Consider the following 72,089-nt stretch of genomic DNA (forward strand, 5'->3'; position numbering starts at 1 on the left):
CTTAAACTCCACTATAAACACCACAACACAAAACCTTATAGAATGGCCACAAATAGGCTTCAAAACTGCTATCAAAACACTGAAATTCAGTTTCAGTTACTGTTTCCAATCTGAAAATTCAGAAACACAGCAGCACCACTTAGAACCACTCTTTTTCCTGGGTTCCAACTGTTTTTAGGGGCAAGTTTCTTAATAAAGTTTATACTCCTATAGTTCCTCTACAAGTTTGATATAGTGACCATTAACCAAAACCTCTTGAATTCCAAACTACAATAGCCCAAAGTTTGCTCCAATTGCTGAAATTCAGAATCTGAATTTCACTAAGTCTGAAATCCACAATTTTTGACAGCTTTACTTTGGACCAGTTTTACTCAAAGTTCCATATAGTTTTAGAGCTATATGACTTAACCAAACTTATACTCCTCATGTAGCTCTATAACTTTGTTACAATGATCATCTTCAAACTGTTTATAGATCAAATGTTATGAAGGCCCAAAAATAGCTAGTTGATATTATTTTCAGCAAACTTCAAATCTGATTCAAAACTGAATTAAACTTTTTACTCCAACTTTTCCCCTAAAACTTGGAATTCTCCATACATGAAAGTTGTTCAACTTTCCAAAATCTACAACTTTGATATATGGACCACTAGCAAATTCTCTCTAGATTTAAAACTCCACTTTAGGGCTAGTTGAGGGTTTCAAATGTGACTCCTCATCTAGTGATTTATCAACTCAATCCAACTCTAGTACATGAAACTCATGTCCAAAGTGTCCTTGGTTTAGGAGTTGCTTTGCTTATCCACAAATCACAAGGAAGGTTTTCAAATCTCACTTAGGGTTTTGAGGTCAATCCTTCGGCCCAAGTATTTCTTCCACTTGATCTAACTTTGAAAACAAGGTTGCTATAGACTCTAGGACTTGCCTTTAACATTTAAGACTCCAAGCCAATTTGTTACTTGCTCAAGAGATGATCTTCCCTCATTTTTCTTAAAACAGGTCCTTAACTAAGTCCACTACTCAACACACAACATCACACTTTTTGTAAAGTTTTAACCTAGTAAATGCATTCTAGGTGTAACAAGCACATTAATGCAGATGCTTATGATGACATGTCAGAGTTTTAGTTTACGTAACACCAGGGGTGTTACAAGCAGGGCACCTGAAGCTGAACTAGCTACCTTCGGGAAATTCAGAGGGCGCTCCGCTATAATTCACCGGACTGTCCGGTGTGCCAGCGGAGCAACGGCTACCTCGCGCGCAACGGTCGACTGCAACGCATTTAATGCGCGCCTGCGCGCGCAGAGGACAGAGCACGTGCAGTTGGCGCACCGGACAGTCTACAGGACCTGTCCGGTGCACCACCGGACAGCCCGGAGGCCCCATAAGTCAGAGCTCCAACGGTCGAACCCCAACGGTCTGCTGACGTGACTGGCGCACCGGACTGTCCGGTGCGCCATGCGACAGCACACTTCCAATGGCAATTTTGGTGGTTGGGGCTATAAATACCCCAACCACCCCACATTCAATGGCATCCAAGTTTCTACACTTCTACACCTTACAAGAGCTATAGCATTCAATACAAGACACACCAAAGAGATAAAATCCTCTCCCAACTCCACACAAAGCTTTAGTGATTAGAGAGAGAGATTTGTTGTGTTCATTTGAGCTCTTGCGCTTGGATTGCTTCTTTTGTTTCTCATTCTTTCGTGATCAACTCAATTGTAACCGAGGCAAGAGACACCAATTGTGTGGTGGTCCTTGCGGGAACTTTGTGTTCCGTTTGATTGAGAAGAGAAGCTCACTCGGTCTAAGTGACCGTTTGAGATAGGGAAAGGGTTGAAAGAGACCCGGTCTTTGTGACCACATCAACGGGGAGTAGGTTCGCCAGAACCGAACCTCGGTAAAACAAATCATCGTGTCTCGCTCTTTATTTGCTCACGATTTGTTTTGCGTCCTGTCTCTCGGACTCGTTTCTATTTCTAACGCTAACCCGGCTTGTAGTTGTGCTTAAGTTTATAAATTTCAGATTCGCCCTATTCACCCCCCCCTCTAGGCGACTTTCAGTGGACCAACTCTTAAAGTTGTTCGCCACCTTTATAGGTTTGTCTCGTTTAAGCAGATCTAGAACTATCTGATGTATAAATGTGTTTACTAGCCTCCTGGTACTAGTAATTATATCACATTTGAGTCCCAGATAATTGGGGCGCTTCAGGTGGTACCAGAGCTGTTAGGTTGGCCACAGGACGTAACCCTTAGCCTTGATCCAAAAGTTTTTGAGTCAAAACTATTTTCTTAAAAAAATTCTTGCTCTCATCCCTCCATTTCAAAAAAAATTCCCCTTTCCTTCTCTCAGAAGTCAGATGGAGGTTCATTGCTAATCTAGCTTTTGCCAGAATGAAGATGGTTTCCCTAAGTTGCTGAGAGCATGCACAATTCGCCTCGGAATCAGGAGCCAGCTAGAGTATGATGGTCGTGAATTCGTTGAGCATGGCACAGAGAAATGTGTCGTGAATGTATACATTGGATTCAGTCTGCACCATGTCGAATGGAGTGTCACTACTGCGAGGCACAGATTCAAAGACACCTGCCAAGTCGTCGCTCGCAAGGCATTGAGGGCCCTGTGTCAAATTTATGAATAAGAAGTGGCCGACACCCCGCTCAGATTCTTTTCGCCCTTTCAGAGAAACTGTCCTGTTTGGATGGCCAGGATGCGTGCATTGGAAGGACAGCAGCTGCTTAAGGACGACCCCACAGTCGTGTACCTCACTGCATACCAGCTCACTCTGGATGCACAGTATGATTTCTTGGCTCAGCACCACCGTCAGATGATTGCCTGAGCAGAAGATGCAGAGAAGCGCAACCGTAAGCTCCATGTGGATCTCACCACAGCTCAAGCCCGTGTAGCTGCCTTGGAAAGTCGTGAAGTCAATGTTGTTGAAGCCCTGAAGCAAGCCAAGGATGAGCACGTCCAAAAGTTGATGGAGGCCTACTTGGTCACCCATAACCAACATAGAGCCATACGGATCCAAGAGCCCGCTTCATCCAACCCAGTTCAACCCATGAGAGCCGAAGATCCCCAAATTCTTGAAGGTCACCCGGTCTCTATTAGAGGAGATAAGAAGGCTTGGGAACTCCCAGAAGGAGCCATAGTCTTGGAAGGAATTCCAGTCTACCCTCAGGATATGGATAAGCAAGAGCACCCCGAATCCTCCCAAGATCCCCCGCCAGAGTTGTTTGAGCCCTTCACCATGAAGAAGATTCCAGCACCATCCCCTGAGGTCAAAGAAGAAGCCGCAAGCACCCCGCCAGCACCGCCGCCCTCTGAGGAGCTACAAGAGCCAGTCCTGCTTGAAGAAGAGTTCGACCCCGTCCTGCCATCTCAGTTGCCGCCAGAAGAAGTCATCAACATCAGCTCCTTCTTGACCCATCCAGGAGATGTCTCAGATTGAAGTTGTGTCCCAGCCTCGCTAGAGGAGAAGCTGCCAGGTCTGAGCTAGTTATGCCCAGTCCTCTGCATGCATTGGGTAGTGAAGTTTTTCTTCACTTTGGCCAGAACCCTACATGTATGAGAGGTAATCGTGTAGACTCGTGTTTTGTAAAACTCTAATTGTGTGGCCCCCTAGGGCATTTCAAAATGAATTTCGCTTGATGTTTTCTTCCCTTTTGAGTGCATATGTGATGCTTTAACGTTAGTGCTTATAAGTAGCATTTTAGCATAGTTCTCAGTTCTGGAGCCGAGCAATAGTAGTTATGCTTAGCCCCCGAATTTGAGTCGTCCGTGGTTTGAAAAAGACTCTATTCTTCCCTTATTCAAAACATTTAATTTGTTTGTGCTTATCATTATTGAGCTTGTGTGTTTTCTTTCTTTTTAAGAAGGGTTTTCTCTAAAAATATAGATCACAAATTAGAGCTAATCCTTACCTTATGCTTCCATTCTCATCTTAACCCATCTCAAGAGAAAAGGACCTTACCCCAAGAAGATACCGGGAAGCTTACCCTTGAAGCCGCAATAAGCTACAGAAGAAACCTATCCGATCGTTCAGTCAAAAGGACCGACCGTGAGAATCAAAGAACTGCCCCTGAGTCAAAGTAAATAGAAAAGAGGACAGAAGAAGTTATTATCATACAGAGAGACAAAGATTCTTGGAACTAGAGACCACAAACATCAGGATCGTCGACCCCACCACTCACTCGTGCCCCCATACGCATGTCCCGCCTCCAACCACCGCCCCACGCCCCCCTTTGCAGCGCACTATCTCCGCTCATGCCCCCTTTGCAGCGCACCCACCGCCGCCATCATCGCCGGCAACACCAGGCCCCCCTTTTCATCCGTCGCACATGCTGCCTCGTGTCACCTGCTCCATCACCCCCACACCACACCCCCGAGCACCACCATTAGTGTCGCTCGCCTATAAAACTCCCCCACCAGCTCCCTCAGTTCCCATTCCAAGAAAAACAGTCCCGATAAAATCCCCTCTGCCAAATCGCAAGCAACTCCATTTTCCACTCCCTCGCCCCTAAGATCACAATGTTTGGTGATTCTTCGGTTGAAGACTGTTGTACATGGTTCATAGTCTTTGGTTTCCTCCTCTGTATAATGGTAATACTCTTTGATAGAATCCTCCAGTGGAAAGAGCAAAGAGAAAGAAAGAGGCAGTGAAAAGTGAAAGGAAAATAGCGAAGAGAAGATGAGAAGAAGGTTCTCCCAAAATCAACCTGTGTCAGTCATCTCTCTGCAGCCTGCTCAAGCAGCAACAGCAGAAGAAGGCCCTATAACACCCTTGTTATGAGGTACTTCAAGGAGTTCCAATCCCCGAGATTCAAGAGTTCTACCCTCATTCATTTTAAGTGAGGTAGTGTTCCAGTAAGGTTCCTGCCGTGGAGAAAAAGAAGAAGGCCTGTGAATGTAGCAAGCTTGTCGAGGACCAGATCATCAAAGCTTATAAGTTTCTGGATGAGAAGTGGTCACCAAAGTTTTGTTGATGAAGCACCAGCAGACCAATCAAGGAAGGAATCCATGTGGGAGTTCGCAAGAGGAAGGTTTGCATGTTAGCATCAATGCTTCTTCAATAAGCTAGCTGCCAAGCGAAAGCTAGAAGCCTGAAGATGATCTTTGAGTAGCCAGAATCAGCGTTTGCAATCGGCATCTGGATGCTCCTCAAAGGCCAGATTATGTTGAAGCTCCATCTCCTCGAAGAGTCTGCAAAGTGAAGATATGTAGCTGAAGTAAAGTTATACCCATAACCCTTCTAAGCCGAATCTCGAGGACGAGATTCATTTTAAGTGGGGTAGATTTGTAGCATCCCAAAAATTCAAATCTTGAAATTTTCCCAAACTTGCTCTAAATTCAAAATGAATTTCAAATTTCATTTCAAAATGTTTGTTTACAATTTGATATCAACAAATAAATTATAGTGGTCTATATTCTCTCCAAAATCCTCCTCAAAATAATCTACAAATATTTCCCCAGAGATCCCCTCTGATTCTTTCCAGAAATACTGTCCAGATATTTCCCCGGTGATCCCCCTCAAATTCTTTCCAGAAATACTGCCGAAATATTCCACCAATATTTCTCCAAATACTTTCCTCTTGAGAAATACCTTCTGAATCATTTTTAAAGTCCCCACAAATATTTTCTCCATAACTTTCCTCATGCTCATACGTATACGTACACCTCCGGTGTCATACAGTGAGCTCTACAAGCTAATTACACTTATACAAGACAAATCCATGCTTATCTCACACTAATCCTCGCATCCTCCCACTAATCCTCTCATCCTCCCCCACCTTGGCTATAAATAGAGGGGCAAGGGCCTCCTCTCAAGCCACCCCAAGCCATTTCATGGCAACTCTCTCCCTCCCCCCCACACGCCCACTCCACTTGCCACACAAGCACACACTAGCACAAGGATCGTTCGGTCGTTCTTCGATCGTTCGTCCACCTGTTCTTAGTTTGTTTGTTCGTTCGTCCGATCGTTCATGGTTTGTTCGTCCGTTCGTTCGATCGTTCGTCTGTTCGTTCGTCCAAATAATCGTTGTTCAGCCGTTATGCTGCCGAAATTCCGATCATTCGATCGTTCATCGTTCGTTCATATTTCCTATTCATCGTTCATCGTTCGTTCATAGTCCCTATTCATCATTCGTCCAAATAATCTTTGTCCAGTCGTTATGCTGCCAAAATTCTGATCGTTCGTTCGTTCGATCATTCGTCCTTTCGTTCATAGTTCCTATTCATCGTTCATCGTTCGTTCATAGTCACTATTTATCGTTCATCGTGCGGTCATACGACTATTCACCATCACTATTCACCATCGTTACTATTCACCGACACTATTCATTATCGCTACTGTTCATTGATGATATCTATAATTACTTTTTCGTCGTCACTATTCATCGTTACTATTCATCGATCATCCGATCACCCCAAATTTCAACTACCCATCCATCATGTTGTCCAGTCCACCTAAAACCTGCCAGACCAATATTCCAGTCATACGAACTCCGGTGACTGTGATTTTCCCTTCCAGTAAGAACTTCCCATCTGGTCACCCATCCCAGATTTCTCCAAGTTGAGCACGCTTAACTTTGGGATTCTTTCGAGCCAGGCTTCCAAACTCAGGTTCCAATAATTCTTATTTCTGAATTTTTAACAAATTATTCCCTATCCAACCATGTCATTCCTTAAGCATGGTTCATATTCCAGAAAACTCCCAAAATACTCTTGTCTCATATCCTACCTATAATTTCCCAGTTCAGACTAAGTCAGATGATTCACTCGTCACTATTCTCATCAACAGTGAACTCTATTGTACTACACCACATACACCCAGCTATAAATAGACTCTGTTACCCTCTCCCTCTCCACACACTCAACACCCTCAGTCAAGGCAAACACCCCACCCACTCAGTTACTCCGCTCTGTCGGCTACGTGCATAGTATCGCTTCGCCTCTAATCCACCCTCCTGGTAAGCACCTCCACTACACCACCAGTAATATCACAACACCACATGACACAGATTCTGCTCAAGACTCTACCCATTCATATATCGCCATTCTGACCACTATACTAAATATTTGTTGGTATACTTGTTTGTTTGTATGTTTGCTTATTCATGTTGCATAGTTATCGGAGCGTTCGTGCCGTCTCGTGGAGGCCAGATCTGCAAGTCTACGCCAGGCAGTGGAGCCGGAAGCTAGTTTCGCGAGCTCTCTCCCCCCCTTTCGCCGGATAAGCACGACAAGCTCACTGGATCCCTTTGATGCATAAATTACCTATGATTTTTCAACCACAACCCTCAGCCTGTTATTTTATGCATGATATGATTTTGAGACAAGTTATTATGGCCACCCAGCCGCTTGCCGCAATCAATCTTTATACTCCTTGACATATTTGTTACAAATGATTTGAGAAAAGGTGTGAGTTTTCAAAAGAAAATGTTTTCCAAAATGGGTATGATGAAGGGTTGTCACCCTTATCACCATTTAAGCGGGATGATCAGGGACTCCCTGGTTTAGGGGAGGGCCTCAGGTGTTGGCTCGGTCGGGTTAGGTGTGAGCAGAAGGATTGTCCCCTCATATAAGGACCGGTTTGTCATCCTTCACTACCTGTACTCATGACAAGTACAACCACTCGAGAATGTATGGGCAGTCACTCAATCTGAACTCGTACGATCCAAACCCCAGGGTTATGATGGCTAGGGAGCACCAGGAGGATAAGGAGGGGGAATGTTTTGGACATGGCGGTGGCCTGACTCATTCTGGTATAACTATTAAGGTAAGGACGTGCGAGGAAAGAAAGAGATTCGGATTCGGGTCTCATTGGCCATGAGACCGTGGAGCCGGACTAGTGGGTAAAGTGTACCCCTCTGCGCAGAGTTCAAACCTATTCGAATAGTCTGTGTCCACTGGAATGGACGAGTCTGGTGTGGTATGACAATTAGTGTTTTTGTTTTCCAAAAATGCTTTTGAAAAGTGGTTTTAAAAGGTCCGGCAATTGAGCCGTGAGCTATGGTGGACAGGAAGTCCAGTAGCTATTTTTGAAAATGAAAACCAGTGGGAAACTGCTGAGATACCTGGATGGTTTAGTCCAGGGGATTTTGTTCTATATTGAAAATTTTCCTGCTCCTTTGGGAAAGGATGCGCTTTGAAAAATACAAAATGTTTTACAAAACAACCCTGCATCAAATATTGCTATTTCTACAAAATATCCTGAGCTTCACATATTCCATGCATTATATCTGATTTCCCCATTCCGCGGGTGAAGGTGGGCTGCTGAGTACGTATGTACTCACCCTTGCTTATTTGTTGTTTTTCAGAGAAGGAGATCGTTGATCGGGTAAGAGTTACGCTTATTCCCAACCTTGCCTGTGGCTGTTGGACCGCTGATTTGCTTTGTTGCGTATATTGGGCTGCTTCAGCACCACTCTGATGATATGTCCCGAGTTGTGGACCAACTCTTAAAGTTGTTCGCCACCTTTATAGGTTTGTCTCGTTTAAGCAGATCTAGAACTATCTGATGTATAAATGTGTTTACTAGCCTCTTGGGACTAGTAATTGTATCACATTTGAGTCCCAGAGGATTGGGGCGCTTCAATATCCCATGCCCATAGCCGACACGTTGATCAATAATACGTCAGGAAATAGAATTATTAGCTTTCTTGACGGTAATGCCGAATATAATCAGATTTTCATGGCCGAAGAAGATGAGTCTAAAACGACCTTTATATGTCCAGGCTTCATTGGTTTACTAGGTAAGTGCCCGTACGTTGCAACGGAATCATATAATACCATGATAACTTATATATAAATATGTGTTATACTAAAAAAAGATTTCGTAATAATACAAGTACTTCGTTGTCCCTCGGCTGGGAATGCAAAAACAAAAGATCTTCTCAGAGGAACGAAGTTTTAGCAGTAGTAATTCCAAGGGCTAAACTGTTGTAAAACACTGGTGGTACACCATCCAAACACAGCAATATGAAAAAAGGGGCATCAGCATCCGGCATGAACAACATCTGCAACAGATACTTGCAAGCACAGCAACCTGCCCCCTTGTCTCTAATTATCTTGGTAACCTGCGACACAACAAAGTATTCAATGTTGTCAAATAGCATACACGCTTAATCTATACTGATAGAGCTATGGCCAGAGCTATGATCTTGCTAACTCAGAGACAGACTGATAGAGCTATGATCCTTGGTTGGTGTAGAATTTTACAGCATACCCAAAGCTATGATCTCCAGAAGATAGCCACCTCAAGCGACCAAGGATTACTGACACACTGATTTTTTCTGTGAATGGTGCGCCTGGTTGGTAATGTAAATGAAAGTTCCAAATATAGAGCACTAACACACTATGAGATTGGCTAGCAAGATCTATGACATTATATGAACTTAGGAACTAACAAAGCCATCTTCAAGTAAAACATAGAACCTTGTGCCATATAAAATTTTGAAGCATAACTACAAGATCACAATCATCGTTTAAGTAACATGATCATACCAAAAATAGGATTAAAACATGAAGCCGAACCTTCAGAAAATAGTTCTAATGATGTGAAGTGTACTCATGGTGCCGAACCTTCAGATTATCACCAAGAAGACAATGCAAACATACCAATGCCTCTGTCTATGTCTAGCTATAATCCATCAACATTGTTGAGTTTTAACACGGACTGCTATTTTAAAATTCAGGCACTTCAATAGCTCACTTGTATCCCCAACTCGCCAGAAAACAATACAGATCACGCTTAATCTAGATGATTCTTCATTAAGTGAACAGGTAGCTAAACCAGATCTAATGACTTGACTGCTACAAAACTTGGATCCAACCAACAAACAAATAAGTGCCACAAGCTGCTCTTGAATAATCCTAGTGTGGCTAGAAGTAGTGTTTCTCAGTTAAGTAGTACCTTATTTTGTTGTGCAAGTACAATGAAGCTGGAAATAATTCAAGACCAGCTGTCTATATAAACAGCCGTGGTCCGATAATGGACTTCTTTAAACTGGACCACCATTACGAAGACATATTAATCCACATGTGGTGGATAATGGACTTACAATTAACTCCCATTACTTTCTGTTTCTTTCATAGGAAAAGAATAAGCTGGCTCAAAGATAATGGCATCTCTTACTCCAGGAATACTATTAAAGGTTCTGAAAAATATTAACTCAGATGTGAAAGTATGTGGAGAATACCGGTCCATACTTCTCCAAGTTATTAGCATAGTCCCTGCAATCACTGGTTCAGAACTTTGGCCAGACCATGGTTTCTTCATCAAAGTTTCAGATTCTTCACACTCAACATATGTTTCCTTGTCCAAGGAGGACAACGAACTCATCTTGTCAAACAAACTACAACTCGGACAGTTCATATATGTTGAGAAGGTGCAGTCAAGTATCCCTGTCCCAGTTCTTGTAGGGGTCCGCCCAGTTCCAGGAAGGAACCCTTGCATTGGAAACCCAAAGGATTTGATGCAAATGTCAACTCACTGTGGGATTACGGAAGCACCAGATCATCAACGGAGGACTTCCAAGTCTGCTGATATGGCTGAAAGTGAAAAGGAAAATTTGTAGAGGAAGGTAGTTATCAAAGAGCAGAAGACAGTTGTTGCTTCCCGTTACATGCTTGGGGTATCAAGCAATAACGGGAAAATTACCAGTCTCAACTCCAGCATTGATAGTGACAAAAGTAATGGAGGAAGCACCATATCTGAACCAAATAAAAAATTTGTTGCCCCGAAAGTCAGACAAGAGGCAAAACCTCAGGTGTGTATGCTGAAGCTGATAGGTCTAATTGAGAAGTCCGGGTTTTCAAGTTCCTAACAAACATTGATATTTTAGTTGATAAAACCTGTATAAAATATGATTTGTTAGAAATAGCAGGGATATGATTTGTGAGCTCTTATGAATTTTATACAAACAACGCTTTGAACCAAAAAAACTATCCATATCTTCTGAAAAGGTTAAAAAAACAATGCTTGATGATTACTTTTAGGAACGGCCAAATAATACATCTACTGGTAATACTAAGTCAGTTTCCACAAAGCAAGAAATTAGCAAGGACACACTCAAGAATGGTGGCGCTTCACCTAGTCCAAATGGTTGTGTTGTAGTCAAGAAGCAAATGCCAAAGGAGAGCAAAAAGGAATCTGCTACAGAAAGAAGATCACCACCAAAGCTTTATAAGAGTTCACCAACACCAGCGATGACTTCACCAACAAAGCTCGATCCAGCAGCAAAGCAGAATGGACCATTTGCTAGTGCAGTAAACCAGCTGTCTATATAAACATCGCGATATGCATATGTAGCCGGTGCAGCCGGAAAAACTTGGTGACTGCAGCTTGTGGATCTGCTTCGTAAGATCCCCTTATCTCAGAAAAAATCCTGCAGAGGCACATACGAGATTACAGTTATTCATCCACTTCATAGCCCCCTAGAAAAAATAAGCTCGGCATAAAAGAAAGAAAGCAAGATCCTGGGATGCACTGCAGTGCAGTGGCAAGGTGCTTCCAGAAATAATTCAAGCATCTGTATTAAAATATAGCTTTTGCCTCCACATTTGTATTAAAATAGTCAAAACATTTTTTTCTCGAACACGCAGGAGAACTGCGCCTCATTATATATTAAGCAGAAGAAAATAGAAACTGTCATCTGCTCATTAAACTGTCATCTCCTCATTATTATGGCTTCTTCTAAACATTGTGTAAAACATGGACAATTATATGATATCAGCTTGATAATAGCAAGGCTACCAGACTTCTACAACCAACTGAGCCATAACTCCTATCAGTTTCTGCTAACAAAATGAAACAACTATCACACGATTTCACTTTAGGAAAAATAACTGAAGAAAGGCATAAGTTCATGAAAGGATACATAGATAGCGGTCCTCATGGAAGTTAGCTTAGTGGCCTGCTCTGGTTGGCTTCTAGAATTGATCGGAGTTGGCTCACAACTTCGATGGTCTTTTCTCAGGCTCATTTGACCAGCACCGTTCCATCAGCTCTCTCCATTGTGGGTCACATGATGCTGGCACCGGTGGCCTCAATGTGTTGCTCAAAATTCCTCCTGCAGATTTTTCTGTTAGCATTTGGGATCCCAGGTGATGTTAGAGCATAGGATTACGCTTCATGATAGCTTTGTAACGCACCTATAATCCCTCCATGTTGTATGCCAGCACAGGGCTCCTGGCCCGTGAGTTTTTCACACATTATGATTCCAAAAGAATACACGTCAACCTGTTACAGTATCAGATGTACCAGTATAAATATAGACAGTACAGATAGTTGAGTAGCTAAGTGAGAAGCATAAATTTATTCTTCATTTCAGCAACTTGACTACTTGGGTGTTCAGAAATCACTTGATTCATCAATGGTTGGCTTTCATCTTATTGAGTGCCATATGAGAAACACGCATAGGGCCCATTTCAGTCTGTACAGTGACTTTGGAGCCAGAGCCGAAGCACCAGAAGCCGCACCAAACGGGGCCATACCGTAACACATTTTGAGACCATGACTGTGACTGTGAGTCCTACCTTGGTTGATACCATACCGCTGCTCGTTTCAAGCATTTCAGGAGCCATCCATGGAAGAGTTCCCCTCATCCCACCTGAGACCATTGTAGTTTTTTCCAAATTGGACAGACCGAAATCAGCTACCTATAGTCATAATTCACCAGCCGCTCCATTTCAGTTCTTTGGAAAAAAAATAAGAGGCTATCTATACTGTTAGCAGACAGATATGATAAAATGATGGAAAGGTGGGCACACCTTGCATATCGGGCGAGATGGATCATTGAGATTCACCAGTAAGTTATCGCATTTCAAATCGAAGTGGATTATATCCTTGGAATGCAAGTACTCCATCCCACAATAGCCGCGTCCATGGCAAGAGTGACCCACATTTGCGCCGGTCAAGTAGTCTCTGTTTGCGCACAAGGACTTTCTTGAGAGACCCACTGGCCATGAATTCTGTTACGGTTGCCAATGTCCCCCAGGTCCATTGTTCACGATCCCATAGAACCCCAGCACGTTAGGGTGGTGGAGTTTCAAGAGGATTGCTGCTTCTCTCCAGAACTCCACAATCTGCATGACAAGATTGGTTACTGTTTTCTGACGAGTAAAACCTAGGTCACTAAGTCTATGATTGCGATAGTAAGTAACTTCAATTCACCATGTGGTTTCAAGGAACTGACCAGTTTATCTGTCTCAGGTCACGAATACATGAAGCAGCTGTTCTTTATCCTTTTGATGACAATATATGTTCCTCTCCATCTTCCATGGAAGAGAGTGTAACTGAAGCTCTAATATATTGGCGATGCAAAACTGTCTGCAACTTCTTCTGAAAAAGACCCAATCTGCATACGGTTGCCTTCACATCCCAGCGCACGCTATCTATGTATCCTTTCATGTCCATGAGGTGGCCCATGGAATGACGGGCAGCTCCTCGGCGGTGACGGTCGCCGCCACCTCGACCTACTCCTTTTCCATCTCCAGCTCCACGGTGGAGACCATCGAGACCGTGTCCACCCGCCCAGGACCCGTTGCGCAGGAAAGACCTAGCAAAGCGGCAGATCTAGTGAGACATGGTGTGGAGGCGTGCGCTGTCTCACCATGCCGCGCCAAGGACGGAGATGCCGATGGCAGAGAAGGTGCTGGAGGCGGCGGAGGGGGCACAAGCTACGGAGCGCCGCGTCGCCGTCACCATCCCACGCGAGCATCGTCAGGAGGCGGTTGCAGTGTGCAGGGAGGGCCGAGGACGGAGGCGCTGATGGAGACGATGATGCCGATGGCGGAGAAGGTGTAGGAGGAGGCGATGGGGGTGGACGCGGGCGAGGAGAGGCGCAGATCCGCCTAGGGTGCCAATGCCAAGGTGGACGGGGGCGGAGGCTGGGTGGTTCCATGCGCGAGTGCTGGGAGGGGGCGGATTCAGCGGAGGCGAGGCTGTGGACGCGAGGGAGGGGGCGTGCGCGGCAAGATTAGCGGCGGGCGGCGGGGGGAGGGCGGAGCCACGGTGAGGGAGGTGGACGCCCTCCTTACACTCTTAAGGAATAGTAGAGATTTGAGTGGGTTGTCATGACATTTGGTCTGAAAAATGCTGGTGCTACTTATTAGAGGGCTATGAATTTGATCTTTCACGAGCTATTGGGAAACACTGTGGAAGCCTACATTGATGATATTGTAGTCAAATCGGCTGAGTTTAGTTCTCATATAGCTGATTTGCGCAAAGCCTTTGATAAACTGCGTCGGCATGGTCTGAAAATGAACCCACGTAAATGCGCTTTTGGAGTGTCGGCTGGTAAGTTCTTAAGATTCATCATTCATGAACATGGTATAGAGATAGACCCTAACCGAATTAAATCCATTCGGAATGTGGGACCTCCGACCTGTAAGCTTGAAGTGCAGAAGTTCCTCGGCAAGATAAATTATTTACGGAGGTTTATTTCTAACTTAGCCGGGAAAATGATGCCTTCACTCCTATCCTTTGGCTTACAATGATGTTGAATTTACCTGGGGGCAGAACATCAGGAAGCATTTGATCTCATCAGAAAGTATTTGTCTTCGGCTCTCGTGTTAAAAGCGCCACAGGTAGGAGTATCGTTCAGATTATACATTGCAGCTGAAGATAAGGTTATTGGAGTTGTTCTGACGCAAGAGGCCGGAGGAAAGGAGCATGTGATAACCTACCTAAGTCGGAGGCTGGTGGATGCCGAAACGAGGTACACTTTTATCGAGAAGTTATGCTTATGCATGTTTTATGCATACACCAAGTGTAGATGTTATTTACTATCTAGTCATTGCACCATTGCCGGTCAAACCGATGTGATCAAATACATGTTGTAAAACCCGATTATGAGTAGTAGAATTGGTAAATGGGCTTATGCACTCATAGAATATGTCTTGGCCTATGAACCATTGAAATCTATGAAAGGCCAGGTCGTAACATATTTTATTGTAGAACATCGGATTGATGATACTCATAAACTAGACATATCATACCTCACTGTTACTCCCTGGACTTTATATTTTGATGGATCGGTTTGCAATGAAGGACAAGGAATTGGCATCGTGCTTGTTTCACCAAGTAATGTCTCCTTCAACTTCTCTAGCCGATTGAAAACTTATTGCACTAACAATCAAGACAAATATGAGGCCCTTTTGTTCGGCTTGGAACATTTAAAATGTATGGGAGTAAAACATGCTAAGGCATTTGGTGATTCTCTGCTGGTTGTCCAACAGGTATTAAAAGAGTATCAATGTTTTGATGGTACTCTAAAGAATTACCTTGAAAAATGTTGGGGCATAATTCATTCTTTTTACGAATTCAGCATTCTACACATCTGATAATCGGTATGCACAAGATGCATCAAGTTATCGGATAAAGAGGGGGAAATTTCACAACACCAAAAATCTGGTAACCGGTACATGGCCAATTCCCCAGGTCGCGGACTGTCCGGGTGAGGGCTCCGGACCGTCCGGGGTTGCCATGAGAGTTCTCTTGATTGATTCGACTAGTGATGAAGCCGATGCAAGCGATTGGAGGACACTCATAATTAATTATCTACGAAATCCTAGTGTTAGGATGGATAGGAACATTCGGCGTATAACTTTCAAGTATGTTTTAATGAGTGATGAACTCTACCGCCGAATAGTCAACGACGTCCTACTTAAATGCTTAGGCCTAGGTGATGCTATATTAGCCATGGCTGAAGTACATGAAGGGATTTGTGGTACCCATCAATCGGCTCCAAAGATGAAGTGGTTGTTGCGAAGGTCTGGCTTGTATTGGCATAACATGACAGCTGGTTGTTCCAAGTACTACAAAGGATGCCAAGTATGTCAAAAATTCGATGACTTACAGTTGGTCTCTGCAGCCAAATTACATCCTATCATCAAACCTTGGCCTTTCAGAGGATGGGGGTTGGACTTTATAGGAGAGATTCATCCTTCATCATCATAAGGGCATCAGTTCGTGTTAGTTGCCACTGACTACTTTACCAAATGGACTGAAGTTATTGCTTTGAAGAACATGACACACATGAAGGTAATTGAGCTCATAACTGAGCATATTATTCATAGATTCAGCATTCCCCAGACTTTAACTACAGACCAAGGGGCTTTTTTATGTCAAAGGAGGTACGTGAGTTTGCTGAATTATATAGAATTAAGTTACTCAATTCATCTCTCTATTATGCTCAGGCCAATGGACAGGCCAAGTCTAGTAATAGGACATTGGTTAGCCTGATAAAAAAGAAGATATATGATCATCCTAAGCATTGGTATAGGATTTTGTCCGAAGCTTTATGGGCTCATAGAATATCTATACACTGTGCTACTAAAGTATCTCCGTTTGAGCTTGTCTATGGGCTGGAAGAAGTGTTACCTGTAGAGATAAGTTTAAATGTTGTCAGGTTCACCAAGAAAAATGATCTGACTGTCGGTGATTATTATAATTCAATGATGGACAATATTGATGAAGTGACCGACAAGAGAGTGAAAGCCTTAGGAGAAATAGAAAAGGACAAGATCATGGTCTCCAAAGCTTACAACAAGAAGGTCAAGGCTAAATCGTTCCAGCTAGGGGACCTGGTATGGAAGACTGTGCTGCCTCTGAGGAGCAAAGACCAGAAGTTTGGGAAGTAGTCGCCAAGCTAGGAAGGGCCTTACAGAGTCACGCAGGTGATGTCCGGTAACGCCTACTTGTTGCAAACATTACAAGGCAAAGACTTGCCCAAGGCGTTAAACGTGCGTTTTCTCAAGCAGTATCATCCTAGTATGTGGCAAGATGCCTAAGGAAACCGATGTGATTGCATCGTGTTAATTGCTTTTGGTTCGCTCAACTCCGCCAAAAGGCAGGGGGCATATGTTTGGCGCCAAAACAGGCGGTCGGACGGTCCGCACTGGTGGTCTAGACGGTCCGCACGCAGAGCCAATTAGGGTTCCGAGTTTCTTGCTATGGTTGTTAGCTAAATTCATGGAATTAACCCGAGAGATTGGTTTGTAATGGGTCTAGCCCCCTCCTCTATAAATATAGAGGAATACGACCGATTAATCATCATCAATCGAACCTACAATCAATACAATCTGCATTTTATCTTGTACATTTAGGAGCAGTTCTAGTTTAGTCTTCCAATCCCAATTTCTCCGCTTCTCTTCGACTCAACGTCGATTAGAGGTGTCTAGGTCGGCTTGCCGAGCCTAGACAACACCTAGGATCTCTCCTCCCCGACGGGGTCCCTCCCGGGAGCGAGATCCAGGTGTCGTCGGCGAACCTCGCCGCCCCTGCGCACGCGCAGACCGTCCAGCCTGTAGGCACGGACCGTCCGACTCGTCTGGCAGGGAACCCGAGCCCTGTGCCAGGTCGCGGACTGTCTGGCCCCTGGCCGCGGACCGTACACGCCTGTGTAGAGAGCAGCACCGCCGCCGGTTCTCATCGCAGTGATTGGTGCCCAGTTTGGCGCCAACACCTGGGCCTTGTACACACCGCCCGTCACACTATAAGAGCTGGCTAGGTTTGAAGTCATTACCCTTAACCGTAAGGAGGTGGATGCCTAAGGCTAGGCTTGCGACTGGAGTGAAGTTGTAACAAGGTAGTCGTACTGGAAGGTGCGGCTGCATCACCTCCTTTTCAATGAGAGCTAGTGCTTATGCTTATTGGGTATTTTGGTTTGACACTATTTCACGTCCAAAAAGAAGGCAGCTACGTCTGATGTAAACTTGGATATATATATATATATATTATATATATATATATATTATATATATATATATATATATATATATGAGAGAGAGAGAGCATAGATCTCTCAACTCACTAAACCTTGTATCTATGTTCTAGCCTTGGAACAAATATACATACTTTGCTCGGTCCCACAAATGTAGAACGTGTTATTCTAAATATCTCTTTATATTCATAAATAAATATATCTCTTGTAAAATATTGGTCCACCAGTGCTAAACCATATGTCATATTCAGATGTCAAATTTAACTGATAATGTAAAAAGTCAAATTAAATGGTGGAAATAAAACCAAGTGTGTATCGGTTATGCTTCCATATCACTTAGATTATTAGCATGCAATCATGCAACGCAAGACCGATATGCCGACCCGGTCAACAAAACTTGTCCAAAAACATCACACTTTTTCATCACCATAATGAGGCAACTTATCAAGTGCAAATCAAGTTTCCGTGCAAACCAACTAACAAGTCATAAAAAATCTCAAAAAATTATAAATTTACTTCATTGCCTACTCTACCACTCTATAAAATTTCAAGTTCAAATTTATCATATGTTAAGAGATACACAAAAGAGAAAATTCTAAGATACACAAAAGTGAAAATTATCTCAAAATTTTCTTTTTTTATATCTTTTAATATATGATGACTTTGAATTTGAAAATTTATACACTGGTAGTGGACAAAGAAGTACATCCATAATTGTTTTGAGAATTTTTTGTGACTTGTTAGTTAGTTTGCACGGAGTTTGCTCAGAAGTACTGGTTTGCATGTGATACGTTGCCTAGAATGAGTAATAATATTATGATAGGAAGGAGTAGTAATATTGTTGGCTCCAATTTGGGGCCAAACATTAGGGTTGTACCGTTTAACGGTGCTCTCTGTGGCGGTGTGAATGGTTCGTGGCTTGGGGCCGGATGGTCCACTACCCTGCGGCAGGAGCGGATATCCTCCATGCACGGTTGGAAGGTCCGCGATGGCATAGAGGGCCTTCTTCCTCGCGAAGAATCCTAGACTTCGCCTCCCGGGAGGGACCCATTAGGGAGAAGTCCAAGTGCCCCGAGGTCGGCATGCCACTCGGGTTGTCCCTAGACGATGTAGAGTCGAATAGGGATGAAGATTTAGGTTTGGGAAAAGGCTAAAACTAGATCTAGATTACTCCAACTCCTAATGCAATGAAGAACAAAGGAAATAAAGTAGAGTTGATTGATTGGTTCGATTGTTCGTGCGTGCAATAGGTCATACCCCTTCATATATATACATAGGGGTAGGTTTGGATCCATTCCTAGACATTTCCCAACAGAATCCGTGTGATTAGTTGGATAAGCATGCACAAAAAAGTGATTATGTCACTCGATCTGATCTACACGCTGACTGTATGCGGCGCGGTCCATTTGGACCACATGGGCGGAATGTCTGACCTTGCTAGATGCCATATATGATATGGTGCTTAACAAATATGTTGCTTCTATTTTCAAATATTTTTCACGGTTGATATTGTTCTACAACTTTAATTATTCTCTTTTTTTGTAAGTTATCAATTGTGTCTTCAGCTGTTGTTGGATGGTGCCTATGCCAGAGGCAGAGCTATAACTTTTTGTGAGTATTAGATGATACCGACTTCCTAAAAATAGCACTGCAATACTTATATTTCATAAGAGTATCTTCAATAGCGCTTTAAATCAGTACTCTATCTTGAAATAAAGGGTTTAACTTATAGAAAACAGTTTCATCATTACCCTATTTTTTAAGTTTTTATCTAAAAAATACTCCCTCGGTTCATAAATATATGACACCATTGACATTTTAAAAAAATTTGACAACTCGTCTTATTAAAAAAATGAGTTATCATTTATATTTTTATGATTTGTTTTATCACTTAATGTAGTTTGTGCTTGACTTAAATTTTTACATTTTTGAATAAATATTTTGAATAAGGCGAGTGGTCAAAGTTTTCGAAAAAATCAACGGTGTCATATATTTGTGAACAAAGGTAGTATAAGGCACACCATGAACTGACCCAAATATACTATACTCCGGATCAATGCTCTATCCTTGTTTTGTACACCATTCACAACATTTTCTTTCCTAATAAAGTAATAATATAATTTACTTTCTCAAATACATAATTTAGAGCTTACCCGTTGGAGTTTAATTTGTTTTAGTGTCCTAAACACTTTAAGTAATATCGTATTTTAATTTTTAGCACTATTTTAAGATATCTTGTTGCATATGCTATAAGAGATCAAATACTCCATTAACATTTGCTCGTGCGTTGCAACGACATATAAATTATTCAATAAATATTAGTGCACAACGATTACATGAAAACGAACAACATATATATCATCAACCCCATATCTCACAAATTAACACTAATGACATGAAATTTGTATCAACCCCATATCTCACAAATTAACACTAATGACATAAAATTTGTGCGCAAATCAAATAGTTATAAAATACATTGATATGCAAAAATATTATATGTTATTCTATACTTTTATTAGCATCACCAAAAGTAGACGTTTATATATCTTAAAAGATATATAAGATTGTACATGTGCTTTGTCATTGATAAAAAATAAACAATGATAAATATGTAGCGAATATTAATCAACACATTGATTACATAGAAGGATAGTATATCATATAAGTCTCATGAGCGTCCCAGGTAATGGTATCGTCGAAATCAGGAAACAAAACAATAAAAAGTGGGACAACAACAACAACTGGCACATACTTGAACAACATAACCTAATTATTCATGCCCATTAGCAATTACCATGTACTTAGCATTGCCGGACTTTTATGAACTTTACGAGGACTGGATAGATATTTTCAAAAGCACCGTCTCATCTCTCACCTGGAATGAGAAAAGGTTGGATATACTCTAAGACGATCAGAAAAAAACTGAGATGTACTCTTGTCGGGGACCATAATTAGGGGTACCCCTAAGACTCCTAAATCTCAGCTGGTAACCCCCATCAGCACAAAGTTGCAAAGGCCTGATGGGCGCGATTCCGGTCAAGGCTCCGTCCACTCAAGAGACACGATCTCGCCACGCCCGAGCCCAGCCTCGGGCAAAGGCAGCCGACCCAGGAGGATTCACGACTCGCCCGAGGGTCCCCTCAAGCAACGGACGCACCTTCGACTCGCCCGAGGCCCAGCTCGGGCAGGCTTCGCGGAGAAGCAACCTTGGCCGGATCGCCACGCCAACCGACCGTATCGCAGGAGCATTCAATGCAAGGATAGACTGACACCTTATCCTGACGCGCGCTCCTCAGTCGACAGAGCCGAAGTGACCGCAGTCACTTCGCCGCTCCACTGACCGACCTGACGGGAAAACAGCGCCGACTGCCCCGCTTCGACTGCTGTGCCACTCGATAGAGTGAGGTTGACAGCAGCTAAGTCCAGCCTCAGGCGCCATAGGAAGCTTCGCCTCGCCCGACCCCAGGGCTCGGACTCAACCTCGACGCTGGACGACGGACTCCGCCTCGCCCGACCCCAGGGCTCGGACTCAACCTCGACCTCGGAAGACAGACTCCGCCTCGCCCGACCCAGGGCTCGGACTCAACCTCGACCTCGGAAGACGGACTCTGCCTCGCCCGACCCAGGGCTCGGACTCAACCTCGACCTCGGAGGAGCCTCCGCCTCGCCCGACCACGTCACAGGGGGGGGCATCATTACCCTACCCCTAGCTAGCTCAGGCTACGGGGAACAAGACCGACGTCCCATCTGGCACGCCTCGGTAAACAAGTAATGATGGCACCCCGTGTGCTCCATGATGACGGCGGCTCTCAGCCCCTTACGGAAGCAAGAGGACGTCAACAAGGATCCGACAGCCCCGACAGCTGTCCTTCCACAGGGTTCAAGCGCTCCTCCGACGGCCATGACATCACATGAACAGGGTGCCAAAACCTCTCCGACTGCCACGACGGCATGTACTTAGGGCTCTAGCACCTCTCTGCTAGACACGTTAGCACACTGCTACACCCCCCATTGTACACCTGGGCCCTCTCCTTACGCCTATAAAAGGAAGGTCCAGGGCTCTCGTACGAGAAGGTTGGCCGCTCGGGAGAACGGGCTGGCGGACAGTCCCTCTCACTCTCCCTCTCCCTCGTGGACGCTTGTAACCCCCTACTGCAAGCGCACCCGACCTGGGCGCAGGGCAACTCGACGGCCGCGGGTTTCCCTTTGCCGCTTTTTCCCCCCTTCGTGCTCTGTCTCGCGCCGACCCATCTGGGCTGGGACACGTGGCGACAATTTACTCGTCGGTCCAGGGACCCCCCGGGGTCGAAACGCCGACAGTTGGCGCGCCAGGTAGGGGCCTGCTGCGTGTTGACGAACAACTTCCCGTCAAGCTCCAGATGGGTAGTCTCCAGCAACCACTCCAACCCGGGACGATGCTTCGTTTCGGGAGTCTTGAGTTCATGTCCCTCGACGGCAGCTACGACATGATACTCCTTCCTCCACCGCGCGACAACGACAATGGCGGCCGTCAGCCCGCTCGCCAGCGGCGGAATCGACGACGTCTCCCCCACGTGATGGAAGAGCAACATCCGGGTCTGTCCCGTCACCTTCCCCGCCGACGGAGGAGGAGGCAGGGCAGGCATTGCCAAGCAGGAGGCGGCACCTCGTCGGCTGTCGAGCAAGTCGACGTCGCCGGCGCCCCAACGGGGGACACGTCGGGCGTTGACCTCGCGTCTGAGACGAAGACGAGCGTCGTCTCCCCGCAACACGCCAACCCCAAGCAGACGGACGACGCCAGCACGCTCGCGAAGGACTTGCTGGGCGTTAGCCTCGTACCTGAGACAACGGTGCAGTCCGTCCATGACGCGACTTCGTCACCACCCGTTGATCAAGAGGTACTGTCCGTTTCCCGTTCCATGCCTTTTAGATTCAGCTGCGACCCACCAAGCGACCCCGCTTCAGTGGACGCTTTCATAAAGGCATGTCCAAACCCTCCAGGGTATCATATGCGGTCACCCTGGGACCAGCTGACGGCCGTCTCGACCTACGGGCCTCTGGGTTCTGAGGAAGATGACGAGCCCGACTCTGGTTGGGATTTCTCTGGGCTCGATAACCCCAGTGCCATGCGGGACTTCATGACCGCATGTGACTACTGCCTCTCCGATTGCTCCGATAGCAGCCACAGCCTCGGCAACAAGGACTGTGGCCCAAGTCGCGAATGTTTCCACGTCGATCTAGGGGGTCTCGACGAAGGTAACCATCTTGGTATGCCGGAGGACGGTGATCCCCCTAGGCCTGCGCCTCGCGTTGACATCCTTCGGGAGCTAGATGTGGTCCCAGTCCCTGCGGGGGGTCAGGACGCACAGCTCGAGCAAATCCGCGAGGTACAGGCCAGGCTCGACGAGGAAGCAGGACAACTTGTGCAGCTTCGGCAAAATATCGGGCAGGAGTGGGCAGGCCGAGCACCGGCCGGAGAAAGCGCGTCATCTGGCCCAGGACGTCCAGCACCGCATCGCCGATGATGCCAGGGCGAGGCTGCCCCCGGCTTCCAGTGGGGTCGGCCAGAACCTGGCTGCAGCAGCAATACTACTCCGAGCGATGCCGGAACCATCCACCACCGAGGGGTGGCGTATCCAAGGAGAGCTCAAGAATCTCCTGGAAGATGCCACGGTCCGACGGGCCGAGAGCTCTGCCTCCCGAAGGCAGGGGTACCCCCCGGAGCATCGCGCCGCGACTTCCCGATTCATGCGGGAAGCCTCGGTCCACACCGGGCGAATGCGGAACTCAGCGCCTGCGGCCCTGGGTCGCCTCAGCAATGAGCACCACCGCCGCGACCGTCGAGCCCACCTCGACGAGAAGGTGCACCGAGGCTACCACCCCAGGCATGGGGGACGCTACGACAGTGGGGAGGATCGGAGCCCCTCGCCCGAACCACCCGGTCCGCGAGCTTTCAGCCGGGCCATACGACGGGCGCCATTCCCAACCCGGTTCCGAACCCCGACTACCATCACCAAGTACTCGGGGGAGTCAAAGCCGGAACTGTGGGTTGCGGACTACCGACTGGCCTGCCAGCTGGGTGGAACGGACGATGACAACCTCATCATCCGCAACCTTCCCCTGTTCCTCTCCGACGCCGCCCGAGCCTGGCTGGAGCATCTGCCTCCTGCGCAGATCTCCAACTGGGACGACTTGGTCAAAGCCTTCGCCGACAACTTCCAGGGCACATACGTGCGCCCTGGGAACTCCTGGGATCTCCGAAGCTGCCGCCAGCAGCCGGGAGAATCCCTCCGGGACTACATCCGGCGATTTTCGAAGCAGCGCACCGAGCTGCCCAACATCACCGACTCGGATGTCATCAGCGCGTTCCTCGCCGGCACCACTTGCCATGACCTGGTGAGCAAGCTGGGTCGCAAGACTCCCACCAAGGCGAGCGAGCTGATGGACATCGCCACCAAGTTCGCCTCTGGGCAGGAGGCGGTCGAGGCCATCTTCCGGAAGGACAAGCAGCCTCAGGGGCGCCAACCGGAAGACGTCCCCGAGGCGTCCGCTCAGCGCGGCGTGAGGAAGAAGGGCAAGAAGAAGTCGCAAGCGAAACGCGACGCCACTGACGCAGACCTTGTCGCCGCCGCCGAGCACAGGAACCCTCGGAAGCCTCCCGGAGGCGCCAACCTGTTCGACAAGTTGCTCAAGGAGTCGTGCCCCTATCATCAGGGTCCCGTCAAGCACACCTACCTCAAGCTCAAGATGTCGGGCCCCAATGGGGTCATCACCGTCGGCCCCACGTACCAACACGCGTACGAATGCAACGTGGAGTGCGTGGAGTACGCCGAGGCCCTCGCCGAATCCGAGGCCCTCATCGTCGACCTGGAGAGCCTCTCCAAAGAGGCGCCAGATGCGAAGCGCCACGCCGGCAAATTCAAGCCAGCTGAGACGGTTAAGTCCGTCCCTCTCGACCCCAGCAACGATGCCTCCAAGCAGATCTGGATCGGCTCCGAGCTCGACCCCAAATAGGAAGCAGTGCTCGTCGACTTTCTCCGCGCGAACGCTGAAGTCTTTGCGTGGAGTCCCTCGGACATGCATGGCATACCGAGGGATGTTGTTGAGCACTCACTGGATATCCGAGCTGGAACCCGACCCGTGAAGCAGCCTCTGCGCCGATTTGATGAAGAAAAGCGCAGAGTCATAGGCCAGGAGATCCACAAGCTGATGGCTGCAGGGTTCATCAAAGAGGTATTCCATCCTGAATGGCTTGCCAACCATGTGCTTGTGAGAAAGAAAGGAGGGAAATGGCGGATGTGTGTAGACTACACTGGTCTAAACAAAGCATGTCCGAAGGTTCCCTACCCTCTGCCTCGCATCAATCAAATCGTGGATTCCACTGCTGGGTGTGAAACCCTGTCTTTCCTCGATGCCTACTCAGGGTATCACCAAATCAGGATGAAAGAGTCCGACCAGCTCGTGACTTCTTTCATCACACCATTTGGCATGTACTGCTACGTTACTATGCCATTCGGTTTGAGGAATGCGGGTGCGACATACCAAAGGTGCATGAACCAAGTGTTCGGAGAACACATTGGTCGAACGGTCGAGGATTACGTCGATGACATCGTAGTCAAGACAAGGAAAGCCTCCGACCTCCTTTCCGATCTTGAAACGACATTCCGGTGTCTCAAGGCGAAAGGCGTAAAACTCAATCCCGAGAAGTGTGTCTTTGGAGTCCCCCGAGGCATGCTCCTGGGGTTCATCGTCTCCGAGCGGGGCATCGAGGCCAACCCGGAGAAAATCGCGGTCATTACCAACATGGGCCCCATCAAGGACTTGAAAGGAGTACAGAGGGTCATGGGATGCCTTGCGGCCTTGAGCCGTTTCATCTTGTGCCTCGGCGAAAGAGGCCTACCTCTGTACCGCCTCTTGAGGAAGACCGAGCGCTTCACTTGGACCCCCGAGGCCGAGGAAGCCCTCGGGAACCTGAAGGCGCTCCTTACCAGCGCGCCCATCTTGGTGCCCCCCGCTGCCGGAGAAGCCCTCTTGATCTACGTCGCCGCTACCACTCAGGTGGTCAGCGCCGTGATCGTGGTCGAGAGACAAGAAGAAAGGCACGCATTGCCCGTCCAGAGGCCGGTCTACTTCATCAGTGAAGTACTGTCTGAGACCAAAATCCGCTACCCGCAAATCCAGAAGCTACTGTACGCGGTAATTCTAACGCGGCGAACTTGGTGGCGAGCGAGCTGATGGACATCGCCACCAAGTTCGCCTCTGGGCAGGAGGTGGTCGAGGCCATCTTCCGGAAGGACAAGCAGCCTCAGGGGCGCCAACCGGAAGACGTCCCCGAGGCGTCCGCTCAGCGCGGCGTGAGGAAGAAGGGCAAGAAGAAGTCGCAAGCGAAACGCGACGCCGCCGACGCAGACCTTGTCGCCGCCGCCGAGCACAGGAACCCTCAGAAGCCTCCCGGAGGCGCCAACCTGTTCGACAAGATGCTCAAGGAGTCGTGCCCCTATCATCAGGGTCCCGTCAAGCACACCCTTGAGGAGTGCGTCATGCTTCGGCGCCACTTCCATAGGGCCGGGCCACCGGCGGAAGGTGGTCGAGCCCGCAACAACGACAAGAAGGAGGATCACAAGGCAGAGGAGTTCCCTGAGGTCCACGACTGCTTCATGATCTACGGTGGGCAAGTGGCGAACGCCTCGGCTCGGCACCGCAAGCAAGAGCGCCTAGAGGTCTACTCGGTAAAGGTGGCGGCGCCAGTCTACCTAGACTGGTCCGACAAGCCCATCACCTTCGACCCGGGCGACCACCCCGACCGTGTGCCGAGCCCAGGGAAGTACCCGCTCGTTGTCGATCCCGTTATCGGCAACGTCAGGCTCACCAAGGTCATCATGGATGGAGGCAGCAGCCTCAACATCATCTACGCCGAGACCCTCGGGCTCCTGCAGATCGATCTGTCCTCGATCCGGGCCGGCGCGGCGCCTTTTCACGGGATCATTCCCGGGAAACGCGTCCAACCCCTTGGGCAACTCGATCTGCCCGTCTGCTTTGGGACTCCCTCCAACTTCCGAAAGGAAACCCTCACGTTCGAGGTGGTCGGGTTCCGAGGAACCTACCACGCAGTGCTGGGGAGACCAAGCTACGCTAAGTTCATGGCCGTCCCCAACTACACCTACCTCAAGCTCAAGATGTCGGGCCCCAATGGGGTCATCACCGTCGGCCCCACGTACCAACACGCGTACGAATGCAACGTGAAGTGCGTGGAGTACGCCGAGGCCCTCGCCGAATCCGAAGCCCTCATCGCCGACCTGGAGAGCCTCTCCAAAGAGGCACCAGATGCGAAGCGCCACGCCGGCAAATTCAAGCCAGCTGAGACGGTTAAGTCCGTCCCTCTCGACCCCAGCAACGACGCCTCCAAGCAGATCTGGATCGGCTCCGAGCTCGACCCCAAATAGGAAGCAGTGCTCGTCGACTTTCTTCGTGCGAACGCCGAAGTCTTTGCGTGGAGTCCCTCGGACATGCCTGGCATACCGAGGGATGTCGTCGAGCACTCGCTGGATATCCGAGCTGGAACCCGACCCGTGAAGCAGCCTCTGCGCCGATTTGATGAAGAAAAGCGCAGAGCCATAGGCGAGGAGATCCACAAGCTGATGGCTGCAGGGTTCATCAAAGAGGTATTCCATCCCGAATGGCTTGCCAACCCTGTGCTTGTGAGAAAGAAAGGAGGGAATGGCGGATGTGTGTAGACTACACTGGTCTAAACAAAGCATGTCCGAAGGTTCCCTACCCTCTGCCTCGCATCAATCAAATCGTGGATTCCACTGCTGGGTGCGAAACCCTGTCTTTCCTCGATGCCTACTCAGGGTATCACCAAATCAGGATGAAAGAGTCCGACCAGCTCGCGACTTATTTCATCACACCATTTGGCATGTACTGCTACGTTACTATGCCATTTGGTTTGAAAAATGCGGGTGCGACATACCAAAGGTGCATGAACCACGTGTTCGGAGAACACATTGGTCGAACGGTCGAGGCTTACGTCGATGACATCGTAGTAAAGACAAGGAAAGCCTCCGACCTCCTTTCCGATCTTGAAACGACATTCCGGTGTCTCAAGGCGAAAGGCGTAAAACTCAATCCCGAGAAGTGTGTCTTCGGAGTCCCCCGAGGCATGCTCCTGGGGTTCATCGTCTCCGAGCGGGGCATCGAGGCCAACCCAGAGAAAATCGCGGCCATTACCAACATGGACCCCATCAAGGACTTGAAAGGAGTACAAAGGGTCATGGGATGCCTTGCGGCCTTGAGCCGTTTCATCTCGCGCCTCGACGAAAGAGGCCTACCTCTGTACCGCCTCTTGGGGAAGATCGAGCGCTTCACTTGGACCCCCGAGGCCGAGGAAGCCCTCGGGAACCTGAAGGCGCTCCTTACCAGCGCGCCCATCTTGGTGCCCCCCGCTGCCGGAGAAGCCCTCTTGAGCTACGTCGCCGCTACCACTCAGGTGGTCAGTGCCGCGATCGTGGTCGAGAGACAAGAAGAGGGGCACGCATTGCCCGTCCAGAGGCCGGTCTACTTCATCAGTGAAGTACTTTCTGAGACCAAAATCCGCTACCCGCAAATCCAGAAGCTACTGTACGCGGTAATTCTGACGCGGCGAAAGTTGCGACACTACTTCGAGTCTCATCCGGTGACTGTGGTGTCATCCTTCCCCCTGGGGGAGATCATCCAGTGCCGAGAGGCCTCGGGTAGGATTGCAAAGTGGGCGGTGGAGATCATGGGCGAGACAATCTCGTTCGCCCCTCGGAAAGCCATCAAGTCCCATGTCTTGGCGGACTTTGTGGCCGAATGGGTCGACACCCAGGTTCCAGCAGCTCCGATCCAACCGGAACTCTGGACCATGTTTTTCGACGGGTCGTTGATGAAAACAGGAGCGGGCGCGGGCCTGCTCTTCATCTCACCCCTCGGGAAGCACCTCCGCTACGTGTTGCGCCTCCATTTCCCGGTGTCCAACAATGTGGCCGAGTACGAGGCTCTGGTTAACGGGTTGCGCATCGCCACCGAGCTAGGGGTCCGACGCCTCGACGCTCGTGGCGACTCGCAGCTTGTCATCGACCAAGTCATGAAGAACTCCCATTGCCGCGACCCGAAGATGGAAGCCTACTGCGATGAGGTTCGGCGCCTGGAGGACAAGTTCTTCGGGCTCGAACTCAATCACATCGCTCGACGATACAACGAGACTGCGGATGAGCTGGCTAAGATAGCCTCGGGGCGGACAACAGTCCCTCCCGACGTCTTCTCCTGAGACCTACATCAACCCTCAGTTAAGACCGACGACACGCCCGAGCCCGAGAAGGTCTCGGCCCTGCGCGAGGCACCCTCGGCTCAGCCCGAGGCACCCTCGGCCCCCGAGGGTGAGGCACTGCGCGTCGAGGAAGAGCGGAATGGGGTCACGCCTAACCGAAACTGGCATACCCCGTACCTACAATATCTCCACCAAGGAGAGCTACCCCTCGACAGAGCCGAAGCTCGGCGACTAGCGTGGCGCGCCAAGTCGTTCGTCTTGCTGGGTGACGGGAAGGAGCTCTACCACCGCAGCCCCTCAGGCATCCTCCAGTGATGCATATCCATCGCCGAAGGTTAGGAGTTATTACAAGAAATACACTCGGGGGCTTGCGGTCACCACGCAGCACCTCGGGCCCTCGTTGGAAACGCATTTCGGCAAGGTTTCTACTGGCCAACCGCGGTGACCGACGCCACTAGGATTGTACGCACCTGCCAAGGGTGTCAATTCTACGCAAGGCAGACGCACCTGCCCGCTCAGGCTCTGCAAACAATACCCATCACCTGGTCGTTTGCTGTGTGGGGTCTGGACCTCGTTGGTCCCTTGCAGAAGGCACCCGGGGGCTACACGCACCTGCTGGTCGCTATCGACAAATTCTCCAAGTGGATCGAGGTCCGACCCCTAAACAACATCAGGTCCGAACAGGCGGTGGCGTTCTTCACCAACATCATCCATCGCTTTTGGGTCCCGAACTCCATCATCACCGACAACGGCACCCAGTTCACCGGCAGAAAGTTCATGGACTTATGCGAGGATCACCACATCCGGGTGGACTGGGCCGCCGTAGCTCACCCCAGGACGAATGGGCAAGTAGAGCGTGCCAATGGCATGATTCTGCAAGGGCTCAAGCCGCGGATCTACAACGACCTCAACAAGTTCGACAAGCGATGGATGAAGGAACTCCCCTCAGTGGTCTGGAGTCTGAGGACAACGCCGAGCCGAGCCACGGGCTTCACGCCGTTCTTTCTAGTCTATGGGGCCGAGGCCATCTTGCCCACAGACTTAGAATACGGTTCCCCGAGGACGAGGGCGTACGACGACCGAAGCAATCGAACCAGCCGAGAAGACTCACTGGACCAGCTGGAAGAGGCTCGGGACATGGCCTTACTACACTCGGCGCGGTATCAGCAGTCCCTGCGACGCTACCACGCCCGAGGGGTTCGGTCCCGAGACCTCCAGGTGGGCGACTTGGTGCTTCGGCTACGACAAGACACCCGAGGGCGTCACAAGCTCACGCCTTCCTAGGAAGGGCCATTCATCATCGCCAAGATTTTGAAGCCCGGAACATACAAGCTGGCCAACAGTCAAGGCGAGGTCTACAGCAACGCTTGGAACATCCGACAGCTACGTCGCTTCCCCTTAAGATGTTTTCAAGTCATTCATACACCTCGTTTACATACGCCAATAAAGTCTAACCATCAAGGAAGGGTCAGCCTTGCCTCGGCAAAGCCCGACCCTCCCTCAGGGGCTAGAAGGGGCGAACCCCCTCTGCATCAAAATTTTCCTCGGAAAAAGTCTTTCTGCCAGAACATCTTTCGTGCTTTTCGACTACTTCGAAAGTGGGATCCTGAAAACGACGGAGTACACATAAGCAGGCAAGGCTGACCGAGCCGAGGGACTCCTACGCCTCCGGGATACGGATACCTCACTCATCACCTTCTGCGATAAGTAACTCACACTCGGATAAGCGATTCCGCTGACCGAACAAGTCCTAAATGCTCGAAAACTTTTCTGCCGAAACGATTTTTCGTGCCTTCTCGAGTATATCGATAACAGAATCCAACGGACGAGTAAGAGTACACGTAAGCGGCAAGGCCGACCGAGCCGAGGGACTCCTACGCCTCCGAGATACGGATACCTCACTCATCACCTTTCGTGAAAAGTAACTCTCGCTCGGACAAACAATTCTGTTACCGACAAATAAGTCCAGATACTCGAAACAAGGGGAAAAGAAACGCAGCTTTACAACACGACGACGATACGTTTGGGCCTTGGCGGCCGCAAAAAACATACGCACACTACAAGATAAACTGCTCCTGCAGGATCAGACATCAGTGGGGGAGCAGCAGCACCCTCGGCATCGACTCCGCCTTCGGCGGAATCCAACCCGGCCTCGAACGGCAACACAGTCGGAGGATCTCCACCTCGAAGGAACCTATCGGCACCACGCCTGGGCCATCGCCGCTAGGGTCTCCTCCGGGAACCCGGCCCGAGCAGACGGCTCAACCGGCCGCTCCGTAGCCGCAGCAGGCTGTCCCCCGAGGACGTCAGCCCGGCTCCTGGCCTCGGCAACCCGACTCCGGCGTCGGTCCCGCCAGTGGATGGCCCGGCCAGGCTCCGGCCGACGAAGCTTCTTTTCGAGACAACTCTGCCTCTGTCCGTGCTGGCACCGCTGCCTCCGGCTCCGGCTCATCGCAGAGCGGCCGAGGGTTCCTTTAACTAAGCAAGAGAAGCCTCGGGCGGCAAGGCCGACCGAGCCGAGGGACTCCTACGCCTCCGGGATACGGATACCTTACTCGTCACCTTCGCACGAGGCAACTCACACTTGGTTAAGCGGTTCAGTTAGCCGACAGGCGAGTCCTAGTGCTCGAAATGAGGAAAAAACACGGCTTCACGCCAAAATACGTACATGTTCAGGCCCCGACAGCCACAATGAACAGACACCGGCACTCAAGGTGCCATTACAAACGGAACTCCGGTTCCACCCCCGTAGGTACGAACAACCCCCCACATTGGAGGGCCTGCGGGGCGACAAAACCCCAGGTGGCTCGCTGACGCCCGCTCTGGCAGCAGCGACAACGACCTCCGCTCCGGGCAGCCAAACAGCAGCAGCGATGACCTCAGGGCAGACGCTGCTGCGATAAGGCCCTCGCCCACGTCCCCACTCGAGGGGCGAGGACAAGCAGAAGGCCGTAGAGTTGGAGGTCAGTCTGCGGGTGGCGCCGACTATCTCGTCGGCGGAGAAACCTCTCCCGGCTGCCTCGGTGGGAGGTGGCACCGGAAGCAGCGTCGAAGCCGCTCAGGCCAAAGAGCCAGACACGCGGCAGCTGCCAGCGCCACGAACGGCGAACGCCCTCCCCCCCGATCACTGAGGGAAGGAGCGGGCCGCTGCCCGCGCGGAGACAGGCCCCAACTCGGTGCACTCCCCTCCCCAGCACTGATGATGAACATCCTTGAAGCTGAGGGAGGGGCAGAGGCCGCAGCCCAGCTCGCTTCTCCCCACCATCGAACTGGTGGTCAATGTCTTGGGTGACCACCGGCGAGGGGATGCAGCCGGACTACCTGATGAAAATCCTTGAAGCCGAGCGATGGCTGAAAGGTACCAACTTCCACGAAGTTGCGTTCCTCCAACGACGACAGGACGAAAGCGACGCGGGCGCTCCCCATCCGTGTGACACCCCAGGTGTCAATTTCGTATTATGTCGGGAGATTAATCCTAATCTCAGATGCTCAGTAAAAATTTCTATTTCTCGATCGTGCCTATCTCTGTTTATCAGACTTTCTCTTGGAAGTTCACCGAATTCAGAGATTATCGATCGCGAGAAACAACCAATTTTTGAGCGTGTTAAAACTTTTATCTCTCGGAACGAATGCAGACTCGAAGATCAATCTCGACTTATAAATCTCGTCTGAAGCTCATTTAATCAAACTCACGACGGCTGTTATCTGATCTGAGCCCGAGTTTAATTCCTCGAACGTTGATCTATGTCGGACTATTTTATCCGAGTCCGTACTCTCACACGGAATACTCAGTATGTCGTCTCTAATCAAATTTATCCGACTCAGCCAAATATCTCATGTCCGAACCGAGTTAAAAACCCCGTATCGGCAGCGATTTTAAATTGTCACGCTTCGCCTTCTCCGACTAAAAATCCGAAACCAATCGGTCTCAATTCATTTTGTTCCTATTTTGGCGCGAGGAATTATTTTTCCGAGCGGCGCTAAACAAATCAAATTCTTCGTACGGATAATCTGTCATTCTGTCCAACCGAGCACCAGCTCGCTCTGTTTTTGTACAGACGAATTCCGCACGAGCATTTTTATTCTGGGAAATATTAGCGCGGCCCGAGTACGTGTTTGGGCCACATCCAGCCCAACCCATTGGCCCACTAAAAACCCTAGCCCTCACATGGCTATAAATAGAAGTGCCTCCCCTTGCCAATTTGGAAAATTGCATCTACCCCCTAGCCGCCACAACATTTCTCCCTCTCCTCCTCCCAGCCAACGCACGCATCCCCCTGCCTTCTTCCTCCCTGGCTCCCACGGCAGCAAGCAGGGAGCAAGGCTTGCAGCCATGGACGCCCAGGCCCCGACGCCCTGCCTGCGTTCCTCCACGGCGCCATTTCTCCCAGCCGGTTCCCTCTTCTCTCCTGCTCATGGCGCAGAGAAGCTCTCTGCCGAGCTGCTCCCATGGCGCCAGCCTTCCCTGCGGCGAGCTCCTTCCTCCAGGCACCCTTGCCGCCGAGCTCTCCTTCACGGCGCGGGCGAGCTCCCTCCTCGGCTGCTTCCAGCCCAACTCGGCGCCCTTGCTGAAGGCGAGCAGCAGGCTCTCTGCTCCACGCGCCCCCCCAGCCATGGCGTCCTGCTTCCTCCCATGGCGCAGGAGATGCCCCAGCGAGCTCCCTTCCCTTTCCCATGGCTCGAGCTCGAGTTTCCTCATGGCGCTGCCTCCCTGTCCATGGCGACGCAGCAGCTCCCTCCCATGGACGCCCAGAAAAATCCCCCATGCCGACGCCCCTTCTTTTCCCTTACTCGTTCTCCCTCGCGCAACAGCAGCCGGGTCTTCTTCCTCCCCCTGCTGTCCACGGCGTGCAGCAAACAGGGAGCTGAGCTCCATCTCCCCCTCATGGCGGGACACAGCAGCAGCTCGCCCCGCCTCTCCTCGCAGGCGCAGCCCTCTCCCATGGCGCGCTGCAGCAGATGCCGCGGAGCATTCCCTCCATGCCTTGTGACTCGGTTTCCTTCCTGTGTGTGTGCTGCTGCGCCTGCGCCATTGATGCTTGCTAGGCGCTCGACAAAATGCGCAGCAGCCCCAACGTCTCCGCGTGGCTCGCTGCTTTTTGCTGCGCAGTGAACAGCACGCCATCGACGCTCGTCGGGTGTTTGCTGTTTTTTTTGCGCAGCCCCAACATCATCGTCGTTCAACCCGGTGAGACCGCGACGCTCCTTGTTCGATTCCACATCAACATTATTTTCCTATGATTAATTATGTATGTGTGCTGCTTTGTTTTATTTTTGTGGAGGAGATAACCCCGTGTTTTGCGTGGAGAAGGCAAGCCGCTCGACGCTCGTCGGATGTTGGAGCGATGCACAAATCGGAATCACCGTCATTCTTGCAAACACCGTTTGGGTTTGTTTATGGTGAGCCGATGCATGTCGCTCTCGATCGACTCGATTAATTATTTTGAATGGATGTGTGTAAAATGTTTCGGTTATGCGCATTAGTAGGTTCGCTTTTGCGGTTGGAGAACAAGAAGTTGTTTGATGTGTGCGATTTGTAGTTTGTCTAAATACGTTTTGGTCGATGTGGTGTGTATTGGTGTTTGAATATATGTGGGTGCGATGATTCATCTAGGTGTCACGAGGATGGTTCGTGGATGGTATTAATCGTTTGTTAAAATACTTCGTCATAAAGCAGTGTGTTAGTCGTAGTAAATCTAATAAAGCGTAAAGCATGTGGTGGTTTCCGCAGTCGGCTAATGAATTAGTCTATGCAAATGTATTTTATGTATTCATCATGGTGTAGGTTAAAGTGGGTTAAAAATATAAATTATGCCACTTGTGAGTGGTGTTTGACGACGAGATGTGTGAATAATCAGTTGGTGTTTCACTCGTCTAGTCGATAATTGTTAACATAAATAATTGTGCTAAAATTAAATAATTGTGCTAAAATTTGTCATGAGAATGCAGTGGGCACGTGGTGTGTTTGGATGCGACAAGTAAATTGGAAGTGTGGGGTTTGTCGAAGCAATGTGATGTCGAATGTGTATATCAAAGTGCATTGTAGTGGTAATTGCGTTAAGTTAATCGGTAGTGTCTCGAGTGCACGCCACAATATGGTTGTATGCGAGACATAGTAAAATAAGGTGTGCTCGATGGGGATGTTCAGTCGTTGTAGGTGGAAATTGTCTTGCTTAAATAGAGGGGTGGTGACATGCCGAAGTAGTCATCGCCTCCTCTATGTTTATAAGTCGAGCCAAAATGCGGGATACTAGTAGTACGCTAGGCAGGCGGTGTTCCAAATAGATAAATCGAGTGATGTGGTAGCTGTCCAGCATGATAGAGGTTGAGTCACTTAGGTTATAAATTGATGCTCGACATGTGAGGTCTCCTAAAATATGGTGTTTTAAGTGACTTGTGCGTTGTCCAGTTTAAGTTGAGAAAATGGTTAAGAAAAACTAATTAACCTTCTCCCACCTATGTTTTTGAGTTGCGAAGTCTAAAATACTTTGCTAAGTGTTATACTAGTTAACCAACTTGTTAGATGACTTTAGTTAAGCTCGTGGTCACGATGATTTGCTTGTTGTAGTCTAAATACGTATGGTTGTGGTCGCGGATGAAAAGTATTAGTGCTCATGTGAGGTCTAAGTTGAAATGCAAATTATGGTGTCAACATCACTTCGATATCGATTATCGGGGAGAATGCGTTGTTAATTAAATATGGTACTTCTAGTGCTCATAATGACACGGATAAAATTTGTAAGTCTACTTGTTAGTGCTCATTTGATTAATTTAACTCTAACAAATGGTAAAGTGTTAGAATAACTCAAGTCTCTAAAACATGGCAATTCTTGAATTATATAGAAGCTGAAATTTAGTAATTGCTGTTTTGGACTGCACGCAGTGATTTGCTAGTGCTGTATGTTTGATGAACAAAATTGTATTTTCTGTAGATATGTGCTATAGAAAAGTGGTAGATAACTTTATTATCTTGCTGGTGTTAAAATTTGACAGGCATAAGTCTGATCGTTTAGGAGTTATGATTTTTACAAATTCAGTAACTGAATCTGTCCAAATTCTGTACAGATTTCAGAAACTGCATTGTTTGCCTAATGTAATGTTAGAATCAGTCCTTGTCGATTATAATAAAGTTGTAGATGCTTTTCTCATCTTGCTTGTGTTAAAATTTCGTAACCATAGGCCTGATAGTTTAAGGGTTATGAATTTTACAAACTGGGTGCTGTGTTCTGTCCTCTGTCAGAACAGATTTCGAAAACTGTAATGTTTGATTTGATTAAACCTGGAATCACTTCTTGGTGATTATAAAAGTTATGTAGTGCTTTTGCCAAGCTTTCCAAAAAGTCTTGGATCACTATTTTTGGTGGTCTGAAGATTAAGTTACATGTGTTTGAAGTGTGAAGACTGAATCTGTCCAGTTTTGGACAGCACAGCCTTCATGGTATATTTTACCCTTGATACATGTTAAACCAGCCAGTGATGTTTATAAATAATTTGTAGAACCTTTGATTAGCTTTCCAGAAAGTCTAAGATCACTTTGTTTGGATGTCTGAATCTTCAGTTATGAATTTTTAAAGTCACAAGTCTGAATCTGTCCAAATCTGGACAGATCTGTTGTGTTAGCACTTTTAACCTTGCTAAGTGTTGAATCTTGTTTAGGTGACAATACCAAAGTTGTAGAGCACCTTCTAAACTTTCCAGAAAATCTTAGTTTGCTAGTTTTGGATTAATATTTAAAAAGTTATGATTAAAACAAGTAGCTGCTGTCCTAAAAATCTGCATGTGCTCAAATGAATATTTAGTTCACCATTTTGGCTAAGAATGCTTAGTTAGCACTTAACGGATATAGACTTGTGATGGCTAAACTTAGGTTAACATTTGCTTCGTGATTAATGTGCTTGCTTGCTGTAGTTGATTGTGATAGAGGAGTCCATCGACATTGATGCGTCGATCCTCTATTAAACTTGTGTTTGTGATGCTTTTGTGTGATCAATAGAAGAACTAATGAAAAGCCGTAGCAACTAAAATAAATGCGTGTACCTGTAATGTCATAGTTGGGTTGCATAAATAAATAAAATGTTGTTGTCTTTTTAAAGGTGTTAATATTGGACGTCGATAACGTGTAGATAACTAATGCTAGCGTATGGTTGTTTACGGTGTCTTCTCATTTAATGTTTAGTTCGCCGCTGTGTCTTTGTATATCTTGTGTTACTTTCATTATATTCATACATATGCATCTTGCATCTCATATAGGACCGAGAGATGATGATCGAGCAACTGATGTGGTGCCAACCACAAGATGCAGTTGGTGGACGACCCAAGGAAGGATGGACTTAACCAGTGGATGCTCGCCAAGCGAGTACCTCTCCCAGCAAACACTATCTAAGTGTTAAAATAAAGGCAAGCCCCGGTTTTATGCATAACCGTTATATATATGTTATTTTACTGCACTTAATGTTTGTAGGCTTGTACTGTGCACTTAAGTGTAGGAGTTGACTGAAACCCTAGTTGCATGAATTTAGGATTCCCTTTGAGATGGATACTAGTATGCTAGGTCGAGTAGCTGCTTTGCTAATTAGGGATCTCGGTAGAAGACGAGTGATTTTTCTAGCACTCGCGCGAGGTCAGGAATTGGTTGTATCCACTTTGATAACAGAATGATGATGGTCTGTGGACACGGGTCCATGGGGACGCGTGGTCTACGAGATGAAAATTGGAATAAGGATTAACGTGCGGATACCTGTGTCAAGCGTTTGAACGTACTAAACACATACCGAGAAATATGGTAAATCGGTAAGCCTAGTACCTGAGTGAACCTGCCCGCAGACTTTACCCCTCACGCGACCTGAGACGTGGTCTCCCATTCCGGTTATGGTGGGTACAAGTGCGGTCACTGCACGACGGCAGTCGGGGTCAGTGAGGCATTGTACGCCAAGGCGGTGAGCCCTGATCTGTTGCCAGGGAATCGATGGGGACGGTTGATGTGTGTGGGGACGGAGTGCCCCTACATATCGTGTGTTTAGGTTTACCTTGCAAGGTTTAAAAACTCGATTCGAATCGTCTGCTTCTCGCAGCTAATGAGACTGCTTGATCCATTGTACTGCATTGAGTAATAAGTGGAAATGAGTTGACTGGCAAAAGATGTTGATTGATAAAATGTCTAATACCATGTATGAATAGCTAGGTACTCATCTAGTTTAACAGGATCATACTCAAACTTGAAAAGCTAAAACTTGATTTTAGACTCAGCTAGTGCTTTTGGCAAACCAAACCCCTCAGCCAAACAGCTGCATGTCTAGAGGTAGAGGAGTAGACTCCTCACACCGGGTAAGTCTAGCTGAGTATTAGTATACTCAGCCTTGCTTGTGGCATAATTTTTGCAGGTACCTCCTTGCTTTAGTTGATGGTGTGACTTGGCCTCCATCCCTGCCACCGGGATAGATGGTCGAGTGGGTTACTGCTTCCGCAGGAGAGGACCAGGAGGAGTAGCGTGGCCAGGCTTCGCCATGTTACTCGGTTTTCTCCGTTAGTTATTTCCGCTGCATTAAAATTTATGGTTATTATTTCTGAAACTCCGATAATGTAATCACTAATGATACTTATTAAATTTGTGGTATTATGTTTTATTGTATTTCTCTGTGCCTCACCTTCGAGTGAGCTAGTGGTATTCGATCCTGGATAAGTGGCTTTATCGGACTAGATCCGAGGGACTGACGGGTTATTCCTATTTAAGTGTGGTCTAGCCTCTAAGGCGGGACTTAGGCACTTAAGTCGGAATAATTCGGGCGGTTCCGCCACAGCTGGTATCGGAGCGAATACCATCACAGAGAAGTCAATAAGTCATGATTACCAACTTTTCTAAAGTAAAACTTGCTTAGAAACCACTGTTGGATAGATCGTCAGGACGATAAGGATAGACCTAGGACGTGAAGCCTTAAGAAATAGATGGGTAGCTAGGTGGCTATTTATATAGGCCATAAAGGCTACTAATACTATTATTAGGATGCTGTAGAAGCACCCGAAAAATTAGTTAGGTCTGAGAAGACGACTAGAATGAGCATGCATCATGATTGTCGCATTATAATTGTCTCTTGTGCATCAACATGCTTCTCTCACCTTTATTCCTATAATAAGAAATTGTGAATAATGTGTTGTATTGCTATGAACTGTAAAAAAAAATGTCTTACCCTGTGTGTCATGATCGCCTTGACTAGGTTGTGTTATATGCTTCTCTTGTCTTGCTATCTAGGAAATGTTGTAGTTGTTCAACTTTCTTTGCAAAAAAAAATGTTGCTTGATCTGTTCATGAAAAGACCCCCCCCTCCAAACAACCTTGAGTTTAGTAAGTGAAACCCTTGTAAAAAAACATGCTTGTGTTGGTGTTTTCTAACCATTGTGTGTTTTACCCATAAAGTTACACCTGCACAGCTTATAGAACCCCCACAGCTTGACCGCTAGACCAACCCAAGTCTCCTTCTGCACATGTTACAAAAAAATGTTGTTTGGTGTCTAGTTGCGCAACCCCTATCAAGGCCATGTTTCTTTCCATAAGTCCTTGCCCCTAAAACGTCATAACATTTCTGTTGATCATCCTAGTTGATCCTGTTTGCCTACCTCTCCTTTTGCCTAGATCTGGTAACCCTTTTTCTTGTGAATCATGTTGGCTTTATCATCCGAATCTCGGGATCCCCTATAATTCTGCCCTATTATCTGGTTATCTCCTATAACCTGTTCTCAAGTATCGAATGTTGATCCACCTGATCTCTCATTTCTAGTCTTTTGATGCTCTTCCTCCAGGCATCATGCTGTAGTTTTATCCACCTTATCTCTAAGCGACATATCCATTTGGTTCAATGAATGTTGATGTTGTCTTTGGTTCTCTCATGTCTCTAAAAGCTTATCAATCTCGATCTCATGGTTGGTTCCTCCTCATATTAAATATCGTATCAATCTTTGGCTGATAATTCCCGTGATGATCATAAAATAGTTCTCTGACTTGAAGAAAAATTCTCATGTGATGCTCTTTTGCCAACAATCTTTGCTTCAACTCTGGTCACATTCTTATTTTCTGAGCCATACTCTCATGGGCTCCATCTATTTATGCTACGTGAAATTCTCGTTGGTTACGTTTGGTAATGGTATTATGACTAACGACTGATGGTGCCGCGACGAGACCGAGAGCCTACTATGGTGCACACATGGTTGAGCTGCTCGGCACGCGCTGGTATCATGGTTAATAGTTATGATCCATTACAAAACTATATTGATGTGCTATCTTTTGTGGACACTCTCTCAGAATGATCGCTGCATTTTGTCTCGATATGTCGCGATATTCTAACCAAATCTGTCTTCAGTATCTTGTTAGATACCCTCTCATGAATTTGCATCTATCTCCAGCTTGGGAGTTACATGCTTCTCCACCCTTAAAGATCCTCATTCGAATCTCGGGACGAGATTCTGTTTAAGGGGGGAAGGCTGTGACACCCCAGGTGTCAATTTCGTATTATGTCGGGAGATTAATCCTAATCTCAGATGCTCAGTAAAAATTTCTATTTCTCGATCGTGCCTATCTCTGTTTATCAGACTTTCTCTTGGAAGTTCACCGAATTCAGAGATTATCGATCGCGAGAAACAACCAATTTTTGAGCGTGTTAAAACTTTTATCTCTCGGAACGAATGCAGACTCGAAGATCAATCTCGACTTATAAATCTCGTCTGAAGCTCATTTAATCAAACTCACGACGGCTGTTATCTGATCTGAGCCCGAGTTTAATTCCTCGAACGTTGATCTATGTCGGAATATTTTATCCGAGTCCGTACTCTCACACGGAATACTCAGTATGTCGTCTCTAATCAAATTTATCCGACTCAGCCAAATATCTCATGTCCGAACCGAGTTAAAAACCCTGTATCGGCAGCGATTTTAAATTGATACGCTTCGCCTTCTCCGACTAAAAATCCGAAACCAATCGGTCTCAATTCATTTTGTTCCTATTTTGGCGCGAGGAATTATTTTTCCGAGCGGCGCTAAACAAATCAAATTCTTCGTACGGATAATCTGTCATTCTGTCCAACCGAGCACCAGCTCGCTCTGTTTTTGTACAGACGAATTCCGCACGAGCATTTTTATTCCGAGAAATATTAGCGCGGCCCGAGTACGTGTTTGGGCCACATCCAGCCCAGCCCATTGGCCCACTAAAAACCCTAGCCCTCACATGGCTATAAATAGAAGTGCCTCCCCTTGCCAATTTGGAAAATTGCATCTACCCCCTAGCCGCCACAACATTTCTCCCTCTCCTCCTCCCAGCCAACGCACGCATCCCCTTGCCTTCTTCCTCCCTGGCTCCCACGGCAGCAAGCAGGGAGCAAGGCTTGCAGCCATGGACGCCCAGGCCCCGACGCCCTGCCTGCGTTCCTCCACGGCGCCATTTCTCCCAGCCGGTTCCCTCTTCTCTCCTGCTCATGGCGCAGAGAAGCTCTCTGCCGAGCTGCTCCCATGGCGCCAGCCTTCCCTGCGGCGAGCTCCTTCCTCCAGGCACCCTTGCCGCCGAGCTCTCCTTCACGGCGCGGGCGAGCTCCCTCCTCGGCTGCTTCCAGCCCAACTCGGCGCCCTTGCTGAAGGCGAGCAGCAGGCTCCCTGCTCCACGCGCCCCCCCAGCCATGGCGTCCTGCTTCCTCCCATGGCGCAGGAGATGCCCCAGCGAGCTCCCTTCCCTTTCCCATGGCTCGAGCTCGAGTTTCCTCATGGCGCTGCCTCCCTGTCCATGGCGACGCAGCAGCTCCCTCCCATGGACGCCCAGAAAAATCCCCCATGCCGACGCCCCTTCTTTTCCCTTACTCGTTCTCCCTCGCGCAACAGCAGCCGGGTCTTCTTCCTCCCCCTGCTGTCCACGGCGTGCAGCAAACAGGGAGCTGAGCTCCATCTCCCCCTCATGGCGGGACACAGCAGCAGCTCGCCCCGCCTCTCCTCGCAGGCGCAGCCCTCTCCCATGGCGCGCTGCAGCAGATGCCGCGGAGCATTCCCTCCATGCCTTGTGACTCGGTTTCCTTCCTGTGTGTGTGCTGCTGCGCCTGCGCCATTGATCCTTGCTAGGCGCTCGACAAAATGCGCAGCAGCCCCAACGTCTCCGCGTGGCTCGCTGCTTTTTGCTGCGCAGTGAACAGCACGCCATCGACGCTCGTCGGGTGTTTGCTGTTTTTGCGCAGTGAACAGCACGCCATCGACGCTCGTCGAGTGTTTGCTGTTTTTTTTGCGCAGCCCCAACATCATCGTCGTTCACCCCGGTGAGACCGCGACGCTCCTTGTTCGATTCCGCATCAACATTATTTTCCTATGATTAATTATGTATGTGTGCTGCTTTGTTTTATTTTTGTGGAGGAGATAACCCCGTGTTTTGCGTGGAGAAGGCAAGCCGCTCGACGCTCGTCGGATGTTGGAGCGATGCACAAATCGGAATCACCGTCATTCTTGCAAACACCGTTTGGGTTTGTTTATGGTGAGCCGATGCATGTCGCTCTCGATCGACTCGATTAATTATTTTGAATGGATGTGTGTAAAATGTTTCGGTTATGCGCATTAGTAGGTTCGCTTTTGCGGTTGGAGAACAAGAAGTTGTTTGATGTGTGCGATTTGTAGTTTGTCTAAATACGTTTTGGTTGATGTGGTGTGTATTGGTGTTTGAATATATGTGGGTGCGATGATTCATCTAGGTGTCACGAGGATGGTTCGTGGATGGTATTAATCGTTTGTTAAAATACTTCGTCATAAAGCAGTGTGTTAGTCGTAGTAAATCTAATAAAGCGTAAAGCATGTGGTGGTTTCCGCAGTCGGCTAATGAATTAGTCTATGCAAATGTATTTTATGTATTCATCATGGTGTAGGTTAAAGTGGGTTAAAAATATAAATTATGCCACTTGTGAGTGGTGTTTGACGACGAGATGTGTGAATAATCAGTTGGTGTTTCACTCGTCTAGTCGATAATTGTTTACATAAATAATTGTGCTAAAATTAAATAATTGTGCTAAAATTTGTCATGAGAATGCAGTGGGCACGTGGTGTGTTTGGATGCGACAAGTAAATTGGAAGTGTGGGGTTTATCGAAGCAATGTGATGTCGAATGTGTATATCAAAGTGCATTGTAGTGGTAATTGCGTTAAGTTAATCGGTAGTGTCTCGAGTGCACGCCACAATATGGTTGTATGCGAGACATAGTAAAATAAGGTGTGCTCGATGGGGATGTTCAGTCGTTGTAGGTGGAAATTGTCTTGCTTAAATAGAGGGGTGGTGACATGCCGAAGTAGTCATCGCCTCCTCTATGTTTATAAGTCGAGCCAAAATGCGGGATACTAGTAGTACGCTAGGCAGGCGGTGTTCCAAATAGATAAATCGAGTGATGTGGTAGCTGTCCAGCATGATAGAGGTTGAGTCACTTAGGTTATAAATTGATGCTCGACATGTGAGGTCTCCTAAAATATGGTGTTTTAAGTGACTTGTGCGTTGTCCAGTTTAAGTTGAGAAAATGGTTAAGAAAAACTAATTAACCTTCTCCCACCTATGTTTTTGAGTTGCGAAGTCTAAAATACTTTGCTAAGTGTTATACTAGTTAACCAACTTGTTAGATGACTTTAGTTAAGCTCGTGGTCACGATGATTTGCTTGTTGTAGTCTAAATACGTATGGTTGTGGTCGCGGATGAAAAGTATTAGTGCTCATGTGAGGTCTAAGTTGAAATGCAAATTATGGTGTCAACATCACTTCGATATCGATTATCGGGGAGAATGCGTTGTTAATTAAATATGGTACTTCTAGTGCTCATAATGACACGGATAAAATTTGTAAGTCTACTTGTTAGTGCTCATTTGATTAATTTAACTCTAACAAATGGTAAAGTGTTAGAATAACTCAAGTCTCTAAAACATGGCAATTCTTGAATTATATAGAAGCTGAAATTTAGTAATTGCTGTTTTGGACTGCACGCAGTGATTTGCTAGTGCTGTATGTTTGATGAACAAAATTGTATTTTCTGTAGATATGTGCTATAGAAAAGTGGTAGATAACTTTATTATCTTGCTGGTGTTAAAATTTGACAGGCATAAGTCTGATCGTTTAGGAGTTATGATTTTTACAAATTCAGTAACTGAATCTGTCCAAATTCTGTACAGATTTCAGAAACTGCATTGTTTGCCTAATGTAATGTTAGAATCAGTCCTTGTCGATTATAATAAAGTTGTAGATGCTTTTCTCATCTTGCTTGTGTTAAAATTTCATAACCATAGGCCTGATAGTTTAAGGGTTATGAATTTTATAAACTGGGTGCTGTGTTCTGTCCTCTGTCAGAACAGATTTCGAAAACTGTAATGTTTGATTTGATTAAACCTGGAATCACTTTTTGGTGATTATAAAAGTTATGTAGTGCTTTTGCCAAGCTTTCCAAAAAGTCTTGGATCACTATTTTTGGTGGTCTGAAGATTAAGTTACATGTGTTTGAAGTGTGAAGACTGAATCTGTCCAGTTTTGGACAGCACAGCCTTCATGGTATATTTTACCCTTGATACATGTTAAACCAGCCAGTGATGTTTATAAATAATTTGTAGAACCTTTGATTAGCTTTCCAGAAAGTCTAAGATCACTTTGTTTGGATGTCTGAATCTTCAGTTATGAATTTTTAAAGTCACAAGTCTGAATCTGTCCAAATCTGGACAGATCTGTTGTGTTAGCACTTTTAACCTTGCTAAGTGTTGAATCTTGTTTAGGTGACAATACCAAAGTTGTAGAGCACCTTCTAAGCTTTCCAGAAAATCTTAGTTTGCTAGTTTTGTATTAATATTTAAAAAGTTATGATTAAAACAAGTAGCTGCTGTCCTAAAAATCTGCATGTGCTCAAATGAATATTTAGTTCACCATTTTGGCTAAGAATGCTTAGTTAGCACTTAACGGATATAGACTTGTGATGGCTAAACTTAGGTTAACATTTGCTTCGTGATTAATGTGCTTGCTTGCTGTAGTTGATTGTGATAGAGGAGTCCATCGACATTGATGCGTCGATCCTCTATTAAACTTGTGTTTGTGATGCTTTTGTGTGATCAATAGAAGAACTAATGAAAAGCCGTAGCAACTAAAATAAATGCGTGTACCTGTAATGTCATAGTTGGGTTGCATAAATAAATAAAATGTTGTTGTCTTTTTAAAGGTGTTAATATTGGACGTCGATAACGTGTAGATAACTAATGCTAGCGTATGGTTGTTTACGGTGTCTTCTCATTTAATGTTTAGTTCGCCGCTGTGTCTTTGTATATCTTGTGTTACTTTCATTATATTCATACATATGCATCTTGCATCTCATATAGGACCGAGAGATGATGATCGAGCAACTGATGTGGTGCCAACCACAAGATGCAGTTGGTGGACGACCCAAGGAAGGATGGACTTAACCAGTGGATGCTCGCCAAGCGAGTACCTCTCCCAGCAAACACTATCTAAGTGTTAAAATAAAGGCAAGCCCCGGTTTTATGCATAACCGTTATATATATGTTATTTTACTGCACTTAATGTTTGTAGGCTTGTACTGTGCACTTAAGTGTAGGAGTTGGCTGAAACCCTAGTTGCATGAATTCAGGATTCCCTTTGAGATGGATACTAGTATGCTAGGTCGAGTAGCTGCTTTGCTAATTAGGGATCTCGGTAGAAGACGAGTGATTTTTCTAGCACTCGCGCGAGGTCAGGAATTGGTTGTATCCACTTTGATAACAGAATGATGATGGTCTGTGGACACGGGTCCATGGGGACGCGTGGTCTACGAGATGAAAATTGGAATAAGGATTAACGTGCGGATACCTGTGTCAAGCGTTTGAACGTACTAAACACATACCGAGAAATATGGTAAATCGGCAAGCCTAGTACCTGAGTGAACCTGCCCGCAGACTTTACCCCTCACGCGACCTGAGACGTGGTCTCCCATTCCGGTTATGGTGGGTACAAGTGCGGTCACTGCACGACGGCAGTCGGGGTCAGTGAGGCATTGTACGCCAAGGCGGTGAGCCCTGATCTGTTGCCAGGGAATCGATGGGGACGGTTGATGTGTGTGGGGACGGAGTGCCCCTACATATCGTGTGTTTAGGTTTACCTTGCAAGGTTTAAAAACTCGATTCGAATCGTCTGCTTCTCGCAGCTAATGAGACTGCTTGATCCATTGTACTGCATTGAGTAATAAGTGGAAATGAGTTGACTGGCAAAAGATGTTGATTGATAAAATGTCTAATACCATGTATGAATAGCTAGGTACTCATCTAGTTTAACAGGATCATACTCAAACTTGAAAAGCTAAAACTTGATTTTAGACTCAGCTAGTGCTTTTGGCAAACCAAACCCCTCAGCCAAACAGCTGCATGTCTAGAGGTAGAGGAGTAGACTCCTCACACCGGGTAAGTCTAGCTGAGTATTAGTATACTCAGCCTTGCTTGTGGCATAATTTTTGCAGGTACCTCCTTGCTTTAGTTGATGGTGTGACTTGGCCTCCATCCCTGCCACCGGGATAGATGGTCGAGTGGGTTACTGCTTCCGCAGGAGAGGACCAGGAGGAGTAGCGTGGCCAGGCTTCGCCATGTTACTCGGTTTTCTCCGTTAGTTATTTCCGCTGCATTAAAATTTATGGTTATTATTTCTGAAACTCCGATAATGTAATCACTAATGATACTTATTAAATTTGTGGTATTATGTTTTATTGTATTTCTCTGTGCCTCACTTTCGAGTGAGCTAGTGGTATTCGATCCTGGATAAGTGGCTTTATCGGACTAGATCCGAGGGACTGACGGGTTATTCCTATTTAAGTGTGGTCTAGCCTCTAAGGCGGGACTTAGGCACTTAAGTCGGAATAATTCGGGCGGTTCCGCCACAATCCGGGGGCTCGGAAGGTGGAAGGGCGCGATGCATGAAGGGAGTGTGAAGACATGGTTGCCATCCAAGGGGTCACCCTCCTTTTAAAGGCGGCTCTCCCCACTTGCGTCCTCAGCCGTCGCGGACCGAGTCTTCACCAACACGCTCCAAGGTCTTCCCCCTACGACACGGGGGCTGGGTCCCACGCGTCATGCAAGCTGGCCCAGGACAGAAGGAGCCAAACCGTCGCGCGTGGAGCGTACAACTGCCCAGCGGTTACAAGCACCCCTCCACTTTCGCCCAGACCAGCGGGTGAAAGGGCGGACCGCCATACAGGCGGCATGCAACCACACCAAGGGAGCGCACCCTTTCGACTCCGACGTGTCCAGCATGGAGGCCTAGGCCCACATGTCATGTAACCGACGCGCCGGTTACTACGTGTGAGAAGCTGCACTGCCACTTGCGCCAGTACCGCGCCTTCTCGACTGCGGAACCAGTGCCGCGACTCGAGGCGACCCTGTGCATGGCCCAACAGTGCCAACCGAGCACATCGATCACGGGTCAGTCAGCCGCGAGAAAAGGCGTGACGGTCAATATGGCCAAAAGTGGGCCGGTAGTAATGGCGGCGGCAGGCGGACGGAAGCAGCGGTCAAGTCGTCTGCAGGCTCACGTCCCCTCCTAGGACAGCGAGAGAGCCCTCTCCAACGGAGCGAAGACGACGCGCCCGTGTTCCGTTCCTCGAACGGCTCGCGCACGCACAACGGCTGCCCCGCGAACCACTCGTCCCGTCGCATTAACTCTGCGGCAGGACAGGCGGCACCTTTGGCAGGCGAAGCAGGCGACGCTTCACCTCCGCCATAATGACCGCGTCAAAAAAGGTGTGCCACGTCGTTCAAATTAATATCCCTTTTTCTCTCTCCCTTTCTCTCTCTTGCTACAGGGACCGCGAAAGGGGATACTCTGAAAGGGATCCTTCTCCGCGAAGGAAGCGGGCCCCGAGCCCCCTACTGATCAGAGGTTCGAAGCCTGGCCCCTCGGAAGGGTTCGATAGCCGCCTCAGAGCACTCGGGCCCCGAGCCCTCCTACTGATCAGAGGTTCGAAGGCTGGCCCCTCGGAAGGGTTCGACAGCCGCCTCAGAGCACTCAGGCTCCGCGCCCACCACTGGTCAGAGGTTCGTAGGCTGGCCCCTCGGATGGGTTCAACAGCCGCCTCAGGCCACTCAGGCTCTGCGCCCACTACTGATCAGGGGTTCGTAGGCTGGCCCCGAAGGGTTTGACAGCCGCCTCAGAGCACGCAGAGCGAGGGATGACTCTGGGTACGTCCGATACATGGCCGAGGCTCGGGCTACGCTCCCGAGGTACCCTAGGACATTTCCAAGACCAGCAGGAGCGATTCTGTAATGGAATCCCATCAGAGGGAGGCATCGAGCCCTTGGACCCTATCAAATGGGACCGGGTCCGGCAAATCACCTGCATGTACTTTTGGAGCGCGCCTCTGGGCCACTAGCCGACCCATATCGAACAGGGCACGGGCGTCCACTCGAATCACCCGCTAGCAACTCACTGGAGACACCATGTTCGGCGCCCTCCGAGGGCAACATGGTGCTTCCCCCCCATCCTCCTTGCGGAAAGGCGACGCAGGGGCGTATGAAAAAAGCCGAGTCTGTCCTTGACCGTCCTCTCGCTCTGTGCGGAGGCTCGGGGGCTGCTCTCGCAAACCGGCTCCGGCCAAACCGTTGACAGCGTCAACATACCAGCCTGAGAACTTGGAACCTGACTATGCACCCGGGCTACGACCAGTTCGCATGAGGGAGCAACCAGACCGGCCGAAGCATCACGAAAGGCATTAAGACCTCGAAGGAGTCAAACACTCCTCCGAGGCCTCGGGGGCTACACCCGGCGGGTGCGCTCGCGCGCACCCACCAGAACGAAATGCAACCGAGAAAGGCCGGTCCCCTTGCAAAAAAGTGCGACAAAAGCCTCCAAGCGAGTACTAACACTCCCTTCGAGGCTCGAGGGCTACTGTCGGGGACCATAATTAGGGGTACCCCCAAGACTCCTAAATCTCAGCTGGTAACCCCCATCAGCACAAAGCTGCAAAGGCCTGATGGGCACGATTCCGGTCAAGGCTCCGTCCACTCAAGAGACACGATCTCGCCACGCCCGAGCCCAGCCTCGGGCAAAGGCAGCCGACCCAGGAGGATTCACGACTCGCCCGAGGGTCCCCTCAAGCAACGGACGCACCTTTGACTCGCCCGAGTCCAAGCTCGGGCAGGCTTCGCGGAGAAGCAACCTTGGCCGGATCGCCACGCCAACCGACCGTATCGCAGGAGCATTCAATGCAAGGATCGACTGACACCTCATCCTGACGCGCGCTCCTTAGTCGACAGAGCCGAAGTGACCGCAGTCACTTCGCCGCTCCACTGACCGACCTGACGGGAAAACAGCGCCGCCTGCCCCGCTTCGACTGCTGTGCCACTCGACAGAGTGAGGCTGACAGCAGCTAAGTCCAGCCTCGGGCGCCATAGGAAGCTCCGCCTCGCCCGACCTGTGGGAGATAGATATCCCCTGGGTCCACTAAAGGAGTAAAAGACCTCACGAAAGGCCCAAGGGCCCAACAAATCGTAAGGTCATTCTTCCATGGGCCTGGGGAGAGACAACCAACAAAGCAGAGAAGACGTAAGACCGGATTGATGCAAACCCGGACGACCCACAACGTCGAGCGAGTAAATCGCAACAGAGACCCGACTTTCCCGCGCTGGAGCCCCCATGCAACGGAGCCATGCGAGGATAAGTCGGCGAGGGTTACGTAGGGATAAACTCAAGAGGTTCACTACCTTTTAGCTACTTGTTGTTATCATATCCACGTGTACTGCCCCACGGTCGAGTATATAAGGCCTAGGGGGCACCCCTTCAGATCGATCGACCCGACATTACTTAGCCACCCACATAAACTCTCTGTGTCTTCAAACTAGAGAGCCCTCTTGTAACCACGCACATATACTCACCAGGACGTAGGGTGTTACGCATTTCTAAGCGGCCCGAACCTGTAAATCTTGTCCACTGTCCCTCGTGCGATCGGCACGAACCATTTTGCTACAGTCGTCGACACCGTCCTACTCCTAGAAAACACCTTGAGGGGCAACCCCGGGTGTGCGGTCGGACCCAAAACACCGACAGCTGGCGCGCCAGGTAGGGGGTGTGTCGACGATCCAAGCTAGCTCAATGGCCATCACCTTCTACAGCAAGATCACCATGCGTCCTGGATCCGTATTCCGCTTCGGGACAATCTCATCTGTAGCGGATGAAGAGGGAATCCTACACCGTATCGCAGATCCGCCGGAAAAGAAGACTCCTCCAACGAACTCCGAAAATGCTGGAGAGGCACAACCTCCAGCTCTTCGGAAAAAGATTGTCTCCGGAAAGGCGGGGGCCGAGGGCTCGCTGACCCGGAAGACTCCGCTGTCTACTTCCTCGACAAAAGAATGGACACGGATCACGAGGAAGAAGGAGACCGGGGAAAAGCAAGTCGTTCTTTCCGTTCCTCCGGCCTCAAAGGAGAGCGGAAAGAAAGTCGCCACGACAGCAGCACCATTCTACCCCGACGTCCTCTTCATCGGGAGAGTGGAGTCGCCCACCGTTTCCGACGACGAACCGACTGCACCCGGAGAAGAACCGCCTCAACGAGAGTCCCGCCGACGGAGGAATCGGCGCAGGAACGTTCGACGACATCACGCGGCCGGAGAACGGGATCCGGAGCAGCCTGTCTCGCGAGACGAGGTCTCGGAGATAGGAGAAACTCCAGAAGAACGCGTCTTCAGAGAGCGAAGGAACTCCCGACGACGTGATCGCCGGCGGGCTCAGGAACAAGCCGAGCAAGATGCAAGGCAACGCCAGGAGAATCCGCTCTTCGGGCGCAACCTGAATCCCGACTTCGCCCGAGCTATGAACACGCCAAGCGAAGTCGGAGGGGTACTAGCTCGGATAGCTGATGGACTTCCTCGGACTCCCGATGCCGAGGGATACCGACGCCTGTTCACTCAGGCAGCCAACCATCTTCTACCGCTCGCTCACCCGTCGAACGATCTACGACACGCCATCAACAGTCGCCGAGACGCGCGAAGCTCTATCAATGCTTCGCGCGAACGGCGGCATGAAAACGAGATTCGCCGTCGGGAGGAGTACGGCCGGGATCATGGCATCCCGACTCAGAGCCAGGCCACCAGGACTGAGTCGGCAACAGCTTCAACTGGCGGTACCACCCGGGGACGGTCGAGGAACCACAACCACCACTCCCCTCCCCGGGACAGACATCGTCCCCGACGACAGGAGGACACGTGCGGAGTGTCCGCTCTTACTCCGCGCCTTAGGGCCATCCAATGGCCTCCCAACTTCAAGGTATCCAATGTCGACAAATATGAACCTAAGCAGGATCCAGGGGGTTGGCTAGCCGTCTACACCACCGCTGCTCGGGCTGCCGGGGAATCTGAGGACGTCATGACCGTGTATCTGCCCATCGTCCTTGGGCAAGATGCGCTACAGTGGCTACGACATCTACCCCGACACTGCATCGACGACTGGGGAGACTTCAGTCGACGTTTCACCGCCAACTTCCAGTCCCTCTCCGACAAGCCAGCGCAACCATGGGACCTCAAATCCATCAAGCGCCAGGGGGATGAGACTCTCCGGTCGTACCTCAAAAGGTTCCAGACCATGAGAAATCGCATCCCCGAGGTCACGGAGGCGGCCGTGATCGAGGACTTCTACCGAGGATCCAACGACTCGGCTTTTGTCCGAGCCATACTACAGAAGGCGCCGACTACTTCCGAGGAGCTATTCCGGGAAGCCGACCTCTACATCACCGCCAACGAGCGAGCTCAGGACCTCATCGGAGGAGCGAAGCCTGCACCGGCAGCACCACGACGTGACGCGAACCAACCACCCGACAAACGCTGGGAGAAGAGGCCTCGCGAAGAAGTACACGCCGCCGGACCACTTGCCTCTCGCGCCCGAGGAGGACCTCGCGGAGGCGAGCGCACGCTGGACGACATCCTCGACGCCCAGTGCCCATACCACAAGGACATGCGCCACACTCTTCGCAACTGCCGGGACTTCAAGCACTCCGTTGGGCATGGCCGACCCTTCCAACCTCTACCTCCTCCTCTGCCGAGGGGAGGACCGGATGAACCACGACAACCTCATTAGCCGGAGGAGGGAGGAGGAGGAGCTTTCCCACGCGTCGACAGGGAGGTCAACGTCATCTTCGGCGGACATGGGTCGCAGGAGAACAAAAGACAACAAAAGCTCAACGACCGTCAGATACTGGTGGCGACCACCGGTCCTCCCGCCCCATACCGGTGGTCAGAACGCCCGATCACCTTCACTCGAGAGGATCAATGGCTCAACTTCGACCATCCGGGCAAATACCCGCTCCTCGTCGATCCGGTGATCCGAGAGAGCCGGGTGAAGAAGGTGCTAGTGGACGGGGGGAGCAGCATCAACGTCACCTTCCCCCGGACACTCCAAGGCTTGGGGGCTCACCTCAAAGAGCTCCACAAGTCGGACACTCCCTTCTTCGGCATCGTGCCGACGGAGGGGGAATACCCGCTGGGCCACATCTACATGCCGGTCACCTTCGGAACTCCGGAGAACTACAGAACCGAGTTCCTGAGGTTTGAAGTGGCAAACTTCGACTGCGGGTACAACGCCATCATCGGAAGGCCGGGATTGGCCAAATTCATGGTCATTCCGCACTATACATACATGATACTGAAGATGCCAGGACCGCAAGGAATCATAACTGTGCGCGCCGACTTCCAAGGCGCCGCAGAATGTTTCCGAGTGGCCATCCAAGCAGCCCTCACCACCAAGCCGTCAACGGTTCCTTCTACACTGGCGAACTCTAAGCCTGAGGAGGACCTCGCAGTACCGGCAAACGAAGCTCAGGCCGCGACCTCTATGCGGCCGACTGAAGAAACCAAGCGAATCAACCTGGGGTTCGCTGATGAGCGCAAGACGGCCATCATCAGCTCCAGCTTGGACGACAAATAGGAAAGCACGCTCGTCCAGTTCCTGCAAGATAACCGAGATGTATTCGCATGGCAACCTGCGGATATGCCGGGAGTCCCAAGAGAACTGGCCGAGCACAAGTTGAAGGTTTACCCCCAGGCGAGGCCGATCCGGCAGAAGCTACGTCGTTTCACGCCCGACAAGAGAGAGGCCATTCGTGCCGAGTTAGCTCGCTTGGTCGCGGCTGGATTTATTAGAGAAGTATTACACCCCGAGTGGTTAGCCAACCCTGTTCTTGTACTCAAAAAGAATAAAGTGGATTGGCGCATGTGCGTCGACTATACTGATCTCAACAAACACTGTCTGAAGGATCCCTTCGGGCTCCCGAGGATAGATCAGGTGGTGGACTCCACCACTGGATGTTCTATGCTGTCTTTCTTAGATTGCTATTCCGGGTATCATCAGATTAGTTTGGCAAAAGAAGACGAGGAAAAACGGCGTTCATCACTCCGTTTGGTGCTTTCTGTTATACCTCCATGCCGTTCGGCCTGAAAAACGCTGGAGCGACTTATCAGAGAGCCATTCAAACATGCTTAGCCGATCACTGGGGCAAGCGTGTGGAGGCTTACGTAGATGATGTGGTGATCAAAACAGAGAATTCGGAAAACTTCATCGAAGATTTACAGCTGGTTTTCAACAGCCTAAGAAGATATAGATGGAAGCTCAATCCTGAAAAATGTGTTTTCGGGGTACCAGCAGGAAAGTTGCTCGGGTTTATCGTCAGCCACCGGGGAATTGAGGCTAATCCAGATAAGATTGAAGCTATCATGAAGATGGAAGCTCCTCGGTCGCAAAAGAAGGTTCAGCGACTTACTGGATGTATGGCAGCTCTGAGCAGATTTATATCCAGGCTGGGAGAAAAAGGTTTGCCATTTTACAAGCTACTCAAGAAGGTGGATAAGTTTCAATGGACTTCAGAAGCACAAGAAGCTCTAGACACACTGAAGAAATTCTTGACAACACCACCAGTACTGAAACCACCCCGGCGAGCTACGCCGACTCAACCGGCTGAAGATTTGCTGCTGTATATCTCTTGCACGACTCACGTGGTAAGCACCGCGTTGGTAGTCGAGCGAGTAGAAGAAGGACATGCCTATCCAGTGCAACATCCTGTTTACTTCATCAGTGAAGTTCTAGGCCCCTCGAAGAAAAAGTATCCTCAGGTTCATAAGCTATTATACGCAGTACTTCTAACTGCCCGCAAGCTGCGTCACTACTTTGACGACCACAAAGTCATAGTAGTCACTGGTTTCCCAATAGGGGACATTCTTCACAACAAGGAAGCCATTGGCCGAATAGCTAAGTGGGCTTGCGAGCTGGGATCCCACGACATCGAGTTCCGACCTCGCACTGCCATCAAAACTCAAGCACTGGTTGATTTCGTATCAGAATGGACAGAACAGCAAGCACCAGATAATCCAGAAACTGCAGAAGTATGGCGAATGTATTTTGATGGCTCACTGAAGCTGCAGGGAGCAGGAGCAGGGATTCTCTTCACCGCACCTGGAGGCGAACACCTCAAGTACGCCCTCCAGTTGCTATTCCCGGCCTCTAACAATGCAGCCGAGTATGAAGCTTTGATACACGGATTGAACATCGCCATATCACTGGGCGTCAAGAGATTGATGGTATACGGAGATTCTCTGGTAGTCATCAGCCAGATAAACAAGGAATGGGATTGTTCAAGTGATTCAATGGGAAAATACTGCGCTGCCGTCCGAAAGCTGGAAGATAAATTCGAGGGTCTGGAATTTCATCATATAGAAAGAGATCGGAACACAGCAGCTGATGCACTGTCCAAGCTCGGATCCGGTCGAACTCAGGTCCCACCCGGAGTTTTCGTGCAAGAAATTCTGCAGCCGAGTATCTCAATGGATCAAACAAAAGAGTGCAACATCATAAATCAACCCGAGTCTGACTCTGACGACTGGAGAAGACCGATTATTAAGTATATAAAGAATGAAGAAGAACCAGACGACAAGAACTCGGCAGAGCGCATTGCCAGGCAGTCGGCTCACTATACACTCATTGGGGAGGTATTGTACAGAAGGGGCGCGTCAGGCATCCTCATGAAGTGCGTTCTCTCGTCCACTGGGAAACAACTTCTGGAGGAAGTCCATGCAGGGCAATGTGGGATACATGCAGCATCCAGAACACTAGTCGGGAAGGTTTTCAGGTCAGGATTCTATTGGCCGACGGCGAAGAACGATGCAGCCGAGTTAGTTCAGAGATGCGAAGCTTGCCAATACTTGTCAAAGCAACAGCACATGCCAGCACAGCAACTACAAACCATACCGGTAACCTGGCCTTTCGCATGCTGGGGACTGGATATGATTGGACCTTTCAAGAAAGCTCAAGGGGGATATACTCATGTATTGGTGGCGATTGACAAATTCACTAAATGGATAGAGTTCAAGCCCATTGCTTCTTTAACCTCTGCTAAAGCCGTGGAATTCATACAAGACATAATATTCAGATTCGGGATACCCAACAGTATCATCACTGACCTAGGATCCAACTTTACCAGTTCGGAATTCTTCGACTTCTGCGAGCAAAAGAGCATTCAGATCAAGTATGCATCTGTAGCACATCCAAGAGCCAACGGGCAGGTTGAGCGAGCCAACGGAATGATATTGGAGGCACTCAGGAAAAGGGTCTTCGACAAGAATGAAAAATTCGCAGGAAAGTGGATAAGAGAATTGCCTTATGTTGTTTGAAGCCTAAGAACCCAACCTAGCCGAGCCCTGCATGGAAACACTCCTTTCTTCATGGTCTATGGGTCGGAGGCAGTGCTACCTGCTGATCTCAAGTTTGGGGCGCCAAGGTTGATCTTCGAAAGCATAGCAGAAGCTGAGGCCACCAGGCTGGAGGACGTTGATGTACTTGAGGAAGAACGACTGAACGCGGTAATCCAATCAGCACGGTACCAGCAGACTCTAAGGCGCTATCACGACAAGGCTGTGCGGCAACGGTTCTTTTCGGTAGGAGACCTCGTCCTCCGCCGAATTCTAACGGGAGAGGGACGGCACAAGTTATCACCCTTATGGGAAGGACCCTTCATAGTAGCAGAAGTCACTCGGCCCGGATCATATCGCCTCACTCAGATGGATGGCATAGAAGTTGGGAACTCCTGGAACATAGAGCACCTCAGAAAGTTTTATCCCTAAGCTGTATTTCAAAACTGCTGGGGCGACAATGTATTCTGTAAAGTGGAAATATGTCATCAATAAAGAGAGATTTCAAAGATACTCGGCTCGTTTACGATTGACTTGCATTCTTACTTAACTCGGGGTGACCACTATGCCCTACAAACGGAGCAATCGACTTAAGTCGGCAACGACTTAAGGCGGTGCAACATGCTCACGCTTACTCAACTCGGGGTGACCACTATGCCCTACAAACGGAGCAATCGACTTAAGTCGGCAACGACTTAAGGCGGTGCAACATGCTCACGCTTACTCAACTCGGGGTGACCACTATGCCCTACAAACGGAGCAATCGACTTAAGTCGGCAATGACTTAAGGCGGTGCAACATGCTCACGCTTACTTAACTCGGGGTGACCACTATGCCCTACAAACGGAGCAATCGACTTAAGTCGGCAACGACTTAAGGCGGTGCAACATGCTCACGCTTACTTAACTCGGGGTGACCACTATGCCCTACAAACGGAGCAATCGACTTAAGTCGGCAATGACTTAAGGCAGTGCAACATGCTCACGCTTACTTAACTCAGGGTGACCACTATACCCTACTAACGGAGTTATCGGCTAAAGTCAGTGGTGGCTTAAGCCGGTGCAACATACTCGCGCCTATGCAATTCAGGGGATGACTTCCATATCCCGCAAACAAACTTCATAATCATCATGCGTCATTACCACAAATTTACGAACCAATAAATTCTGATACAATAAGAGAGTAATTATATCATTCGAATGATAAACAGATGTCTTCTAAATACTCGATCATGCTAACCGCGCGCTCAGAGCACGCAAAATGTTTCTCTATTTCCCAATGTCTTTCTCAGGAACGACCGACGAAGAAGGGCGATTCGAGGAATCGGGGGCAGCATTCACGTCAGCCTTTATGTCTTCAGGAACAACCACGCCGGGTCTCCTCATCAAGATTCGTCCAGCACGAATAGCCTTGTCCATGGCTTTATCGCGCTGGGCTTTGAGAGTAGTCGCAGTTTCTTCGGCAACTTTAGCAGCCAGCCGAGCAGCCTCTAACTCCTGGGCAATGGATTTCTTGGAAGCTCGGAGTCCTTTGATGGTGGCATCCTTCGCCGATATCAATTGCTTAAGGCGGGTCACTTCGTCCACAGATTCTTGCAGCCTACAGCGCTGATTGTCCAGTTCCTCCATTGTAAAGCGGTGACTCCTCTCCAAGATGGTCAGCGAGTTGCTAGAATCACGATACAATCTGTCTAGATTGTCACGAGAAGCAGCAAGGATACGTTTTTTGTCACACCCGGTTTTAGAAGGCAAACCGAATGCGAACCATGTACGTGCCAGGATCAGTTATTCACGTACACAGCAGTTACATAACATGGACATCATCACACAGTGCTCAAAATGGTATTAAGAAGGGAAATAGTCGATTACATCATACGTCTGAGACGTCCATATAGTTTCTTACAATAAATCAAAGTGCGGAAAAGAAACGTAGATAACCGCGTCCTTCACAGGCAGCCGACTGGGGGTTGCCGCTAACCCACACCTAGAACTCGTCGTAATCGTGGAACTCCTGGAAGTCTCCTTCCACAGCTTCATCTTCGCATGAGCAGTGGTTGCAATGCTGACAACCTGGGGATGGGGGGGGGTTTGGTGTGTAGAGCAAGGGTGAGTACACATCAACATACTCAGCAAGCATCCTGTTTGGCTGTAGTGGACTAGCTTTATGTGGGGATAAGTCGAGCGGTTGCTTTTAGTTGGTCAGATTATTACTTACTAGTAGAAAGCAAAGTTTTAGCATTAACCCAAGTTATTAACCCAAACGTACTCCTTTCCAAACGGAAAGAGTACCACTTACCATTACCATAAGCATGATCATAACCATCCTCATCATCATCTGTAAACCAACCATCTCTGATCAAGTATCACTAATCACTGGAGCTCCCTTGGCCGCTCATAACCGTGAGCACGGCTGATATATCAGTTTTCAAACACTCTGCAGAGGTTGTGCACTTTACCCACAAGCCGTGATTCCCATTCTGCCTGGAGAGAGCTACTCCCCATTGACCACTACCTAGGTGGCCTAGCAGGGCATCACTACGTAGCCTTTACAAAGATTCCCCGGGGCTGTAGCCACCCGTTAGGTTTCCTAAATGCACCGCACTCCTCCCCAAGGGGCGAACCCAAACTTGGCAGAGCGAGCCGCATACACCGAGCCCCATTGACGGCACGACGGCTAAGTGAACTACACCCCGGATCCTCTAATTATTCAGCTAAGGGCATCCCATTCCACCCTCATGGTTGCACTGTTTTCCCGGGCGGTCATCCATAGAACAGGTCCTTACGGAGAGGCACTCGAGAAACCGCTCGAGCCCCCTTGATGACCACAAGTACAACATCATAATAAGAGAAGGGAAAACAGCGTATCATAGATAATCTCATCATGTTCATTGATTAGAGTTTGAGCAATAGCATAAAGCTAAATAACAATCCAACCCAGATAGGTAAACAAGGACATGGATCACAAAAGCTAGTCAATCCTTAGGCATAAATGTGTAAAGCGGGAGGTGAATTAAATAATGAATAGGACAGAGATAGGTCAAGGGACACTTGCCTCCACCAACCGACTGCTGCTCAGGGGCTTCTCCTGCGAGTTCCTCGGGCTCTTCGACCGAATCGTTCTCTATGCGATTGCAAGCATACATACATTCATCCATTCAAATTGGGAAACAAACAGTACATCATACAAGGGAACAAATAAAGTGAATATGCATCAAGTATGACATTCGATATCGCATTCATTATGGTTAGAAAGAAACGGGAAAAGGTCTCGCGGGGGGTTAAAGCTTATGCACTAATGATTAGTTACAATTGGTTCTAACAAAAGAATTTAGTTATATGCACTAATGGAAGCCTAGTCATTTTTAGTTGATCAACATTGAACTGGATAAACAATTGATTATATGAATTAACTAGCGTAACGAAATTCTAAATTAAGTTTCCTATTTCAATAACATGAACAATGATTAACCTACCTAAAATAGAATAAGTAACAGTAATGAAAGAAAATAAAATAAAAAAAAGGGGGGCGGTTGAACCGGCCAGGGGGCGGTTGAACCGGCCCGGGGCAGGGGCGGGGGCGGCCGAGCCGGCGGCGCGCAGGGGCGGCTGGGCAGGGGCGGGCGGGCGGTTGGGCTGGGGCCGGGGCGGCCGAGCCGGGCGGCCACAGGGGCGGCCGAGCCGGGCGGCCACAGGGGCGGCCGAGCGGCGGCTGGGCGCGCGGGCAGGGGCGGTTGGGCCGGGCAGCGGCCTGACCGGGGAGAGGGAGGGGAGGGGAGAGGGAAGGGAGAGGGGAGGGCTCACCGGGGACGGGGACGGGGCGGCCGAGCGGCGGGGCGGCCGAGCTGCAGGGGGCGGTGGCTAGGGCAGGGGGCGGCGGCTGGGGTGGGGAAGAGAGAGAATGAGAGGGAGGGAGAGGGATTTTGGGGGAATTGGGGGAAAGGGAGGGGGCGGCTGGGCCAATGGGCCCAAAGGGGGCGCGCGCGGGGGGCGGCTGGGCCGGCCAGGGGCGGCCCACGACGCGGGAGAGAGAAAAAGGAGGGGAGAAAGAAAGAAAAAGAAAAAGAAAGAAAAGGGAGAAAAGGGTTTTTCTCCTTTTCGAAATCCGATCTTTCTAGATGAATGCACTTACATCTCTAAGCAATCGAAGAATGCATGGTTCGGCATGGTGCATCAAACAACATAAAGTAATTTAGGGTTTTTCTTTACATGGGAAATCCAAACCAAGTCCCGCTAAAACTTTGGAAAAGGTCAAGGTTTAGCGAGGGAACGAGAAAAGAAAAGGGTAACGCCTGAATTTGGTGAGAGAAAAGAAGAAAAAATTCTACCCCCAAATTCAGGGCGTTACAAACCTATCCCCCTTAAAAGAATCTCGCCCTCGAGATTCAGGGTTGGCTAGCAAAGAGCTCAGGGTATTTGGCCATCAGATCATCTTCACGCTCCCAGGTTGCTTCTTCCTCAGAGTGGTGATTCCATCTGACTTTGCACATTCTGATGGTCTTCCTTCGGGTGACTCTGTCTGCAACCTCAAGGATCTGCACTGGCTTCTCAACGTAGGTCAAGTCCTCCTGGACTTCAAGACCTTCCACCGGCAACTGCTCTTCTGGCACACGCAAGCACTTCTTCAACTGAGACACATGAAAGACATCATGCACAGCGGACAAATTCTCGGGCAAACTGAGCTGATAGGCCACTTCTCCACGTCTTGCAAGAATCTGATACGGACCAATGTAGCGGGGTGCTAGCTTGCCTTTCACTCCGAATCTTCTGACTCCTCTGATCGGTGACACTTTCAGATAGACAAAGTCTCCGACTTCGAAACTCAGCTCTCTTCTTCTTGTGTCTGCATAGCTTCGCTGCCTCGATTGCACTATCTTCAGATTCTCTCGGACCATCTTGATGTTCTCTTCGGCGTCAAGCAAAATGTCTGGCCCAAACACTTGCTTTTCTCCGGGCTGATCCCATTGCAACGGAGTTCTACAACTCCTTCCATAAAGCGCCTGAAATGGTGACATCTTCAAACTGGCCTGGTAACTGTTGTTATAGGAAAACTCTGCATAAGGCAATCGCTTGTCCCATCCGGACTGATCTTGCAACGCACAGGCTCTCAGCATATCTTTAAGGATTTGATTGGTCCTTTCGGTCTGGCCATCTGTCTGCGGATGATAAGCTGAACTGAAATTTAGATGTGTGCCCAAAGCTTCATGCAACTGCTGCCAGAAATGAGAGGTGAACTGCGTTCCTCTGTCTGACACTATCTTCTTTGGCACACCATGAAGACAAACGATCCGAGACATATACAATTCTGCCAATACTGCACTGCTGTAGTTGGTCTTGATAGGTATGAAGTGGGCTGACTTGGTCAAGCGGTCCACTACTACCCAAATGGAATCGTAGCCGGCTCGAGTGCGAGGCAATCCGACTATGAAATCTATACCGATTTCATCCCATTTCCACTGAGGGATCTGCAACGGTTGCAACAATCCAGCAGGTCTCTGGTGCTCTGCCTTAATTCTTCGGCAACTATCGCACATAGCCACATGCTCTGCGATTTCTCTCTTCATTCCGTACCACCAGAATTTCTTCTTCAGATCCTGATACATCTTCTCACTGCCAGGGTGAATCGAATAGGCCGTCTCATGAGCTTCCTTGAGAATCAACTCCCGAATGGACTGGACATTGGGAACACACAAGCGGTCTTTGAACCATATCACGCCTTCTGCATCTTCTCGAAAATCTTTGCCTTTGCCTTCTAGAATCAGTCGCCGGATCTCACTGATTTTCTCATCATTCTTCTGCGCTTCTTTGATTTCGCGCTCTAAGGTAGGTTCCAACTCAACTGTGACTCCTCGCGAATTATTCAGAAATCCGAGACTCAACCTGTCAAACTCCTTGGCCAACTCATAAGGCATCGGACGAGCGACCATCAGATTGACTTGACTCTTTCTGCTCAAAGCATCTGCCACTACGTTTGCTTTGCCTGGATGGTAATGAATCTCCAATTCATAGTCTTTGATCAACTCTAACCATCTTCGTTGCCTCATGTTCAACTCTGACTGAGTGAATATGTACTTCAGACTCTTGTGGTCTGTGTAAACATCACATTTCTGTCCATATAGGTAGTGCCTCCAAGTCTTCAGTGCGTGAACCACTGCTGCCAACTCTAGATCATGGATTGGGTAATTCTTCTCATGAACCTTCAACTGTCGGGACGAGTAAGCCACAACTCTTCCCTCTTGCATCAACACACATCCCAAACCTGTGTAACAAGCATCACAATACACCGAGAAGGGCTTGTGCACATCAGGCAAGACTAGGACAGGCATTGTAGTCAACTTCTCTTTCAGCGCTTCAAAGGCCTCTTGACATTTCTGGGTCCACTTGAACTCAACTTTGTTGCCTAGCAACGCTGTCATTGGTTTCGCAATCTTCGAAAACCCTTCAATGAATCACCGATAATATCCGGCCATTCCAATGAAGCTCTTGATTCCTCGAGCATCTGTTGGCGCTTTCCAGTTCAAAATGTCTGCCACTTTCTTCGGATCCACAACCAATCCTTCTTTGTTGATTATGTGACCCAAGAACAGGACTTCATTGATCCAGAATTCACACTTGCTCAACTTTGCATACAACTGGTGCTCTCGCAATCTCTGCAATACCATCTTCAAATGATCTGCATGCTCTTCTTCGCTTTGAGAATAAACCAGAATGTCATCAATGAATACCACCACAAACTTATCAAGATAATCCATGAATACACTGTTCATCAAGTTCATGAAGAACGCTGGCGCATTGGTCAAACCAAAAGACATCACTGTGAACTCATACAAACCATACTTGGTAATGAATGCCGTCTTCGGAATGTCCGAAGGTCGGATCCTGAGCTGATGATAACCTGACCTCAGATCAATCTTGGAGAACACACTGGCTCCTCTCAACTGGTCGAACAGATCTTCTACTCTGGGCAAGGGATACTTGTTCTTGATCGTGACTTCATTTAAAGCTCGGTAATCGATACACATCCTCTTGGTGCCATCTTTCTTTTCCACGAACAAGACAGGGGCGGCCCAAGGCGAGGTGCTTGGTCGAATGTAACCTTTCTCTGACAACTCGTCAATCTGTTCCTTAAGTTCAACCAACTCTGGTCCAGATATTCTGTAAGCTCTCTTGAAGATAGGGGCGGTTCCAGGAAGAAGCTCTATAGCAAACTCAACTTTCCGCTCTGGTGGCATACCCGGTAGGTCCTTTGGAAACACATCTGGGAACTCGGACACAACCTTGATACTCTCAATTGGGTCTGCTTCACTGCTATCAACAGCTATCTGATAACAACTTCCTTTCTTTGGCTCAGGCGGGACTAACTCGGTCACCACTTCCTCTCCTAGTGGGGACACCAACTTGATTGTCCTTTTATCACAACTGATAACTGCCTGATACTTATCTAGCCAATTCATCCCTAGGATGACATCTATTCCCTGAGTACCCATTACTATAAGGTTGGCGGGAAACGCTATCCCCCTTATTTCCACACTTATATTCAAACAAATGCTATCGGCTCGAATTCTACCACCGGCTGAGTCAATTTGAATGGGGGTTGACATGGTAGTAATTGGAAGATTATGTGCTTCTACCCATGATGCAGTAATGAAAGAATGTGTTGCTCCAGTATCAAATAACACTTCTGCAATATGGGAGTCGACTGGGAACATACCTACTATCATGCCGGGGGTCTCCTGAACTGCTTCAGCCTCCAAGTGGTTCAGTCTTCCATGATTATAGCGCGGCTGAGAGCGATTGCCTGCTCCAGGCTGAGGCACATTCTGCTTTGCTGGGGCATTGGGGCCTGACTGCTGCTGGGCTGCCTTCTTCGGACATTGCATCACCCAATGGCCTTGCTCTCCACAGTGGAAACATGCTCTGTTTCCAACCTGAGCTGGTGCTGCCTGACTGTTCTGCTGGCTTGCTGGGGCAGGAAGACGAGGTGCTTGCTGATTCTGCCTCTGAAACTGACCTCCTGACTGATTGCTCTGACGGTTCTGATACTGATGCTAAGGATACTGCCTTTGGAACTGCTGATGCTGCTGAGGTGGACGCTGGTTCTGCCTGAACTGCTGAGGTTGATTGCCTGAGAAACGAGGACGATTGCTGCTTCCAGGCTGGGGTCCACTGATCTTGCGCTTACGATCCTCCATCTCCTTACGCTTCCTCTCTATCATGATTGCTCTGTCAATCAGGTGCTGGAATGTCGGGAAGGTGTGATTCATCAGTTGGTACTGCAGAGGATCAACCAAGCCTCTCAGAAAACGGTACTGTCGCTTGGCGTCGGTGTTGACATCTTCAGGAGCATAGCGAGACAATTGCAGAAACCTGTCCCGGTACTCACTGACAGACAATGACCCTTGCTTGAGGGCCAGGAACTCCTCCTTCTTCACTGTCATCAGACCTGCAGGAACATGGTACTGACGAAAGCTACCTCTGAACTCTTCCCAGGTGATGGTGTCAGGGTGGGCATGGGTGGCGAGGTAAGACTCCCACCATGATTGGGCTGCTCCTCTCAACAGACGGGGACCATACAGAACCTTCTCCCTGTCATCGCACTGAGCGGTATGCAACTCCCGCTCCACAGTGCGCAGCCAGTCTTCAGCATCCATGGGGTCAGAAGAATGAGCGAACGTTGGTGGATGACCTCTCATGAATTCAGCACACTTGTCTCTGGGCATCTGAGGCATCTGAGGCTGAGGTGGGGCCTGCTGCTGCTGCTGAATGGCGGCCAGAGTCTGACCGATGGCTTGAACTGCCTGAGTCTGCATCAGAAACATCTGCTCGATCGACATCGGGGGCGGGGGCGGCAGGTGCTGCTGCTGGGGCACCTCCTCCTGTTGAGCGGCTCGCTCCTGCTGAGCACGCCTTCCTCCTCTGCGCCTGTTCTCTGACATCTGCAGAATGCAACCACACATCAGAACTGATCTGGCAAATCTTGCAGCATAAGAAAAGAGCATAGAATTCTTCAACAGCACTGAACAAATGAGCATCTTCACTGATCTCCAACACAGACCACACAGCTTCTCAGATAAAGAGGAAAGTGGGATAAAAGGTTTCCCAACTATATAACTAACTCCATTAACATAATAGTTAAACCAAAATGCAGGGGATACCCACACTCTGCTGACAGTCATTACAAAGATCCAAACCAAACATAGTTCATCATGACAAACATAGATGCACAGGATATAGCAAACTACCCTGTCTAACTAAGACTAACTAAGACTGAGACTAACGCTAAGACTGAAGCTTCTATGTATATATTTCGTATTAAATACAAGATCCAACTCTAACGAGCTATGGTTCTAGAGTTATCTTGGTCTTGCAGTCGGGATTGCCATAAGGCTGGTGTCCACGCTGAGGTGAGCGGTACGGGTGCTGAGTCCCAACGGGAGCGGGGGAACCACCATCCAGGTGACGACGTTCCGCGCGCTCAGCCCGCAGCAGGGCGATCTCAGCACGAGCCCTACTCAGCTCGTCTAATGCATGATCCAGCTCCGTGTTTAGCACGGCGGCTAGGTTGACTGTGCTGCTCAACCTAGGATTGCCCTCACCGACAGGTGAGACAATCACGCCTCCTGTGCTGCCAGATGGACGGCGGGGGTAATACTTCAGGTCAAGACCGTCAGCTGCCCCACCGAAAACCGAGCAGTAGTGCGAAAGCGCACGCCGTGCAGCATCTTGCATGGCTGCCTCAGCTGAGTCCCGCTCAGAGATAGAATTGTGCTCTGAGCAGGCCTCTGCACCCTGGAGACTGTTCTCCGGGCAGCGCACCAAGCAGTTTGCCTCCCAGCGGTCCGGGTAGACCCCGCGACTCTGCTGGTAGACCACACAGCGATACTCGACGGACCAAGTATGCCAGTTAAATGCCCGACGTAGCAGGGTGTCGAGCGCATCGTGGAAGTGACACCCGCGAGCAGCGTCGCGAGTGATGGGTCGAGCGACCCATCCTTCCGGCTCAGGGTTAGCAGAGAAGTCGGTGTCGTGGCTCGAGCTGTCGTCGCCACCTCCGTCGTCTGGGTCTCCTCCAGCAGCTACTCCAGAAGCTGGGGCGCCCAGTGGTGGTGCAGGGGGCGCCTCCAGAGGAAGCACAGGGGAGCAGCTCCTCACAGACTCTATCTCCTGGTGGAGCGAGAAAGAAGAGCTCTGCTGCTCCTGTCGTCGACGTTCCTGCTCCTCACGCAGGCGGTGGTGCAGTCTCAACAAGTGGCTGGACTGTCCGGCCACGGGACGGCGAAGCGGACGCTCAGCAAGGAGGGAGGGTAAGAAGGGGATGACTGACTTTCGTGCAGTGTGTCTAAGTCGAGCCATCTACAAAAGACATCGCAAGCAAAAGGGTGAGAACAGAATTAATATGACCAGCAAATAATGAATCATAAGTAAATGAAGGATTAGAATAAAACATGATTTTCAGCAAGGTATAATATATAGTAGAACATAGGTTTGGTCGGTATGACCAACTTTTGAAGGGATATCAAAGTCAAGGCAGGGACAGAGGTCTATAGTCCTTAGAACGACCATTCTACTCTAGGTTAGCGGTCCTACAGTCAGCACGGCTCTGATACCACTTATGTCACACCCGGTTTTAGAAGGCAAACCGAATGCGAACCATGTACGTGCCAGGATCAGTTATTCACGTACACAGCAGTTACATAACATGGACATCATCACACAGTGCTCAAAATGGTATTAAGAAGGGAAATAGTCGATTACATCATACGTCTGAGACGTCCATATAGTTTCTTACAATAAATCAAAGTGCGGAAAAGAAACGTAGATAACCGCGGCCTTCACAGGCAGCCGACTGGGGGTTGCCGCTAACCCACACCTAGAACTCGTCGTAATCGTGGAACTCCTGGAAGTCTCCTTCCACAGCTTCATCTTCGCCTGAGCAGTGGTTGCAATGCTGACAACCTGGGGATGGGGGGGTTTGGTGTGTAGAGCAAGGGTGAGTACACATCAACATACTCAGCAAGCATCCTGTTTGGCTGTAGTGGACTAGCTTTATGTGGGGATAAGTCGAGCGGTTGCTTTTAGTTGGTCAGATTATTACTTACTAGTAGAAAGCAAAGTTTTAGCATTAACCCAAGTTATTAACCCAAACGTACTCCTTTCCAAACGGAAAGAGTACCACTTACCATTACCATAAGCATGATCATAACCATCCTCATCATCATCTGTAAACCAACCATCTCTGATCAAGTATCACTAATCACTGGAGCTCCCTTGGCCGCTCATAACCGTGAGCACGGCTGATATATCAGTTTTCAAACACTCTGCAGAGGTTGTGCACTTTACCCACAAGCCGTGATTCCCATTCTGCCCGGAGAGAGCTACTCCCCATTGACCACTACCTAGGTGGCCTAGCAGGGCATCACTACGTAGCATTTACAAAGATTCCCCGGGGCTGTAGCCACCCGTTAGGTTTCCTAAATGCACCGCACTCCTCCCCAAGGGGCGAACCCAAACTTGGCAGAGCGAGCCGCATACACCGAGCCCCATTGACGGCACGACGGCTAAGTGAACTACACCCCGGATCCTCTAATTATTCAGCTAAGGGCATCCCATTCCACCCTCATGGTTGCACTGTTTTCCCGGGCGGTCATCCATAGAACAGGTCCTTACGGAGAGGCACTCGAGAAACCGCTCGAGCCCCCTTGATGACCACAAGTACAACATCATAATAAGAGAAGGGAAAACAGCGTATCATAGATAATCTCATCATGTTCATTGATTAGAGTTTGAGCAATAGCATAAAGCTAAATAACAATCCAACCCAGATAGGTAAACAAGGACATGGATCACAAAAGCTAGTCAATCCTTAGGCATAAATGTGTAAAGCGGGAGGTGAATTAAATAATGAATAGGACAGAGATAGGTCAAGGGACACTTGCCTCCACCAACCGACTGCTGCTCAGGGGCTTCTCCTGCGAGTTCCTCGGGCTCTTCGACCAAATCGTTCTCTATGCGATTGCAAGCATACATACATTCATCCATTCAAATTGGGAAACAAACAGTACATCATACAAGGGAACAAATAAAGTGAATATGCATCAAGTATGACATTCGATATCGCATTCATTATGGTTAGAAAGAAACGGGAAAAGGTCTCGCGGGGGGGTTAAAGCTTATGCACTAATGATTAGTTACAATTGGTTCTAACAAAAGAATTTAGTTATATGCACTAATGGAAGCCTAGTCATTTTTAGTTGATCAACATTGAACTGGATAAACAATTGATTATATGAATTAACTAGCGTAACGAAATTCTAAATTAAGTTTCCTATTTCAATAACATGAACAATGATTAACCTACCTAAAATAAAATAAGTAACAGTAATGAAAGAAAATAAAATAAAATAAAATAAAAAAGGGGGGCGGTTGAACCGGCCAGGGGGCGGTTGAACCGGCCAGGGGCAGGGGCGGGGGCGGCCGAGCCGGCGGCGCGCAGGGGTGGCTGGGCAGGGGCGGGCGGGCGGTTGGGCCGGGGCTGGGGCGGCCGAGGCCGGGCAGCCACGGGGGCGGCCGAGCGGCGGCTGGGCGCGCGGGCAGGGGCGGTTGGGCCGGGCGGCGGCCTGACCAGGGAGAGGGAGGGGAGGGGAGAGGGAAGGGAGAGGGGAGGGCTCACCGGGGACGGGGACGGGGCGGCCGAGCGGCGGGGCGACCGAGCTGCATGGGGCGGCGGCTAGGGCAGGGGGAGCGGCGGCTGGGCTGGGGAAGAGAGAGAATGAGAGGGAGGGAGAGGGATTTTGGGGGAATTGGGGGAAAGGGAGGGGCGGCTGGGCCAATGGGCCCAAAGGGGGCGCGCGCGGGGGGCGGCTGGGCCGGCCAGGGGCGGCCCACGACGCGGGAGAGAGAAAAAGGAGGGGAGAAAGAAAGAAAAAGAAAAAGAAAGAAAAGGGAGAAAAGGGTTTTTCTCCTTTTCGAAATCCGATCTTTCTAGATGAATGCACTTACATCTCTAAGCAATCGAAGAATGCATGGTTCGGCATGGTGCATCAAACAACATAAAGTAATTTAGGGTTTTTCTTTACACGGGAAATCCAAACCAAGTCCCGCTAAAACTTTGGAAAAGGTCAAGGTTTAGCGAGGGAACGAGAAAAGAAAAGGGTAACGCCTGAATTTGGTGAGAGAAAAGAAGAAAAAATTCTACCCCAAAATTCAGGGCGTTACATTTTTCTTCCTGCAAACAAAAATCAACTCCTTCAGAAACCAAGCAAGTAATAAGAGCATAGCAAGGCAAGGCACGGTTTTGTAAGTTACCTTTTCAGAGTCAAGCCGAGCATGAAGAGAAGAACTCAGGGCGTTGGCGTCATCCAAAGCAGCGGAGACTTGACTTAGTTCAGTTTGGCTCTGAGAGTACTTCTCCTCGAAGTCAGCGCACCGTTGAACCATTTCAGCATGATCTCGGGAATGTTTTTCCTCAAGAACTGCAATCTGCCGAGTCATTCCTATCAAGAGGTAATCAAACAAAATGAGGTCAGAAGGTAAAACAGTCCACGAACAAAGGCGAAGAAGAAGAAGAAGAAAAAGGGCACTAACCAGCGTTAGTTGCCTCCAACTCGGATACACGACGATGAAGCGACACTGGATTCCAACGCTCAAGAGACGAAGCCACTTCTGGGATGGAAGCACCCTACGATCTCAGCTGGCTGGCCATCCCATCCACCAAAGCCTGATGAGAAGAACAGGTGAACATAATGACAAAAGTTCATGCAACGTAAAGATCAAGCTAAAGTACAACACAGTACCTGGAGGTTGGAAAAGAACGAAGGGATCCCCAAATCAGGAGAAATCAGCTGATAACCAGGCGCAAGACCACCACCCGAAGCAGCTTGCAATGGACCAGTAGGAATCTGCTCAGTGCCTTCAACAGAGCCAAACGCCAGATCAGCGGGGATGCTGCCCTCTAAAGCGACTCCCTGATCCAGAGTTTGGGCTACCACCATGCAGCCAGAATGTGGAGGCGAACCCGCATGAACGTCCATGGAGGTGCAGGAAGGAGACCCTGCTCGGGCACCCTCGGGGGCTGGGTCATAGTTGGCACTGCCCACTTGAGCCGGATCATCCCCGGCAGCACCCTCGGGGGCTGGGCAGTGGCTTACATTCTTCACCCGAGCTAAGTCATCCCCAGCGACACCCTCGGGGGCTGGGCATGTGTCAGCACCATTCTTGAGGTCTAGGCTCTCCGCAGTAACCACCTCTAAGGTTGACGGGCCTTCAGCCACTTCCATGGAACCAGGACAATCCAAGTCAGCATCCCGACCCTCGAGATCGTGCTCTAAGGTCGACGAGGCACGGGATGACCTCAACCCAGCATCAGGCACGGCAGCGCAAGTCTCTGTTGCATTATCATCCACTGGCTCTGATAACAAGTCCTCTGGGACCATATCCTCAAGAGTTTGATCAAAGTTGGCCAGGGACAGTTCTTGCAGACCAATGAGGGCAGACAAAGCAGGAGAAGGAACTCCACTACTTCCACCGCTGGCGATAAACTGCCGACTGTTTTTCCGAGTTAAAGGAGCTTCATTTTCTTCCTCCTCATCTTCCACAGTGACAACACAAGCAGCACCCCCATTGGGATCAGCAACACAAGCAGCACCCCCATTGGGATCAGCAACAGATGGAGCACCCACATTGGGATCAGCAGCGGTTTGGGTACACCCATTGGGGTCAGCGTCAGTAAGACCAGTTGCAGGCACTTCTTTAGCAGCAGGAACTAAGGTACTGGCGTCCTCATCAAAACTGGAAACTCGCGGGAGGCGTCTTCTCTTCTTCTTTTGCTCATCAACAGAAGGCTCAGGCTGACTGGTTCGGCTAGGGCGCCTCGGGCGAGTACTGACTGGTTTTTGGACATCCAAAGTTGAACCAACCTCTGGAAGGGGCACCACTGCCAACGTACCAGTAGGAGCAGCGTCGGAGGAATCCTCAGCTAGCAGATCAAGCATGGCATTTATATCCGCATCACTAGGGTTCAGGGGCACCTCAAAACGAACCTGCCGCTCGTCATCAGGAATCTCCCCAAGCGAGGCAACCAAAGTACTGACTTCTTCAGCAGAGGGTCGCACTCTAAGGCCCAAATTGCCATCAGTCACAGGCGGATTTGACACAAAAAGGGTGAAAGCTTTGGGAGGAGGTAGGTTCCAGGCCGAGTATGCCACTGGAGCACCAACATTTGAAACCTTACCCCTGAGGATCATTTCAAGTCGGCTTACCAAGTCTACAGAAGGAATTCTTCTATTGGTAACCCGAGTTGAGTCGGCTAGTTCTCGATACAGATATGCCGGATAGGCCCTGTCTTTCAGTGGCTGAATGTTCTTGAAAACAAAGTCAGTGACCATCGCTTCAGCAGTTAGACCCTCTCTTTCAGCAGTCCAACTTCAGTTAGCAACACACCTGCCTCAGCCACTTCCTGATCTGTGGGAGACTCGGTCCAGCTCGGAGTGCGAACGTCTGGCTGTCTTCCCGACCGGGAGGGGAGAGAATTTCCATAATTATCAACTATGAACCACTCTAGACGCCACCCCTTAATGCTATCCTTGAGGGGAATCTCAAGATAATCAGTTTTCCGCTCACGGCGCATCTCCAAACTGGCACCTCCGACCAACTGATGTTGTCCCCCGGCCATCCCAGGGCGACAATGATACAGATACTTCCATAAACCGAAATGCGGCAGCACGCCGAGAAAGGCTTCGCATAGGTGAACAAAAATGGAGATTTGCAGAATGGAATTAGGGTTCAAATGGGTCAAGTTAATGTGATAGAAATCAAGGAGGCCGCGGAAAAAAGGAGAGATGGGAAGGCCGAGGCCGCGGAGAAGAAAAGGAGCGTAAACTACAGACTCGTGGGTATCCTCTGTTGGGACAGTAGTCCCGTGGCAAATCCGCCAAGAACAGAGTTCCCGCGGAGGAAGAACCCCGATGGAGACGAGGTGGAGAAGTTCAGCTTCGGAAATAATGGACATATGGTTACCTACGAAGGGCAACTGGCTGTTGGGGTCGATTGGAGGGATCACCGCAGCAGACGAGTTCGCAGTTTTCCTCTTGGGCGCCATCTCGCTTTTCACCAGCGAACAGAGAAGGAGGCGAGTGGCAGAGAGGATTCGGAAGCAGGAATGCAAGAACTAGGGAACGGAAAGCAAAGGCGGCTAAAAGCGCAGCTCTTATGGGATATTCTCGAGCCAGATACCGTTTCAAAAGTGCCCCGTCATCACCTGGCGGTTATTTCCGAAACCCCAGCATGCCACGTGGTCATTCGGCAGTTATTTCCAAAAAGCCGACGTGCCACTTCATCACTCGGCTATCATCCTCAAAATAACCGATGCCGACCTCCAGTCACTCGGCGCTGCCTCTAAAACGCTGACCTCGTATTCAATCGCTCGGCA

At 49.1% G+C, this 72,089-nt stretch overlaps 4 pseudogenes; 1 reads left to right on the top strand and 3 right to left on the bottom strand.

The window, feature by feature from the left end:
• The first annotated feature begins 10,100 nt into the window (after positions 1-10,100).
• Positions 10,101-11,289, top strand: LOC103627561 (uncharacterized; annotated as a pseudogene).
• Positions 11,290-11,952: 663 nt separating this feature from the next.
• Positions 11,953-13,429, bottom strand: LOC109939869 (serine/threonine/tyrosine-protein kinase HT1-like; annotated as a pseudogene).
• Positions 13,430-33,471: 20,042 nt separating this feature from the next.
• On the bottom strand, positions 33,472-34,427 carry LOC109939590 (uncharacterized; annotated as a pseudogene).
• A 7,124-nt stretch (positions 34,428-41,551) lies between these two features.
• LOC103628809 (uncharacterized) lies at positions 41,552-42,520 on the bottom strand (annotated as a pseudogene).
• Between the last annotated feature and the right edge of the window lie 29,569 nt (positions 42,521-72,089).

Source organism: Zea mays, chromosome 5, assembly GCF_902167145.1.
Source record: "Zea mays cultivar B73 chromosome 5, Zm-B73-REFERENCE-NAM-5.0, whole genome shotgun sequence".
NCBI classification, from domain to species: domain Eukaryota; kingdom Viridiplantae; phylum Streptophyta; class Magnoliopsida; order Poales; family Poaceae; genus Zea; species Zea mays.